The sequence below is a fragment of the Sus scrofa genome, chromosome 8 (assembly GCF_054392235.1).
Source record: "Sus scrofa isolate SSC_HxYL_T2T_F1_AM1 chromosome 8, Sscrofa_HxYL_maternal_Yorkshire_Landrace_v2.0, whole genome shotgun sequence".
Classification (NCBI taxonomy): domain Eukaryota; kingdom Metazoa; phylum Chordata; class Mammalia; order Artiodactyla; family Suidae; genus Sus; species Sus scrofa.
In genome coordinates, this window is record NC_139390.1 from 137,926,095 (window position 1) to 137,998,183 (window position 72,089).

Below are 72,089 nucleotides of genomic sequence, written 5' to 3' on the forward strand. Positions count from 1 at the left end.
AATTACTGTCAAGAACTGAATTGGAAAAAAATATATACAAGGGACATTTATTAAGCTCTTACTGCATGCAAGCCCAGGGTTGGGTCTTTTCTTTTAATAACCAGTATCTAAGATTTTTGTTTAAATCACCACTTATATAGGAAATACATAGGCTGCTAAACCAAAAATTACATAAGTGATCTTTAGGCAAGGTGAAAATTTAGAAAATTGAGATAAATTTTCTTTCTACTTTATTTTTATGCTGGGGGCAATGATTTGTTAACCTGGTTAAAGATACAGTTACTAACGTGTAATATATGTTTTTGCACAAGTTCTAATAAGCTGAGTGAAAAACGTTATCCAAACACAGCTCTTCTTTGTGGAAACAATCTCCCTTAATATGATCAGATTTTTCCTGGGGCTTGATTATCACTGTCCTTTAAAGGACAAAATTTCCTTTGTCTTCCAGAAATCATGCTTAGCTGAAACTAAAATGCGATGTAGTGCCCTTTTTAGTCAGGGCAGAATACTTGGCCTTCTCCCCAGGTTCTATTAAGACAGTAAATTTTATTTGCATCCTTAGGGCAACAATCCAGTTTCCAGGAAGCAACTGGACTGCAGACACTGTCAATTATTAGCCTTGTAATTTGGCAGCAAATTAATCAAATTTAGCAAAACAAGTGGCAACTAACGTCCCAGGTCGTCCTGACCAGGCGAAAGTGAGTAAAGGACGACTCAAGCCTCGAGCCCGGCGCGCCTGGAAGGGGCTGCCCGACCCAGAACTAGAAAGCTGTGCTTGCTGGGCTTGGTCCCGCCCAGATTCTCAGCTGGCGAGCAGTCACGCCGCACTGCAGCCTGAGCCAATTGCAAGAGACCTAACCAAGTCCGGCCCAGCGGAAGGAACGGTTTCTGAGTGGTGTCCTTCTCTGATAAAGGAAGCCTTCCCTGTTCCTGCTTTTATTTTCTTTGATGTCTGACGAAACAGCTCCCGCTGGAGACAATTTAGAGTGACTGGTAAAAGAAAATAAGCTCACAGCAACAAAAAGAATGCGATTCTTTCTGGACGTCCTCCTGCTTCTGCCCTTACTGCTCATCTTCACCTTAGAGTCTCTCCTGAAGCTTTTTATTCCTAAGAAGAGAAAATCAGTCACCGGAGAAATCGTCCTGATTACTGGAGCTGGGCATGGACTTGGGAGGCTGACTGCCTTTGAATTTGCCAAACTTAAATGCAAACTGGTCCTGTGGGATATAAATAAGGTAATAGTGCTGACTGCGTTTTACTCTCTGGTGCCTTTAATCTGTGCTGCATTTTGCTGGCAACAGCTCCTTAGAACGTCTCTGTAAACCGGATAGAAAAGCATTACTAGTTTTGCCATTTTATAGATGAGTTTTGGGGGTAGGGAACATGGGTTAATTAATGTGTTGATGATCACATGATAAATGAACCTAGAGGATATAAGATTCCCAGTCACTGCCCATCACTAATTTGACATTGTAAATTTATCCTCACCTTGCTCTGAAAATAATTCGTAATCTCCTCCTGAACTTGATATCACTGATCCCTCTATTTCAATAACATGGAAAAAGTAGTCGTTTTAGCTAGTAGATTAAAAGAGTAAGATGTTTGTACCTGTTAAGAGAAAACTCTGATTTACAGTCCCTGAGATAAGGGCGAAAGATACCCAACACAAAGCAAAATTACTATGCCATAGTTACTGCCAAGAGTAATTTTTCTAAATCATGCTTTAGTTAAAAAGCAGTGGCAAACAATCAAACAAACAAACAAACAAAAAACACTTCATTGTAAGGTTTTACCAGTATAGCTGTAGCTTAAGAAAGGGAATTGGCCAGTGTTATCTGGAGTGATGGACAGAGGGGTTTCTGGGAGGCACTTGGTGGCCTGAAACACTATCTCTTATACATTAGTGAACATCCAGTGCTGTAAACAAGAATTCAGGGGATTGAAGCTGGCTGAGAGCTAACCAGTGAGTGGTTGATTGAGATACCTTCGACAAATACTCATTCAGCATTTGTTGCCCAGATATTTAAGAACCCAGCGGCAACAGGAGTTAAGGTCTCCTGCCTTGAATCTAGTAGAGAAAATAAGCATTAAATAACTGCCTGTACAATGGAGGGTAGACATCAGGCCCAGCTTCATCTGACATGGTCACAGCCGTGAGTGGTGGGCAAGGTAACGTGCGCTCAGACTCATGAAGAGTTTTGCCCTTCATGGCTGACTTACTCAGCATCGTGGGTAGCTTCTAGAGCTTTAGGTTCCTTTTCTGCAAAACAGATAAAATAACAGTACTTTCCCTAGAGGACTGGGAGAATTATACCAAAAAAACGTAAGCAAAGCATGTTGTGCAGTGTCTGGCGAGTGGTAAACACACGAGGGTGTCAGGTGTTATTATTCCTTCACAAAGTGAAATTTAAGTCAAAATTCAGAGGTGTGTGAGTTCAGTTATACCTCTAGGTTCATGACTCTTAGTGCCCAGTGCTGGTTTGTATGAAATTTTTTCTGATCTGGATTGAAGTGCTTTTACCCAACAAATACTTATCATGCCCCTGCTCTCTGCCAGACACCATTCTAATGCGGAACGAGGATACAGCAGTGTGGAAAATCTTATGAGCTAAAGACAGGAAACAAGACATGCTGTGTAATAAAATGTATAATTGTTGGTTGGTGATAAGTGTAAGGGAAAAATAAAACATGATGGGGGATCCCCCGCAGAGAGGGATCCACAAAGGCAAAGCCCGGCGCAAAAGGGAGAGACGTAAAAGAAAGGTCTTGAGCTCCGCTGCTGTTGTTTTGGTACAATAATAGGTAGTAGCCACCAGCCGCTTGTGGCTCTCAAATGTTTGAGATGTAGGTTAAGATGTGCTGTGAGTATAAGTACTCACAGGATTTCAAAGACTTAGTATGAAAAAAATAATATGGAATATCTCATTAATAACTTCTATACCGATTACATGTTGAAATAACAATATTCCGTAATAATGAACATTCCAAAATAATGATATTTTGGATACAAGTTAAATATACTAAATTTTCATTAATTAGAAAATTAGAATTAAATTTTAAATACATAGCTTGCATTTTATTTCTGTGGGGACGTTCAGTATGTAGTTTGTGTTACATGTCTATGAGATGGCTCTGGGACTCAGAGAGAGACTAAGGACCAGCAGCTCCAGATCATAAAGGTTCCCGTAGACTATTTATGCTGCAGCTTTTATTGGGGGAGACAGTGGAGGGTTTGGAGCCAGTTTCTTTTTTTTTTTTTCAGGGCCCCACCCGAGGCATATGAAGGCTAGGGGTCGAAACAGAGCTGCAGCTGCTGGCCTTCACCACAGCCACAGCAACGCAGGATCCGAGCCACGTCTGTGACCTACACCATAGCTCATGGCAATGCCGGATCCTTAACCCACTGAGCAAGGCCAGAGATTTAACCTGCAACTTCATGGTTACTAGTCAGATTTGTTTCAGCTGTGCCACAATGGGGACTCCTGGAGCCAGTTTCTGTTGAAGAGGTTTCTCCAGCTACTTTCTGGGTTGCAGGGAGAGCAGGCAGGAGACTTTTGTGATAATCCAGGTGGGAGATGATGCCAGCTTGTCAGATCAGGCCAGTAGTAGCAAAAGTAGTCAGAATGTTAAGGATAATATAGTGAGTTTTTATTATGTTAAATTTATTTAAATAATTCATCATTTGTTTTGATATTATGAGCTTCCTACTTTTTGGTGGGATATATATATGTATTTTTATACATTTATTTCATTTATATATAATATAAAAATGAAATTTCAGCGATAGTACATCATAGTTGCTGTGTTATTTGTCTAAATCAAAGGTTGGCAGTCCTAGTTCAGTATATTCATCCCCGTCTACTTTTCTTGGAGTTTTACAGATTTTAAAAATTATGAAAGGCCAGAAACCACTAAATCTGACTAGGGAAGGAGAGTAGGGTAGCAATTTTGAGGAGTCCAGGCAGCAGAACCTAGAGAGGTAAAACTTGTGGGCTGGTGGGTACGTGACAAATGAGTAAGAAATTGCAGGAGAATTTAAGATTGTTTTAGGATCAAATTGGGAGGGCCATTATCAAATTCTTTTCACCTGGGGTACAAAGACAACTTGTTCCCAGGGACAATTTCCAGGATTACCTCTACGCAGCAAAGATAACATTGTCCAGGTATATCCAAGTATATCCAGGTATATCCACCTCATCAGGATGTCAGGGACAGACGTCTCCATGTTCATCATGAAGCCTACAAAAAAGGAGCCTGAATTTAGCGGGGTTAAGGTGGCTGCAGCTTCTTTATTCTACTGAAACCGATGCCATGAATTGTTTATTCTTTTTTATGCAGATAATCCCGTAGTTATTGACTCTTTTCTCCCCTGTACCTGCTTAGATAAGTTTGGAAAGATGATTTACAGTAAGTGGTGAGCACATAGTGTATACTCAATGATTGTTTATTGAATGAAGGAGTGAATTAATGCAGAATTGGAAAAATAGTATTAGAAAAAATCAGAGGGAGTTCTGTGGTGGCTCAGCAGGTTAAGGATCCAGTATTGTCACTACTGTGGCACAGGTGTGATCCCTGGCCTGGGAACTTCCACATGCTGTGGGTACAGCCAAAAAAAAAAAAAGGAAAGAAAGAAAGAAAAAAATCAGAAAACCTTTTGTGTTTAGTAATCTAGGTAACAAACAAAGGTTTTAGCTGTAGAGATAGAGGGCAAAGAGTAATAAGTAAAGAAGAGCCCAGGATTAAAATTTGAGAGTTGAATCCAACACATTAAAAAAAGTTTCCAAGGGAAGTTCCCACTGTGGTGCAGTGGGCTAAAGATCAGATCTGGCATTGCCACAGCTATGGTGTAGGTCAAAGCAAAGGAACAGATTCAGTCCCTGGTCTGGGAACTTCCATTTGCTGCGGGTACGGCCAGAAAAGAAAAAAAAAATGTTACCAAGGGAAAGATTGAAAAAAACAGTGAACAGTTCCACTATGCTGAGAAAAATCTTAAGGGAGGAATTCGTTCTTTCCAGGAGGCCTGCTTATTTTGTATTTCTTACGAAATGAATATGGAGGCTGTAAAAAATTTTTTCCTGGAGGAATTTAGAACTTAAATTTGTTGCACAGTTGAGAAGAGGTGGAAAACAGACCATGGCCCTAAGTGAGGAAGACCAAGGCAACAGGGCAAAAGTGAGGCTGTATAGACATCTTTGCCTCTATGGCACTCTGTCCATTGACAAAGAAAGCCAGTAATAAGCAAATCTCTGAAAATGAAATAAATGGTAACTGGAATTTTTTTTGTCTTTTTTTGAGGGCTGCACCTGAGGCATGTGGTTTCCAGGCTAGGCGTCGAATCGGAGCTGTAGCCAGCGGCCTACACCACAGCCACAACCATGCCAGATCCATGCTGAGTCTGCGACCTATGCCACAGCTCAGCAACATTGGATCCTTAACCCATTGAGCGAGGTCAGGGATTGAACCTGCATCCTCATGGATGCTTGTCAGATTCATTTCCGCTGAGCCAAGACAGGAACTCTGGTAACTGGATTTTTATTGATAAATTTGTCCATATAAGGACAGAATTTTATAAAGATAAGACCCCCAAAATCAATATCTTAATGCCTTTTATACTTTTTATTTTATTTTATTTTATTTATTTTTGGGAGGTTTTTTTAGGGCTGCACCCACGGCATATGGCAGTTCCCAGGCTAGGGGTCCAATCAGAGCTACAGCTGCCAGCCTACGCCACAGCCACAGCAATGCAGGCTCCGAGCCGCATCTACGACCCACACTACAGCTTACGGCAACGCCAGATCCTTAACCCACTGAGCGAGGCCAGGGGTCAAACCCACAACCTCATGGTTCCTAGTCGGATTTGTTTCCACTGTGCCACAATAGGAACTCCACCTTTTATTCTTTTTAAATTGTGGTAAAATATACATAACAAAATTTTCCATTTCAGCCATTTTTAAGCATATAGTTCAGTGGCATTAAGAACATTCACGCTGTAATGCAATGATCTCTGCTTTCCATCTCCAGAGCTTTTCCATCATTCCAATTGAAACTCTACCCATTAAACAAATTCTCCTCTCTCTCCTAGCCCCTGGCAGCCACCGTTTTACTTTCTGTCTCTGAATTTGATTATCCAGGTATCTCGTATAACTGGAATTATGCAATAGTTGGCATTTGTTTCTGGTTTATTTCACTTAGTTGAATCCTCAAGTTTTAACCATGCTGTAGCATGTGTCAGAATTTTATTCCTTTTGGGAGTTCCTGTCGTGGCACAGCAGAAATGAATCTGACTAGTTTCCATAAGGATGCAGGTTTGATCCCTGGCCTCGATCGGTGGTTTGGGCATCTGGCATTGCTGTGAGCTGTGGAAGACACCGCTCCGATCCCGCGTTGCTGTAGCTGTGGTGTAGGCCAGCAGCTGCAGCTCTGATTCAACCCCTCCCCTGGGAACTGACATATGCCACAGGTGCAGCCCTAAAAAGCAAAAGCAAACAAAAGAATTCCTTTTGAAGATTGAGTAATATTCCATCATATGCATATGCCACATTAATAAAATACGCTTTTAAAGGAAAGTGACAAAAGCTGCCTAATAGGTATAGGAAGGCAACATAAGGTTTACTTGAGATGGCTTGATATCCCTTGGGGCTTGATATCCCTCAATATCAAGGCTTCTCATCAGAGTATACAAGTTTGTATAGGAGATTTAGGTAAAGGAAGAAGACCTGTTTCCTTTTATTGCCGCAATAAATTTGCTACACAAACTGCTAATTCATTCCGTAGATATCCAAATTTGGTTTCCCTGCAAAAGTAAATGCTGTTTACTAGCAAATTTTCATACTAGCCTTCTGTTTTACCATTCTCTCCGTAGGAAAATGGAGTAAGTTCTCTTACTGCATTTACTGCAGTTCTGTGTAGTGAGTCTGTCCACTTGTGCGTTAGCTGACAGTGATTTCCTGGCATACAGAGTTCACAAGTTAAACTTCAACCCGACATATCTTTTGAGACATTCTTTAAAATAGAAAAGCTACAAAATTGGTCAGATGTAAGCCAACAAGCAAACAAAAATAGACACAAACACACAACCCTATGGTCTGATCTTGAATTTAAGGTGACTCAAAATTAATGCCCCTGATTGGGCTCATCATTCCTGTCTCAAATCTTCTCTCCCTGTAATCTCCAGCTGCCATGTAGCCAGTTAGCAAAACAGAAAAACAAGGACATGGGACTTGGTTCCCTCCCACCTTCCTCATCCAATCACCAAATCCTGATGATTTTGCCACCTGAAGATTTATTTTATTTTATTTTTTGTGCTTTTTAGGGCCATACCTGTGGCATGTGGAGGTTCCCAGGCTAGGGGTCTAATCAGAGCTACAGCTGCCAGCCTACACCACAGCCATAGCAATGCCAGGTCCTTAACCCACTGAGTAAGGCCAGGGATCGAACCTGCAACCTCATGGTTCCTAGTCAGATTCATTTCTGCTGCGCCACAGTGGGAACTCCTGAGATATATTTTAAAGATTATTCTCTTCTCTACATTCTTTATACTGGTGCCACAATTCAAGTTTGTATCATCTCTTGCTAAATCACTGTAACTGCCTGCTAATTTTTCTCTTTTCCTTCAACATTGACCCCTAAAATCTGTCCTCCATACATTAGAAAGAGTAACAATATAATACACAAATCCAGTTCTGTAATTTAATCAGTGGCTCTACACTAACTTTTTGGAGAAAACTTAATATGACATCTAAAGCCCTTTTAATCTGGACTCCAGCTGGCCTTGAACTTTTGGACTCAGCAATACCAATCTGCTAGCACTTCCCCACAGGCCCTTTGTCCTGTCCATCCCTTTGCTTACACTGCCTGGTGTGCCCTTTCCTCTCTTTGTACCTGGCTGTTCTACTCACGCTTAACACCCGACTCAGGGTTCTCTTCTTCTAGAATTGTATTGCACGCCCTCCTCTATATTCCTGTAACTCTCTTTATATAACTTTATTATTGTACTTATCACAATATCTTAGTTCAAAACATATGAAATATTCAGTTCTTTATTCCAAAGCAATAACAATTTCATATGGTCCTACCTAAATGTTATACTTTTATTCTTTTTTTCTTTTTACAGCTGCACTTGTGGCATATGGAAGTTCCAGGCTAGGGGCTGAATTGCAGCTGCAGCTGCAGGTCTACGCCACAGCAACACTGAATCCGAACTCATCTGTGACCTATGCTGCAGGTTGCAGCAACACTGAATCCTTGACCCACTGAGCAAGGCCAAGGATCAAACATGAGTCCTCACCGACACTATGCTGTGTTCTTAACCCACTGAGCCACGATGGGAACTCCATGTTATACTTATTTTATCTTTCTTTCTACTGCACCGTGAGCTTGCTGAGATCAGGACTCTGTTCACAGGATTTTCCTAAGCATTGTGACTATGACCTACACATTAAAGTATTGGTGGGATGAGTGAATGAAGGAACTGTAGTTAATTCCTTATTTATATATTTTACAGCCAGAAAATTGATGTCCCGGTATAGTTTTTAGTGATACAGAAAAAAAGCCTGCCATCATTTTTTAAATCCTGATATGCAATACACACTGATACACACATAAATTCCCAAAGTATATAAAATTCATGAACATAAGTCCAGTATTTTAAGATTTTTGTCTTCTCTAAAAAAGCTTGCTTCAAATTCAGTTCCAGATAAGAGAAGCTAGGCAAAATATAGAGAGCTAAGTGTGCCTATGTCCCTGGCAAAATTACGTTAGTGAAATTCTTGCCCAATCCTAGTCCAAAGAATCTAGCTACCCTTAACTATTTTCAGCTATTGATATGATATGCTTGTGTCATTTACTTTTTTCTAGCATGGACTTGAGGAAACAGCTGATGAATGCAAGCGACTGGGCTCAAAGGCCCATGCCTTCGTGGTAGACTGCAGTGACCGCGAAGATATCTACAGCTCTGCGAAGAAGGTGAAGGTTTATACTCCCTTCAAATCATATCATGTCAGAGTTTGGAGGGATTTCGGAGATGACCCAGTTATAATGTATAACACACGTTTTATGGTTTGCCCAAGGCTGTGCAGCTAACTAGTGACAGAACTAGAACCTGGAACTGAGATTCCTGGACTTCAGTGTGTTCAGGAATCTTCCGGGAAATTTGTTAAAAAATAGGCACCACAGAGGTTTTCTTTCAGTAGCTGAGGGCTGGTGCCAGGAATCTGCCTGTTCAGCACCCTCCGCGCCCCCATCTTGCCCATCAGTTTCCATGCAGGTGAGTCCTTTGATGACCTGCAGAATCACTGACAGGGTTTTCTAAAGCCCAGTCAAAGAACTGAGTTAGGAGAGTTCCCGTCGTGGCTCTGTTAATGAACCCGACTAGTACCCGTGAGGTGCAGGTTCGATTCCTCGCCTCGCTCAGTGGGTTAAGGATCCGGCATTGTCACGAGCAGTGGTGTAGGTCACAGATGCGGCTCGGATGGAGTGTTGCTGTGGCTGTGGTGTAGGCTGGCGACTACAGCTCCAAGTGGATCCCTAGCCTGGAAACCTCCATATGCTGTGGGTGCGGCCCTAAAAATAGAAAAAAAGATGGGGAAAAAAAAAAAAAAAACCACGGAGCTAGGAAGTTAGGAAAAACTTAACTGTGTATCAGGCTTTGATCACGTAGCGATCTGTTTCTAGAAAGTGGTGTTTACCTCTTCTAGGTGCAGCTGAGGTGTGCTCTATGGAATGGTGTTTCACACTGAGGGCACTCATCCCCATCCTTGTTAACTAAATGCTGTACCAGTAGAAGGTTCATGAGGGCCCGGGTAAACTCCTTAAAATATGCATTCCTGGACCTCCCCCTGGACGTTATGATTTAGTGCAGTGTGAAGAGTGGAGTTCAACCAGGCTTCGAGAACCTCATTGTTTAGGGAATTTTAGATTTAGAGGCTTGTTTTTTGTTTGTTTGTTTTGTCTTTTTTTAGGGCCGCACCGGCAGCATGTGGAGGTTCCCAGGTTAGGGGTCTAATCGGAGCTGTAGCCGCTGGCCTACACCACAGCCACAGCAACGCCAGATGCGAGCCGTATCTGCAACCTACACCACAGCTCATGGCAACAACGGATCCTTAACCCACTGTGCAGGGCCATGGACCAAACCCGTGTCCTCATGGATACTGGTTGGGTTCGTTAACCACTGAGCCACGACAGGAACTCTTTGGGGGCATTTTTAACTTCTATTTTTAGATTATAATTTTTTAAAATTTGAAACTGATGTCTCTATTATTGGTAAGACCTGAGCTATGTCAAAAGAATGAGAAGAAATTACTCAGGCCAGTAGTAGGAAATGGCTTTCCTGGAAAGGGGTACAGTAAAAGCAAGGCCTATAGATAAGAAATATCTGCATTTTTTAAAAATTACTCAGTGAATTTATTACATTTATAGTTGTACAATGATCATCACTATCCAGTTTTATAGGATTTCCATCCCACAACCCCAATGCATCCTGCCGTGCCCCCCCCCCCCGCCCCAAACTGTCTCCTTTGGAAACCATAAGTTTTTCAAAGTCCGTGAGTCAGTATCTGTACTGTAAAGAAGTTCATTGTATCCTTTTTTCAGGTTCCACATGTCAGTGAAAGCATTTGATGTTGACCTCTCATTGTCTGACTGACTTCACTTAGCATAATCATTTCTAGGGCTATCCATGTTGCTAAAAATGCCAGTATTTCCTTCCTTTTAATGGCCGAGTAATATTCCACTGTGTGTATGTACCACATCTTGATCCACTCCTCTGGCGATGGACATTTAGGTTGTTTCCACATCTTGGCTATTGCAAATAGTGCTGCAATGAACATTGGAGTGCTTGTGTCTTTTCGAGTCATGGTTTTCTCTGAATAGATACCCAGAAGTGGGATTGCTGGATCAAATGGTATTCTATTTTTAGTTTTCTGAGGCATCTCCATACTGTTTTCCACAGTGGTTGCACCAATTTACAATCCCACCAACATTGTAATAGGGTTCCTTTTTCTCCACACCCTCTCCAGCACTTACTGTTTGTAGACTTTTGGATGATGGCCATTCTGGCTGCTGTAAGCTGGTATCTCATAGTGGTTTTGATGTGCATTTCTCTGATAATGAGTGATGTTGAACATTTTTTCATGTGTGTTTTGGCCATCTGTATGTCTTCTTTGGAGAACTGTCTGTTTAGATCTTCTGCCCATTTTTTGTTGGGGTTGTTTGTTTTTCTGGTATTGAGCTGTAGGAGGTATTTATAAATTTCGGAGATTAATCCGTTGTCAGTTGCTTCATTTGCAAAGATTTTCTCCCATTCTGTGGGTTGTCTTTTTTGTTTCGTTTAGGGTTTCCTTTGCTGTCCAGAAACTTTTAAGTTTAATTAAGTCCCATTTGTTCATTTTTATTTTTACTGTCATTACTCTAAGAGGTGAATCTGAGAGGATGTTGCTGTCGTTTCTTTTCCGTGTGGCTGTCCAGTTTTCCCAGCACCACTTATTGAACAAGCTGTCCTTTCTCCATTGTATATTCTTGCCTCCTTTGTCATAGAAGAGTTGGCTGTAGGTGTGTGGGTTTAATTCTGGGCTTTCTATCCTGTTCCACTGATCTATGTGTCTGTCTTTGTGCCAGTACCATACGGTTTTGATGGCTGTTGTGTTGTAGTATAGTCTGAAGTCAGGGAGCCTGGTTCCTCCAGCTCCATTTTTCTTTTTCAGGATGGTTTTGGCTATTCTGGGTCTTTTATGCATCCAAACAAACTTTAAAATATTTTGTTTGAGTTCTGTGAAAAATGTCCTTGGTAATTTGATAGGGATTGCATTGAATCTGTAGATTGCCTTGGGTAGTACAGTCATTTTGATAATATTGCCTCTTCCAATCCAAGAGCATGGGATGTCTTTCCATCTATTTGTGTCATCTTTGATTTCCTTCATCAGTGTCTTGTAGTTTTCAGAGTACAGGTCTTTTGACTCTTTAGGTAGGTTTACTCCTAGGTATTTGATTCTTTGGGGTGCGATGGTAAACAGTTCTGCTTCCCTGATTTCTCTTTCTGATCTTTCATTGTTAGTGTATAGAAATGACATCGATTTCTGTGTATTAATTTTGTATCCTGTGACTTTACCAAATTCATGGATGAGCTCTAACATTTTTCTGGTAGAGTCTTTAGGATTCTTTAGGTATAGTATCATGTCATCTGCAAAGAGGGATAGTTTTACTTCTTCCTTTCCAGTTTGGATTCCTTTTATTTCTTTTACTTCTCTGATTGCCGTGGCTAGGACTTCCAGAACTATGTTGAAGAGTAGTGGCGAGAGGGGCATCCTTGTCTTGTTCCTGATCTCAGAGGGAATTCTTTCAGCTTTTTGCCATTGAGAATGATGTTATCTGTGGGTTTGTCATATATGGCCTTTATTATGTTGAGGTAGGTTCCCTCTATGCCCAGCTTCTGAAGGGTTTTTATCAGAAATGGGTGTTGGATTTTGTCAAAGGCTTTTTTTGCATCTATGGAGAGGATCGTATGGTTTTTATTCTTCAGTTTGTTAATGTGGTGTATCACACTGATTGATTTGTGGATATTGAAGAACCCTTGCATCCCTGGGATAAACCCCACTTAATCGTGATGTACAATCCTTTTAATGTATTGTTTGATGTGTTTGCTAGTATTTTGTTGAGGATTTTTGCATTGATGTTCATCAGTGAAATTGGCCTGTAGTTTTCTTTTTTGTTGGTATCTTTGTCTGGTTTTGGTATCAGGGTGATGGTGGCCTCATAGAATGAGTCTGAAAGTATCCCTTCCTCTGCAATTTTTTGGAATAGTTTCAGAAGGATAGGTGTTAGCTCTTCTCTAAATGTTTGATAGAATTCTCCTATGAAGCCATCTGGTCCTGAACTTTTGTTTGTTGGAAGTTTTTTAATCACACTTTCAATTTCAGTTCTTGTGATTGGTCCATTCATCTTTTCTATTTCATCTTGATTTAGTCTTGGAATATTGTACTGTTCTAAGAATTTGTCCATTTCTTTTAGGTTTCCCATTTTATTGGTGTATAGTTGCATATAGTAGTCTCTTATGATCCTTTGTATTTCTGAGATGTCCGTTGTTACTTCTCCTTTTTCATTTCTAATTTTATTGATTTGAGTCCTCTCTCTTTTTCTTGATAAGTCTGGCTAAAGGTTTATCAATTTTGTTGATCTTTTCAAAGAACCAGCTTTTCATTTCATTGATCTTTTCTATGGTTTTCTTTGTTTCTATTTCATTGATTTCTGTTCTGATCTTTATGAGTTCTTTCCTTCTGCTAATTTTAGGTCTTGTCTGTTCTTCCCTCTCAAGCTGCTTTAGATGTAAGTTAGCTTGTTTATTTGAGCTTTTTCTTGTTTCTTGAGGTTGGCTTGTATTGCTCTAAACTTTCCTCTTAAAACAGCTTTTGCTGCATCCCATAGGTTTTGGAGTGTAGTATCTTCATTGTCATTTGCTTCTAGGTATTTTTTAATTTCCTCTTTGATTTCTTCAGTGATCCATTGGTTATTTAGTAGCATGTTGTTTAGTCTCCACATTTTGTGTTTTTTTGCATTTTTTTTCTTGTTGTTTATTTTCAGTCATATAGCTTTATGGTCGGAGAAGATGCTTGATGTGATTTCAATTTTCTTAAATTTACCGAGATTAGATTTGTAGCCCCGGATGTGATCAATCTTAGAGAATGTTCCATGTGCACTTGAGAAGAATGTGTATTCTGTTGCTTTTGGATGTAATGTCCTATAAATATCTATTAAGTCAATCTGGTCTAATGCTTCATTCAGGGCCTATGTTTCCTTATTGATTTTCTGTCTGGGTGATCTGTCCATTGCTCTAAGTGGGGAGTTAAAGTCCCCCACTATTATTGTGTTATTGTTGATTTCTCCTTTTAAGGTTGTTAGCAGTTGCCTTATATATTGTGGTGAACCTATGTTGGGTGCACAGATATTTAAAATTGTTATATCATCGTCTTGGATTGATCCTTTGATCATTATGTAGTGACCTTCCTTGTCCCTTAAAATATTCTTCATTTTAAATTCTATTTTGTCTGTAACAAGTATTGCTACTCTAGCTTTCTTTTGATTCCCATTTGCATGGAATATTTTCTTCCATCCTCTCACTTTCAATTTGTATGTGTCCCTAGAAGTGAAGTGGGTCTCTTGAAGACAGCATATATGTGGGTCTTGTTTTTGTATCCATTCAGCCAGTCCATGTCTTTTGGTTGGGGCGTTTAGACCATTAACATTGAAGGTAATTATTTATATGTATGTTCTTATTGCCATTTTATTAATTGCTTTGGATTTGTTTTTGTTGGTCTTTTTTCTTCCCTTCTTCTCTTGTTCTCTCCTCTTGTGGTTTGATGACTATCTTTAGTGTTATATTTGAGTTGGTTTTTCTTATTTGTTTATCAATTGCAGATTTTTGGTTTGCAGTTATTCTGAAGTTTTGATATGAGTCTGTATATATACTAGATTGTTCTAAGTTGTTGGTCCCTTAATTGCAAGTGCATCTCCCGTGTCCTGCATCTGTACCCTTCTCTTCTCATGATTTCTGATTTTGATGGCATAATTGTGTAGGGATTATTTCATATGTTTACTGTATATATACCTCTACTGGTGAGCCTTGTCATTTGTGATGTTTTTGTTTCTGGTTGCGGCCTTTTCTTTTCTGCCTAGAGAAGTTCCTTTAGTATTTGTTGTAAAGCTGGTTTAGTGGTGCTGAATTCTCTTAGCTTTTGCTTTATCTGTGAAGCTTTTGATTTCTCCTTCAAATCTGAATGAGAGCCTTGCTGGGTAAAATAATCTTGGTTGGATGTTTTTTTTTCCTTTCATCATGTTAAGTATATCATGCTACTCCCTTCTGGCCTGCAGAGTAAGAAATATCTGCATTTAACAATAACTATTTTATATCCAATCACTTGTGATGGAACATGATGGAAGATAATATGAGAAAAAGAATGTATATATATGTATAACTGAGTGATTTGCTGTACAGCAGAAATTGACAGAACATTGTAAATCAAGTATAATAAAATTTTTTTAAAAAACAATAACTATTTTACTTAAGTCAACAGTGATTTTTCCTTCATAGAGATGAGCGAGCTCTTCCAGTTAGTAGTAGATATGTTACCTTGGGCAAATTATTTCACCTCTCTGTGCCTAACTTTTCTCACATTATAAAATGGGGATCACAGCAGACTGACCTCATAGGGTTGTTAATGAAGATTAAGTGAATTAATGGTGTACACTTCTTAGAACAGTACTTGGCACTTAATAGCCACTTTGTAAGAATTAGTTATAAGTATTAAAGTAAAATCACCAATATTATCTGTATAATTTTGTTATTGGCCCTTGTTAAGGGGATTTACTAGCCCAACATCTTTAGTTACCTAAATGGAAAACATTTGTTTCCAGATTCATCTGGGAATAGGCTTTTCTGGAAAAGATAGTTTTATTATTTGAACCTATTCCATTGTGTTTTTACTGAACTTACTCTGAGATAAACTAAATGCTTAAACAGAGTACATGCAATGTGACGTGATTATCAGATATTTTGATGTAGCTATTTTGGTTTTTTGCTTTTTAATTTTTATAATGATTTTTATTTTTTCCATTATAGCTGGTTTACAGTGTTCTGTCAATTTTTACTGCACAGCAAGGTGACCCAGTCACACATACATGTATACATTCTTTTTTCTCACATTATCATGCTCCATCACAAGTGACCAGACATAGTTCCTAGTACTATAGAGCAGAATCCCATTGCTTATCCATTCCAAAGGCAATAGTTTGCATCTGTTAACTCCAAATTCCCAGTCCACCCCACTCCCTCCCCCTCCTCCTTGGCAACCACAAGTCTGTTCTCCAAGTCCACGATTTTCTTTTCTGTGGAAAGGTTTGTTGTGCCATATATTAACTTCCAGATATGTGATATCATATGTTATTTTTCTTTCTTTTTCTGACGTACTTCACTCTGTATGAGAATCTCTAGTTCCATCCATGCTGCTGCAGATGGCATTATTTTATTCATTTTTTATGGCTGAGTAGTATTCCATTGCGTATATATACCATATCTTCCTAATCCACTCATCTGTCCATGGACATTTAGGTTGTTTCCATGTCTTGGCTATTGTGAATAGTGCTGTAATGAACATGCGGGTGCATGTGTCTTTTTCAAGGAAAGTTTTATCTGGATATATGCCCAAGAGTGGGATTGCTGGGTCATGTGGTAGTTCTATGTATAGTTTTCTAAGGTACCTCCATACTGTTTTCTATAGTGGTTGTACCAATTTGTGTTCCCACCAACAGTGCAGGAGGGTTCCCTATTCTCCACACCCTCTGCAGCATTTGTTATTTGTGAAGTAATTAATGATGGCCATTCTGACTGGTGTGAGGTGGTATCTCCTGGTAGTTTTGATTTGCATTTCTCTAATAATCCTTGACATTGAGCATTTTTTCATGTGCTTGTTGGTCATCTGTATATCTTCTTAGGAGAAATGTCTGTTCTGGTCTTTTGCCCATTTTTCAATTGGGTTGTTTGTTTTTTTGCTGTTGAGTTGTATAAGCTGTTTGTATATTTAGAGATTAAGTCCTTATCAGTTGCATCATTTCAAACTATTTTCTCCCGTTCTGTCAGTTGTCTTTTTTTTTTTTTTTTTTATGGTTTCCTTTGCTGTGCAAAAGCTTGTCAGTTTGATTAGGTCCCAGTGGTTTATTTTTGCTTTTATCTCTGTTGCTTTGGGAGACTGACCTGAGAAAACATTTGTAAGGTTGATATCAGAGAATGTTTTGCCCAAGTTCTCTTCTAGGAGTTTGATGGTGTCTTGTCTTACATTTAAGTCTTTTTTTTTTTTTTTTTGTCTTTTTGCCTTTTCTAGGGCTGCTACCGTGGCACATGGAGGTTCCCAGGCTAGGCATCTAATTGGAGTTGTAGCCGCTGGCCTACACCAGAGCCACAGCAACGTGGGATCCAAGCCGTGTCTGTGACCTGCACCACAGCTCATGGCAATGCCAGACCCTTAACCCACTAAGCAAGGCCAGGGATCAAACCTGCAACCTCATGGTTCCTAGTCGGATTCATTAACCACTGAGCCACAACGGGAACTCCTACATTTACGTCTTTAAGCCATTTTGAGTTTATTTTTGTGCATGGTGTAGGGTGTGTTCCAGTTTCATTGATATACATGTGTCTGTCTAGGTCTCCTGGCAACATTTGCTGAAAACAGTGTCTTTTTCCCACTTTATATTTTTGCCTCCTTTTCTAAGATTAATTGACTGTAGGTGTCTGGATTGATGTAGCTATTTTGAAGTGGCTATTTTGGTATTGGGACAATTTTATGTCACCTAAACTGTTAAACTTTCAGCTTGTTTTTATTATTAAGAAATATGCAAACACTGGGGAAGACAACACGTGATGAGGGAGAGCTCAAGGATGAAGAAAGGGTCAAGCATGACTTTGACGATATGAAACAATAATTTATATCTTGAGTCATATTAATTTGGAAGCATTATGGCAGCTTCATCAATTCAGCCACACAGAATGTCCTGTTTTTGCCAGTCACTTAAGGGCATTATTCTGAAACAAGTTTTTATGTTGTGTTTGAGATGTGGGTATAGGTACAAATAGTATTCATCAAGGGCCAAACAACTCCACTTGACACACCAATAATTTAAATGCAACCTGGTGAAATTCAGTTCCGGCTGCGAGCGTTCAGCAGTGACCCACTGATGTCCTCCTGACACCCTAATATCCGCCTGAGGTGTTGATGGGCCTTCACCCTGGCTTCCTTTCTGTCTGAGGTGGCTTTTCTTGGGCTCTGAGTTCAGAGGATCTCAAAGAGTACCAGCTCCGTGTGACCTTTGACACCCACATGACTTTGAGCAAGAAACAGCCCTTTCATATTTCTGACCTTTAAAACAAATATATGAGTTAACTGTCTCATAGAATTGTGAGAATTAAATGAGGCAAAAAATGAAATTTTGAAAAATGTATAGCAGAGTGGGAGGCTTTAGTGGGCTATATACCACTTCACCCTCAGCCCCCCAGCACACCACAGCACTATCCAAATAATAACTCCAAATAGCTTTTACTTGGAACACAGTGTATGACAACATGTACTGTAACTCTAGGAACCAAACACCAGAAGCTTAGTTATGCAAAGAACCACAGAAATACGGAAGAAGATACTCTTGCATTGCTAACCCCTAAGCCTCTTGTCACCTGGTGGGGAAAGGTTGGTGAGCAGTAGATGAAGTGACCACAGAAATGAAAAAATAGGACATGTAATAGAAGATGTGGCCACTTACTTCTCTACTCAGTCTTACATGGTTCACCCATAATTTTTTATGTCCTTACCTTTGCCAATGAATTTAATTTTTTTTTCTGCTTACCTATTGAAATAGTATTTAAAAAGTAAGTGCTGCTTATCTGTCCCTGGTTAGGTTTTTCTTAAGCAAATGCCTCGGCTGTAATCAATGGAACAAAATCAAGAGACTAAATGGTTTTTTTTTTTTTTTTTTTTTTTTTTTTTTTTTTTTTTTTGTCTTTTGTCTTTTTTGTTGTTGTTGTTGTTGTTGCTATTTCTTGGGCCACTCCCGCGGCATATGGAGGTTCCCAGGCTAGGGGTTGAATCGGAGCTGTAGCCACTGGCCTACACCAGAACCACAGCAACGCTGGATTGGAGCCGCGTCTGCAACCTACACCACAGCTCACGGCAACGCCGGATCGTTAACCCACTGAGCAAGGGCAGGGACCGAACCCGCAACCTCATGGTTCCTAGTCGGATTCGTTAACCACTGCGCCACGACGGGAACTCCAAGAGACTAAATTGTGAAAGAAAATTTCTCCTAGTAGACTTACAGATAGGGTTATTGTGAAGTTAAGTACTTTAAAGGTTTTTTTTTTTTCCGTTTGACACACATAGATTACAAAATTATATGTGTCATAGTTTTCCCCACATCTAATAGAAAAATTACATTCCTTTAATAGTCATTGCATGCAAGCCTATCTCAGACCCCTTAACGTTGCAAATATTTTTCTTATTTTATTTTTAAAGGTGAAGGCAGAAGTTGGAGACGTTAGTATTTTAGTAAATAATGCTGGTGTAGTCTACACATCAGATTTGTTTGCTACACAAGACCCTCAGATTGAAAAGACTTTTGAAGTTAATATACTTGCACATTTCTGGGTAAGTATATCTTCTTTTAGAAAAACATACACTTTTGTATAATCCAATGATTAAGTTTAAAGTGGAGCTTTCAGCAGACATAAGGATATCAAATCAATACTAAAGACAGTACTAAAGTATTGTACTGAATTTAATGTACCAGGGGATAACGTTATACAAAGAGACCATTTTTTATACTATGATCAAATCCTGTCAAACATTCTCATCCATCAGAAAAATGTTAATAACATTAATAGGAATAAACTTTAGCAGGAGTTCCCATTGTGGTTCAGCGGGTTATGAACCTGACTGGTGTCCACGAGGGTGTGGGTTTGATCTCTGCCCTCGCTCAGTGGGTTAAGGATCTGGTGTTGACGTGAGCTGTGGTGTAGACTGCAAATGTGGCTCAGATCCTGCATTGCTGCGGCTGTGGTGTAGGCCAGCAGCTACAGCTCTGCTTTGACCCCTAGCCTGGGAACTTCCATATGCCATGCGTGTGGCCCCAAAAGGCAAAAAATAAATAAATAAACTTCAGCTGTTATATATCTTTTCATTCTAAATTAGAATTTCGCATTTCTGTGGGATCCTGTTTAGCGATGAAAGACAGGCTTAGAGATTGTCATCTGAATCACCTGCTGTGATTCCATAAAAGATAAACCCAGTTTACTTTCAGGTTCTCACGAGACTCGGGCTTCAGGTTATTTCCTGCTCCCCAAATTGCAAACGTTATTATGAATCTCACTATTCACAGTCTTAAATTGTATATATAGAGAGACAGAGAATAAAGGAAAGAAAGTTTAAATATTGGTCAAATAGCAAGTTCATAAAAGAGTCCCTCAAAGTTCTTGGAGGTGAGTTTGGGATGAGTAATCTCAGAATGTAAATTGGTGCAGCCACTATGGAAAAAGATATGGAGGCTCCTTAAAAAACTAAAAATAGGAGTTCCCGTGGTGGCTCAGTGGTTAACAAATCCAACTAGGAACCATGAGATTGTGGGTTTGATCCCTGGCCTCACTCAGCGGGTTAAGGATCTGGTGTTGCCGTGAGCTGTGGTGTAGGTCGGTCGCAGACGCAGCTCGGTTCCCAAGTTGCTGTAGCTGTGGCTGTGGTGTAGGCTGACAGCCACAGCTCCAATTAGACCCTAGCCTGGGAACCTCCATATGCTGCAGGAGCAGCCCTAGAAAAAATGCAAAAAGACAAAAAAAAAAAAAAAAAAAAAAAACCCTAAAAATAGGAGCTCTCGTGTGAGTCAGTGGCTTAAGAACACTAGTATCCATGAAGATGCAGGTTTGATCCCTGGCCTCAGTCAGTGGGTTAAGGATCTGGTGTTACTGCAAGCTGTGGTGTAGGTCACTGATTCAACTCAGATCTGGTGTTGCCATGGCTGTGGCGTAGGCCTCAGCTGTAGCCAGTTTGAACCCTAGCCTGGGAACTTCCATATGCAGCAGGTGTAGCCATAAAAAGAAAAAGAAAAGTCTTAAAATAGAGCTATCATATGATCTAGCAATCTCACTCCTGGGTATATATCTGAAAAAAATGAAAACTCTAAGTTGAAAAAATACATGTGACCCAGTTGTTGATAACACCACTGTTTACAATAGCTAGGATATAGAAGCAACACAGGGGTCCATCATCAGATAATTGGCTTAAGAAAATGTGGTATATTTATACAACGGAATATTATTCAGCCATAAAAAGGATGAAATATTGTCATTTACAGCAATATGGATGGATACAGAGTTGATCATACTAAGTCAGACAAAACCAAGTATTAGATTAAATGTAGAATCAAAAAAAAATACGAATAAATCTATATACAAAACAGAAACAAACTTACAGACATAGAAAACTAATTTATGTTTACTGCGGAGAGGGAGAGGAGGCGGGGACAAATTAGGAGTATGGGATTAACAGATACAAACTACTATACATAAAATAGATAAAAAGGATTTACTGTATAGCACAGGGAATTATATTCAATACCTTGTAATAACCTTTAATGGAAAATAATCAGAATATACATATGTGTATATATGTATATATATAGATATAGCTATAAATCACTTTGCTCTACACCTGAAATGAATACAATATTATAAATCAACTATACTTCAATTTAAAAAAATTGGATTGGCAAAAATGTAGTATTATTTTATATTAACATTCCCAAGGGTTTTTTGTTTGTTTGTTTGTTTTTGTTTTTTGTCTTTTTGCTATTTCTTGGGCTGCTCCCTCGGCATATGGAGGTTCCCAGGCTAGGGGTCGAATCGGAGCAGTAGCCACCGGCCTACGCCAGAGCCACAGCAATGCGGGATCTGAGCCGCGTCTGCAACCTACACCACAGCTCACGGCAACACCAGATCATTAACCCACTGAGCAAGGGCAGGGACCGAACTCACAACCTCATGGTTCCTAGTTGGATTCGTTAACCACTGCGCCACAACGGGAACTCCCCAAGGGTTTTTTAAATATGATTTTTATTTTTTCCATTATAGTTGATTTACAGTGTTCTGTCAACTTCTACCATATATGTACTATATATATACATATATATATATATATTCTTTTTCTCATATTATCCTCCATCATGTTCCATCATAAGTGACCAGATATATTTCCCTGTGCTCTCCATCAGGATCTCATTGCTTATCCAGTCCAAATGCAGTAGTTTGCATCTATTTGCTTTGTTTTGTTTTGTTTTTTTTGAGTCACACCTGCAGCATAAGGAAGTTCCCAGGCTAGGGATGGAATTGGAGCTGCAGCTGAGGCCTACGCCACAGACACAGCAACACTAGGTGCAAACTGCATCTGTGACCTGTGTTGCAGCTTACAGCAACGCTGGATCCTTAACCCACTGAGCAAGGCCAGGGATCGAACCCACATTCTCATAGATACTAGTCAAGTTCTTAACCCACTGAGCCACAACAGGAATGCCATCTTCCCAAGTTACTGATATCCATTTTTATGATTTGCAAATTTGCCTCTTTCTGCCTCTCTTAAAATGTAGGGTATTTTTTTCTTGATCCCCAGCATAGAGTAGGTTCTCAATAAATATTTATTGCATGAATCATTCAGTGACATTGGAAGATTGCTATTACTTTGGTATTTTGATGATATAACCAAACTGTTTTCTAATAGTTTCACATTAAATGTAAACTGTTTTAATAACTCTGTTCGGTTTATGAGATGATAAAAGACATCAGTGACAGGAAGAAGAATTGGGGACATAAGAAGTTAACAATTTAGGGAGCTCCCTTTGTGGCTCAGCAGTTAACGAACCCGACTAGGATCCATGAGGAAGCGGGTTCGATCCCTGCCCTCACTCAGTGGTTAAGGATCTGGTGTTGCCGTGAGCTGTGGTGTAGGTTGCAGATGTGGCTCAGATCCTATGCTGCTGTGGCTGTTGCATAGTCTGGCAACTGTAGCCCTGATTCGACCCCTAGCCTGGGAACTTCCATATGCTTCAGGTGTGGCCCTGAAAAACAAACAACAAAAAAGACATTAACAATTTAAATGAGATGGATTCCCAAAGCTTTCAGTGTCCATTGTTTTACTTAGTTTTTCTGATCTGGTCATCCTATCCTGTTGCCTTATGTTGCCACATTTGGCAGTTAATCTAGGTTTTTCCATTTATGCAAAGAGCAGTGTTTACAAAATATTCCTTTGCTTTGAAATATTCCCAATGGGTTTGTCAATCGGAAATAAAAATGTTTTTCTCTCTTAATTAAAACTATTTCTAGACTACAAAGGCATTTCTTCCAGCGATGATGAAGAATAATCATGGCCATATTGTCACTGTGGCTTCAGCAGCTGGGCATGCTGGGATCCCCTTCTTACTGGCTTATTGGTGGGTGAACGTGTGTTTCTGTCATTGGGTTCCTAGGCTTAACTTGTGTGTGGCCTCTCACCCTGTTTAATGAGAACTCCCATCAACAATGAAGGGCTTGAAGTGGCGAAAGTAGGCAGAGAGAGTTGGCCAAAGTCTCTTAAACAACAGCATAGCCAATTAATACTCTCCTAGGTTGACTTTCCTAAAGGTGACTACAGGGAAATTATCCAATAGGAAGCCAAGTGCTTAAAGCATTTTTCATCCCTTTTAGCAGCAAGGAATTAAAACCAGAGCAACATTTTTGCACTGTGAAAAAAGTTAGTGTTAATTTTATTTATTTATTTGTTTGTTTTTTACATTTAAAAATTTAATTGGAGTGCAGTTGACTTACAAATATTAATAATTTTAATAAAGTAATTCTGTGGAAACAAAACAATATAAAGAGAGAGTATAATCTGGAGTTCTAAACATGAAAAACATTCAAACAATGGAATTGTTGTAAAAACAAATGTTCACAGCTATGCGTTTAAAAAACCCACACCATTGTCATCACGGAGGACTTGCTGTAGCACGCAGGGCCCAGTGATAGTGTGCTCCACTGTTTGCTGTGAAGAATTGATCAGTGAGACCACCAGAGCCAAGTTCTTAGCCATTGCTGTATTTTAGCAGATAATAGCTCTTCATTGTTGAATTGTGGCTATACAAACAAGTATGCATACCGTAATGCTCAAATTTGTTTTCTACGTTTGTGCTCTTTTGGGATTAAGTATCTAAATTCTAGAAGCAACATAGATGTAGTTGTAAATGCAGCTGTGGATACGTGTGTAAACATATAGACATAGGATTAGGTAAGTAACTTTTTTTTCCTTTTAGGGCTGCACCTGCGGCATATGGAGGTTCCCAGGCTAGGAGTTGAATTGGAGCTACAGCTGCTGGCCTACACCACAGCCACAGCAGTGCCAGATCCGAGCCGTGCCTGTGACCTACGCCACAGCTCACTGCGACGCCAGATCCTTAACCCACTGAGTGAGGCCAGGGATCCAACTCGCATCCTCATGGATCCTAGTCGGGTTTGTTAAGCCCTGAGCCACTAAGGGAACTCCCAGTAACTTATTTTCATATGAGATATGTGCATATGAGCTTAGCAGCAGCAGCAGCTGAAACTATCTTTTATCAAGGGAGTGAAGTAAATGCCAAATCGTCTTTTTTTTTTTTTTTTTTGCTATTTCTTGGGCCGCTCCCGCGGCATATGGAGGTTCCCAGGCTAGGGCTCGAATCAGAGCTGCAGCCACCAGCCTACGCCAGAGCTACAGCAACACAGGATCCGAGCCGCGTCTGCAAACTACACCACAGCTCACGGCAACGCCGGATCGTCAACCCACTGAGCAAGGGCAGGGACCGAACCCGCAACCTCATGGTTCCTAGTCGGATTAGTTAACCACTGTGCCACGACGGGAACTCCCGTAAATGCCAAATCGTATTAGAGTTTGAGGGCTAAGGGCTGATCACCCAACTTAAACTGGCTCTGAAAGAAACAGTATGTAATCTGGACAGTCAATCTATTCTTAACTGCTTCAGCAGTATTTCATCTTTTCTTTTTTTTTTTGACTACACCCATGGCATATGGAAGTTCCTGGGCCACGGACTGAACCCATGCCACTACAGCAACACAAGTTTCCGCTGTGGCAACACTCAGATCCTTAATCCACTGAGCCACAAGACGGAGGGAGAAAGAAAATATAGATGAAGAAAAATAACAAAATAAAGATCATTTGTCTTGTTGTTCCCTAAGAACAACCGTTCTGTGGGTATGATTAGACTATCCTCACAAACCTGACTATCCTCACAAACATTCTTTTTGTTCATCTATAAACTCTGGCTAGTGTATCTTAACTTTAATAGCCAGTTTATAAACATGAATGTTACCAAAATGGGAAGATATGGCAAAACTGAGCCCTGACCATTAGGTCATGAAGCAATGTTATTTAAAAGAATTTGGAATAAGAAACATTAATTCAGATTATTGATAGTAAAGAGAATTTTTTTTTTTTTTCTTTTTGGCCACCCCACAGCAGGCATATGGAGTTTCTGGGCCAGGGATCAGATCTGAGCCACAGTTGTGACCTACACCACAGCTACAGCAACACCAGATCCGTGATCTACCAGATGCTGGAGCCAGGGATTAAACCTGTGTCTCAGCACTCCAGAGATGCAACCGATCCCATTGCACCACCATGTAAATTCCAATAAGGAGAAATTTCATATAATATTTCAAAGTGCAGGAAAAAAATCCACTCACTTTTAGCCTTCATATATGTATGTCTAAAACAAATTCACTCTTAAGTTCAAAAATATAAAATTTCTTTAACACATGCAATTTCATTAACTATGAGTTTTGATACATTTCTGCACTTTGGAGTTGGTTAAGAAAAATCGGAAAATACAGATTAGTAAAATAAAAAAGAATACGAATATACATTGAAAAGGAAAAAAGAATATACGTTGTCTCTGTGAGGATGTGGGTTCAATACCTGGCCTTGCTCAGTGGGTTCAGGATCTGGCATTACCACAAGGCGTGCCATCGGTCACAGGTTCATTAGAGACCAAAGCAGTCATGGAGATTATTGTAGTAAAAGTGTGGGGACGAGACATTAAAAAAGTTCACCCAGGAGTTCCCATCGTGGTGCAGCAGAAACAAATCCGACTAGGAACCATGAGGTTGAGGGTTTGATCCCTGGCCTCGCTCGGTGAGTTAAGGATCTGGCGTTGCCATGAGCTGTGGTGTAGGTCACAGATGCGGCTCGATCTGGCGTTTCTCTGTCTGTGGCGTAGGCTGGCAGCTACAGCTCCAATTAGACTTCTAGCCTGGGAACCTCCATATGCCTCGAGTGCAGCCCTAAGAAGACAAAAGACAAATAAATAAATAAATAAATAAAAATAAAAAAGTTCACCCAAATGAATATTTAATTACAAATCCAAGATGTACTGTCACAGAAAACAGGAGACTGCTGTATAATGGGGAAATAATTTTAGACTAGGGGTCAGGCAAGGCCTCTCTGAGGAAGACTTAAAAGAAGAATAGAACTTATCCAGGAGAATTTCCCAATGAATTTCATGAACATATTATAGTAAATAATGAACAGTCTATAGCAACATTAAATTTTATGGAAACAGTGACCCAAAAACAAACACCCTACCAATTTTCCTAACAAGACATTTAAGCCTACTGAGTTCTCATTCTGATAAATGATGCTGGGATACAGTAAATGGTTATACCAATGGGTCTTAGGTTTTACTGTGCTTATAAGTTTACTTGAGGATGGTCTAGAATGCAGATTCTCGTTCAGTTGGTCTCAGCCAGGAACCTGAGGTTCAGATGTTGCCCATGCTCCTTGGCAGAGGACCACGCTTAACTGAGGAAAACAGACCTCTGAGCTAAATAGATGCAGCAGCTTTCTTGATTTATTTTGTCGTCTGTTTATTTTCAGTTCAAGCAAGTTTGCTGCTGTTGGATTTCATAAAGCTTTGACTGAAGAACTGGCTGCCTTAAAAAGAACTGGAGTCAAAACAACATGTCTCTGCCCTAATTTCATAAACACTGGCTTCATCAAAAACCCAAGTACCAGGTAAGTTGAGACAGAAACGGAGACAACAGGATTGCCGATTTCTATGGGAACCATTCTGTGGGTTTTCCTAAATGTTTTAATCCTTTAAACACTTGATATTGAGGCCTTTCACTCACCTCAGTTTTAGCTTCTGTAGATTTGTGGGGAAATACAGAGAGAGAGAGAGAGAATATATATAAATGCAGATAGAGTGACACAGGTGAAGTTGCCGAGCCTTCCTCTTTTCTTTCTTTAAGTGGTGATTCTCAGACCTAAGTACACATACACGTCTGCAGGAGTGCTAGGGAACCGTGCTAAGGATCCTACCCTCAGAGACGTTGATTTACTTCCTTTGGTTGGGATAGAGTAGTGGTAGAGAAGGGAGCCTGAACCTCTGTGTGTTTCACGAGTAATTCTGATAGAGGTGACCCAGGACTACAACTTAGAAAACGCTTTAAAGTGTTTAAGCAGTTAAAAAGACATATTTTTTAAATTATAATTGAATTCTTAACCCCAGGACGAGGCTGCACAAAGCTAACCTTCATCTGGGCAAGGGTGCCCTCTCCTGGCAAAGCCCTACCAATACAATTAAAAAATAATTGGGCGGCTTCCTGGGGCGCAGGGTGGATCGGGGGAGAGTAAGCAGAAGCTGGCCTGATGCTGGCCTAATCACAAGAATATAACCTGGCTAAGGAAGAGTCTGCGGCTTGTTTGCCACATGAACCCTTTTGAAAATAAGCTGACTGTACAGTGGATTCCCAAGTTTCAGCCTAGAAACTTAGTTCTAATTAGAAGACTGGAAAATTCTTACTTTATATTTCGGACACCTAAATAAAATCGTGATTTTTTTTAAACTCTGTAACAGTACTTTGCTTAGAGAGATTAGGTCACTTTCCCATAATTGGCAGAACTGAGATTCAGACCAAACTCATTTTTATGCAGAGGGACACCCCCGAGAAAAAAAAAAGGAAACAACCAACCACTAAATGACCAATTCAAAATATTTTCTATCATATTAATTTTGGAACTTAAATTCTCTTTTAAAGCACATCAAAGATGTGCTTTAGATGTAGTAATAAATCTATCAGAAGTACATAAGTTCCTACTCTTCAACAATTCATTTCAAAGAAACAGTTATAGGAGTTCCTGTTGTGATACAGCAGAAACGAACTGACTAGTATCCATGAGGATGTGGCTTCAATCCCTGGCCTCGCTCAGTGGGCCAAGGGTCTGGCATTGTTGTGAGCTGTAGTGTAGCTGCTCTGGCTGTGGCGTGGGCGGGCAGCTGTACCTCTGATTCTTCCCTGAGCCTAGGGACTTCCATATGCCACAAGCGTGACCCTAAAAAAAAAAATTATAATAAAATGGTCGGAAAAGACAGCAAAGATACACACACACACACACGTACATATATACACACATGTATATGGATATATGAACACATAACACATATGTGTATATGTATACATGCACAAACAAGGATGTGCATTTATTACAATAATGAAAGATTTGAGATCTAAATGCCCATCAACAGAGAAGATCTACATCCAAAGATTGTTAGGCTAGCAATGAAAAGAATAAGGTAAAAAAAAAAGAAAAGAGTAAAGTAGCTGTTTATATATCAACACAGAAAGCCGACAGCAGTATATTGTTAAGTCAGAAAGAAGAAGATGGGATATGTGTTTCCATGTACCAGAACAAGAAATGCAGTAAGAAGTGAGCCTCTTGAATTGGAAAGCTTTAACTGGAAATCCAATTTTTCAATAAAGTGGTTATCTCTGGAAGAGGAGCATCTTTAAAGAGGCTTTTCTCTATAGTATTTAAATTTTCTTTATAATCATCATGTATCACCAGAAAAGCAATAAAGCTATTTTCAATGAAGTATTTGAGAAAAAAGGAAAAAAAAATATTCTCAGAGTTCTCTGATGGCACAGCAGGTTAAGGACCCATTGTTGTCACTGTAGCAGCTTGGATCATTGCTGTGGCTCAGGTTTGATCTCTGGCCTGGGAACTTCCACGTGACAAAGGTGCAGCAAAAAAGAAAAAAGATAATTACTTAAAATAATGATTCTCAGGAAAAACTTCAATTGAAAATTATGTTAAGGAGTTCCCTCTGTGGCTCAGTGGGTTAAGAATCCAACTTGTCTCTATAAGGATGAAGGTTTGATCCCTGGCTTCACTCAGCGGGTGTTGCCACAGCTGTGGTGTGGGTCACAGATGTGGCTTGGATTCAGTGTTGCTGTGGCTGTGGCATAGGCCTCAGCTGCAGCTCCAATTTAATTCCTAACCTGCGAACTTCCATATGCCACAAGAGCAGCTATAAAAAGGAAAAAAAAAATGTTAAAAAATAAAACCAGGGGGAGTTCCCGTCGTCGTGGCGCAGCAGAAACAAATCCAACTAGGAACCATGAGGTTGCAGGTTCGATCCCTGGCCTTGCTCAGTGGGTTGCAGATCTGGCGTTGCTGTGAGCTGTGGTGTGGGTCACAGACGCGGCTTGGATCTGGCACTGCTGTGGCTGTGGTGCGGGCTGGCAACTGTCGCTCCAACCCCTAGCCTGGGAACCTCCATATGCCATGAGTACTAGTCAGTTCATTTCTGCTGTGTCAGTTCATTTCTGCCGTATCTCCTATAAGTGTTTCTTTGAAATGAATTGTTGAAGAGTAGGAACTTATGTACTTCTGATAGATTTATTAGATTGCCCTTTGAAAGGATTGTTCTGACTTATCTTCCCACCAGCGGGGTACACAATGTCCGTTCCTCTCACCTTTGCCAGCTTGGAATATTAACACACGTTTAATCTTTGCCAACCTGCTGGGGGAAGAAACAGTACTTCTATGTTACAGAAGCATATTTTTGATTATTAGAAAGGCTCACAGTTGTCTTTCCATGTTTAATAAGTTCTGTTATCTTCTCTATTCCACTCTGCTTATATAGATCTGACTACATTATGCAAGTGCCTATAAAAATCAGGTTAAGAAAGCTCCCCTGTGTCCCTAGGTCATTGAGTGATTTTTTTTTGTTAAATGTTTTTTCTGTACATATCGAGATGATCATGTGGAGCTTTTCCTTCATTCTATGAATATGGTCTATTATATTAATAGATTTTCCCGTAATGAACCACCTGCATCCCTGGAATAAATCTCACTTGGTCATGCTATATAATCCTTGTAGTATGATGCTGAATTTGGTTTGACAGTATTTTATTGAGGATATTTGCATCTGAATTCAGAAGTGATATTGGCATGGAGTTTTCTGGTGATATCTTTGGCTTTCGTGACAGTCATTCTGGCCTCATAGAATGAGTTGAGAAGAGTTCTGTCCTCTTCTGTTTTTTAACAGACCAAGAAGGATTGGTGTTAGTTTTTTAAATGTTGGGTAGTGTTCATCATGAAGTCTTTAAGTCCTGAGCTTTGCTTTGAGTTTTTCAATTACTAATTCAGCCTTTGGGGGGGGGCGTGTTTCTGTGGGTTTTTTTGGCTGCAACCATGGCATAAGGAAATTTGCAGGCTAAGGATCAAGCCCACGCCACAGCAGTAACAATGCCAGGTCCTGAACCCACTAGGCCACCAGGGAACTACTAATTCAATCTTTTGTTAAAGGCCTACTCAGATTTTCTCTTATTTCTTGAATCAGTTTTAGTGTTTTGTGTGTTCCTAGGAATTTATGCATTTTGTCTAGATTACCTAATTTTTCGTATTTAATTGTACATAGTATTCTCTTATAGTCCTTTTTATTTCTGTAAGGTCAGTAGCAGTGAACTCAGTAATAAATTCCTTTTTATTCTTGGTTTTAATAGTTTGTCTTTCTTTTTTCTTGGTCTCTTCTGGCAAAAGGATTGTCAATTCTGTTGATCTTTTCAAAGAGCCAACTTTTGGTTTTACTGATTCTTTCTATTGTTACCTATTCTCTATTTATCTCTGCTTTAATCTTTATTATTTCCTTTATTTTGCTTTGTTTTAGGTTTAGTTCTTTCTTTTTTTTTTTTTTTTTTGTCTTTTTGCCATTTTTTGGGCCGCTCCCACGGCATATGGAGGTTCCCAGGCTAGGGGTCTAATCGGAACTGTAGCTGCCAGCCTACACCAGAGCCACAGCAACGCAGGATCCGAGCCATGTCTGCAAACTACACCACAGCTCACGGCAACACCGGATCCTTAACCCTGATCCCTTAACACTAAGCAAGGCCAGGGATCAAATCCACAGCCTCATGGTTCCTAGTCAGATTCGTTTCTGCTGCACCACAATGGGAGCTCCAAGATCTTTCTTCTTTTTTTAATGTAGGTGTTTATAGCTATAAATGCCCTCTGAGCACTGCTTTTGCTGCATCCCACAAATCTTGGTATTCTGTTTTTTTTCATTCATCTGAAAATATTTTATAACTGCCTGTGATTTCTTTTTTGTTCCATTGGTCAGTTTCCCCCATTTGTGAATTTTCCACAATATGTTTTTGATTTCTTTTTTAATTGACATATAGTTGACATACAATAGTATGTTAGTTTCAAATATACTTACATAATGATTTGACATTTGCATGCATTATGAAATGATCACCATCGTAAGCATAGTAACCATCTATCCGCATACAAAGTTAGCACAGCATCATTGACCATGTTCCTTATGCTGTGTTACACCTCTGTGGCTGGTTTCATAATTGCGTGTTTGGACCTTTTTATCCCCTTCACCTGTTTTGTCTCCACCTCCTCCCCTCTGGAAACCACGCATTTTTTCTCTGTTATCTATGAGTCTATTTTCGTTTTGTTTTCTTTATTGGTTTTTTATATTCCACATACAAGGGAGATAATATATTTGTCTTTCTCTGACTATTTCACTTGGCATAATACTTTCTAGATCTATCCATGTTATTGCAAATGGCAAGATTTCTTTTTTTAAGGGCTAAATAATATTCTATTGTATGTGTACATACCACATCTTCTTTATCCATTCATCTATTGATGGACTCTTGGGTTACTTCCGTATATTGGATATTGTAAATAATGCTGCAGTGAACATGGGTGTGTATTGATTTCTAATTTAATTCTACTGTGGCCTGAGAACATATTTTGTATTATTTCAGTATTTTTAAATGTAATGCTTTTGCTTTGTGGTCTAACATATGATCTGACCTAGAGATGTTTCTTGTGCCCTTGAGAAAAACATATATTCTACTGTTGTTGGGTATAATGTGCTATAGATGCTGTTAGGTCCAGCTGATTTTACTGTTGCTCAAGTTTTCTATTTTCCTTGCTCATCTTCTGTCTGTTCGGTCCATCGTTGAAAGTGGGATTAAAATGTCTCCAACCCTTATTTCTAACCTATTCATATCTCCCTTCAATTCTGTCAACTTTTTGTTTCAAGAAAGTGGGGGCTTGGGAGTTCCCTTCATGGCTCAGCAGGTACGAACCTGACTAGGATCCGTGAGGATTTGGGTTCGATCCCTGACCTCACTTAGTGGGTTAAGTATATGGTGCGTGAGCTGTGGTGTAGGTCACAGATGTGGCTTGGATCCCGTGTTGCTGTAGTTGTGGCTAGGCGGCAGCTGTAGCTCTGATTCAACCCCTAGCATGGGAACTTCCATATACTGCAGGTGCGGCCCTAAAAAAAAAAAAAAAAAAAAAGAATTTGGGGGCTCATTTTTAAGTATATTAACAATTTTTTTTTTTTTTTTTTGCTTTTATCTAGGGCCGCTCCCACGGCATGTGGAGGTTTTTGTTTTGTTTGTTTTTGCTTTATCTAAGGCCGCTCCCACGGCATGTGGAGGTTCCCAGGCTAGGGGTTGCATCGGAGCTGTAGCCACCAGCCTACGCCAGAGCCACAGCAACGCGGGATCCGAGCCAAGTCTGCAACCTACACCACAGCTCACGGCAACGCCGGATCCTTTAACCCACTGAGCAAGGCCAGGGATTGAACCTGCAACCTCATGGTTCCTAGTTGGATTCGTTAACCACTGCGCCACGACGGGAACTCCCAACAATTTTTAATTAAATGTATTTCCCTTAAATATCTTTTTATTTTCTATTGGTGATATAAACAATGCAGCATAATATGAATTTCTTAGGTTAACTGTAATTGGATGTTCTGATTTAATCATTTTAAAATATCTACTCTCCTATGTGTAATATACATAACAAAATTTACTTTCTCTAAAAATTTAGTTTGGAGTTGCCATTCCAGCTTATCAGGTCAAGAACACAGCTCAGTGTCCCTGAGGATGTAGGTTCGATTCCTGGCCTCACTCAGAGGGTTAAGGATCCAGCGTTGCCATAAGCTGTGATATAGGTCGCAGATGCGACTCGGATCCTGTGTTCCCGTTACTGTGGTATAGGCTCCAGCTGCAACTCCGATTCAACCCCTAACCTGGGAATTTCCATATGCCACAGATATGGCCCTGAAAAGTAAAAATAAAAAATAAATATTCAGTTTGTGTATGTGCTACAGAAAGACATTAGTTTTCATTGGCTAGTGCCATAAAAAAAGGAGACGTTTGTATAAGAAGGTGACCGGTAACATTTGAATAGTATAAGTGTATAAGAACTTATATGTACATTTCCCGTTGAACTGTCATATTACCAGCAGAGTGCTCAAGCTGGCTTATATTCCGTTAGTGAAGCTATATTGTTAGCTTGAAATTGGCTATGGTGGAAGTATACCAAAGAAACCAAAGTATACCAAATTCCCAGCTGCAAAACTGGGAATTCTGTGCCCTGGAGACCTAATTGTTACATATTTACCAGCATACCACTGTATCATCTCTATTTTTCAAATGAAACTCAAAAACAGAAACCTGGCTTTTAAGAGTAGAAATGTCACTTCCAAAATCATTCAGCCTTCTATCTGAAAATACTCTTCTTCCTAGGTATCTTTATGATCCCACGTGCGTTCTTCTCTATCCCAACAGATTGATCCTAAGTGTTTTGGGGTAGTTTCTTTAAAATCCATTATCGACATTTATTTAGGAGATCGACATTTATTTAATAAGATTTGCAACTCTTGTTAACATCAGACTATCAGGGGAAAAAAATTTCCACATACTAACGTTTTAATGATTAAGAGTTTATTCTGCTACGAAACTGATTTTTTTTCTGGAAGCCTTTTCTTTTGGTCTTTTTAATATCTTGATATTGGACTGCATTAAATTTAATGAAAATGCTTCTGACAAAGTCTCAAACCTTAGGTAAAGAGATCAAGTAGCTAAGAAAAGTGCAGTCAATCCAACACCATTTGATTGGTAGATTAGTGAGGCCTTGGTGTGAATGGGAGTGTGCTGCATCATTTGCACAGGTGTTGGTGAGCTTTGATGGAGCCTGGGAATAACGAAGTCTGGTTGAAATATGTTAAAAAGTGAATTTCCCTCTGAACACTTTTCAAGACTCAAGCATCCTTCAATTTCCAGAGTCATCCTCCTTGTCACCCATTATTTGCTTATTGCACAGGCTAAAGGGCTGCTTAGTCTTCTTCAGACTTTCATTGCCTTTCATTTTGGCCTCCATTGAGCCAAGAAAGATCACTCTCATTATTATATTTCCTCTCCTGTCCCATCTCCAAACTTTTCATGTGTAGTACTACTGCGTCGGGGCCCTGGGGTCAGCACAGTATGCTAATAATAAATGACTGACCTGTGCTGAGAATGAGAGATTATGTGTTTTAAGCTCGGCCCTCCCTCATGTATCCAATTATCATGCCCACTTTTCGGTATAATACTAAACTTTTCAGTTGTTCCAGTTTTACTTTACTGCATATTTTTCTTGAAGGATGAACTCTTCCGTAGTTGTTCTTAAAGAATATTATCCAGTTCTTTTTGTCTCACTTCGCTTATCTAGTCGTACATATTTAAAATCCGCCTCCCCAGATGTTGGTCACCTAAAGAATTTGGTGACATTAGCAAATTTCATGAGTTATTTTAATTACGTATCTTTTCTAAATCATTAATAAAATATTAGAAACTTAGGACTGACTCTTGTGCAGCTCAATCCTAAGTGCACTGACATCTAGATAATAAAGGCCACCTGCTTCTCGGTAATGCATATACCAGGGTAATTACATAGTAAAGATGTAGCATGGAACTAAGTAACACAGCTGAAAATTATATTAAATCTAGCAAATATAAGGGTTCCCATGGAGTTCCTGTCGTGGCGCAGTGGTTAACAAATCCGACTAGGAGCCATGAGGTTGAGGGTTCGATCCCTGGCCTTGCTCAGTGGGTTAAGGATCTGGCGTTGCCATGAGCTGTGATGTAGGTCGCAGACCCGGCTTGGATCCCGAGTTACTGTGGCTCTGGCGTAGGCCGGCGTCTACAGCTCCGATTCAACCCCTATCCTGGGAACCTCCACATGCCGCAGGTGCGGCCCTAGAAAGGCAAAAAGACAAAAAATAAATAAATTAAAAAATAAATAAATAAATATAAGGGTTCCCATAAGAAGATCAAGGCCTTAGAGCTGGGCATATTCTTGTGTTTCAGTTCCTCTAGATACCTTAGAAATTGTTCACTAAATAGTCTTGATATAATAATAAAACTTGTATAGTGGCATCTAGCTTCTTTCCCAAGACCTCTAAAGAATTAAAAGTTAATTCATCAGTCCTAGTCTAGCTAAGTTATTTTTGAGTCCCAGTTACTCCTGTAATACTAGGGACCATAGTATCTCCTTCATAGGGCTGTTGGAAAACTTTAGTGAGATAACCTATGTAGAGTGTTCAACACAGTATACAGTACATGATAAGCACTAAATAAATAGTTTTGTTTTGTTATTGTTACTAATATTAAAACAGCTGCCATTTTTGAGCAGCCGTGATGGGCTAGATGCTACAAGTCAATTATGTTACGGGTTGTGTGATAATTTAGCTTGCACCAAGCCAAAGTTGAAACCGCAGTGAAATGTCTTGTTTCTCAAGATTGCTTCTGATTTCAGTTTGGGACCCCTCCTGGAACCTGAGGAAGTGGTGAATAGGCTAATAAACGGGATCCTGACTGAGCAGAAAATGATCTTTATTCCATCTTCTATAAACTTTTTAACCGTGTTAGAAAGGTAAGCAACAGTTATATGTGTCAGTATTATAAATAAAGATTACCTATTACATGTTTTTGCGCAGACTTAAAACTAGGCATGTGATAAAGCACAATTATATGGAACTAAATTAGTAAAAAGAATAGGCTTAAGGAATCCATCCATTTTAAAAATCACATTTTAATCATTCTAGCATGACTGGTACAGCAGTTGGGTAAAGGAATTGAATAATTTCCAAGTTTTTAAGGTTTTTTTGAGAAAGAAATTTGTATAGTTCTGAAAGTCCTGTCTTATAAATGAATGCCTATGAAGGAGGATAAGTTTTTTTAATTTTTTTATTACAGTTGATTTACAATGTTCTGCCAATTTCTGCTGAAGGAGGATCGTTTTTAAGCATTATCACATAATGGAATTATGGGACAGTGATATTGTAGGAGATCACAGTTAGGTTTTAGATATTCACTTTTTTGTTTTTTTTGTTGTTTTTTGCCTTTCTCTTGGGCCGCTCCTGCGGCACATGGAGGTTCCCAGGATAGGGGTCGAATCGGAGTTGTAGCCGCCAGCCTACACCAGAGCCACAGCAACTCGGGATCCGAGCCATGTCTGCAACCTACACCACAGTTCACGGCAACGCCGGATCCTTAACCCACTGAGCAAGGCCAGGGATCGAACCCACAACCTCATGGTTCCTAGTCGGATTTGTTAACCACCGAGCCACAATGAGAACTCCCTAGATATTCATTTAAATCTACAACATGTAATCATTGAGCTCTTCCTTTGGGCAAAATCATATTGAAGCATAGAAGTTGCTAAATGAAAGATTATTTATTTTATATTATATTAAATTATATTAGTAAATATTATTTTAGAGTCCTTTGAGCCTTGCCACTTCAAATGTGGTCCATCAGCATCACTTGGAAGTTGTTGGAAACATAGAATCATGAATCAGAATTTGCATTTTAATAAGACCTCAGGTGATTTGTATGCATATTCCAATTTGAGAAATGTTTCTTTTGAGCAGTAGTTCTCAACTTTGGTGCCCATTGGAATTCACTTGAGTGTTTTCAAAATGCTAATGTCTAAAATCTGCTCTCCCATATTTTGATTTAATTGGTCTGGAGTTTTGGCCTGGTCTCAGAGAGATACAACCTTCTTTTTTTATGGCCGTACCTATGGCATATGGAAGTTCCCAGGCCAAGGATTAAACCTGAGCCGCAACTGTGACCTATGCCACAGCTGTAGCAATGCCAGATCCTTTAACCCACTGTGCCAGGCCAGGGATTAAACCCTGCAGTCAAGGTTCTTAACCCACTGCACCACAGCAGGAGCTCCCCGATGATTCTAGTATACAGCCGAGATTGGAAACAAGAATGCCTTGTCATAACACATTGTCCTGTTACCCTTCTGGGCAAGCTGTGTGGCTTTGAGGCTGGTGAGGTAATAGGGAAAGTGAAAAGGTGCCTTAGATCAGAGAGAAAAAAAAGCCTCTAGAATCAAGCTTCCCCATCAGGGGTCACTACCTCGATCTCACCTCTAGAGATTCTAATATGTTTGCGTAGGGATCCAGAAATCTCTATTTTAACAGGCAACGAGCCATTGGTTCAGAGATCTTAACTAGTTAGACTAGTAATTCTCTGAATAACTTAAATTCGGAGTCTTGGAAAATTCAAGAGATCGAAAGTATAAGTGACTTGTGTGAGGCTTTTTAGCTCCTTCTGCTAGGAGCTATGGTTAAAAATACCTTAGGGGTTTAGGTAGTAAAGCTCAAGGATCTCCTTGGTGAATAAAAGCATTAAAACCTATTTTAAGATTTTCACATTCTGCTTTTCACATTATGTAAGCACTTGGTGGTCACGGTCTTTTAGAATGTAACTGTGGGAAAGAATTTTGCCTGGTTTTCATCACTGTATCCCCAAAACTTTGAAGAGTTGGTGGACACATAGGAGGCACCAAAATGTTTGTTGATTGAATAACTTAGTTGTTACCTAGACCTTTAACATGGAGACTCAAAGTTTGTATTCTGGAGTTAGATGAAGCTGTGCTTGTGTGACTTGTTTGCAACAGGAATGTGGATAAATTACTTAACTTCTTTGAACCTCACCTTTTCTTCATGTCACACACAAATAACGAGACTTTATTGGGCTATAAGCAATAAATAAAATAATGCATTTAAAATATTCAGCTTAGTGTAAGTAATAAATGTTATATGCCACCAATATTGTAACATCCACTGTTATTGTAATATCCACTCTTATTCATATTGCCCTGATTTTCCTCTTACTGTTTGATACTCAATTTCCAAACCTTAATTCTAACGCCCTCTAAGCAGATGTCTGTATATGGTTAGACTGACTTACCTATTCTATTTAGTTTCTCTCAGGCTTACTGGAATGTGGCAGGTTCCTCAATATTCTTAAGTATAAGGCGGGGAGAAAAACACTAAACCTACTGTGTGTCCATCACCATTTAAGGCACTTGATATTAGCACACTGACTCTTCACAAGAACACCACGGGATAGATATTAAATCTTTTGTTTACATGTGAGGAATTTAAATTCAAAAGTTAACTTGTTCAGCATTGTGCTCAAAACCAAGTACTTACCCCTTTCAGCAGTTCTGCTTCCCCAGTCTCTTAATGGAACATTTTAATAGATTTTGGATTATAAAGTATAAAATTAGTTCCTATTCTTACTTCTTTTCTAGTGTCAGGTTTCTTTTTTAAAAAGCCTTTAACATATGAACTATTCAGTTCTATACACTTGGTCTCTTAGATCTATTGAAAAATAAAGGAATATATTTATTTTGAAAACTAAATCCTTCAAGTCACTTCTCCCCTAAAGAAGGTTAAACCTCTGTCCTTTTTTTTTAGGAAAGGAAATAGATTTCATTGGGAAAACATGTAGTAGTAACACAGAGTCGAAGTTTTTAATCTTCTCTAAGATGACCATGGACATGATACATGATCAATATAAGGATTCGACACATGTACTTAATATTAATTTCCTAATTATTTTCTTATATCTTTCTTTTAGGATCCTTCCTGAGCGTTTCTTGGCAGTTTTAAAACGAAAGATCAATGTTAGGTTTGATGCAGTTATTGGTTATAAAGTTAATGAACAATGAGTGCTTGGTTTTTTAAAAATTGGTTTACTAAGCTTAAGTTGATTTCATCTAATATTAATCAGAATTTTGATGTTTGGACTTCTGCTTTTCCTAATTATATATTTTTTTTTCTTCAAAACTATCTTTTGAGGCTCTGGCAGGTCCTAATTTCAGAGAATATATAGATATATCTTGGGAACTGATCTTATGGAAAACCACAGAGAAAAGAAAAACAGTTTTACAGTAAATAAGCTCCAAAATTTTGTGGCTCATCTGAAGGCTTTGCAAAGTTTGTACTACAAATATTTAAGATATATTTTTATTTTTAACTACGCTTAAATTTTGTATAATTCACATGTTTCCTTTTCTAGTCTGTATAAAAACAGAAACTTCAAGCTAGCTAAATATAATGAAGGACTGTCTAGTGGCATTTCATGTCGAGTTCCTGTGATGCTCAAACATTTCATCCTACTCACTCTACCCTGTTTCCTGAGAAATCACCCACATTCCAGTGCCAGACATTTCAGCGCAAGGAAACCAGGGACGAACATATGTTGCACGTATAAAAGCACCACTGGGACTTGAGACAGAGAATTGGGAGAATGTACCCATAAGTGGCAACGATAATAAATGGATCAAACTTAAACTTTTGGTGTTTCCATCTTTTTGTTTTGAACAGAACATGGCTTAACCTTCAAACGAAAGGGAAAGGGAGTATGTGACCAAGGTCTTTTTCCCCCTTTTCTTCTTAGTATATGGAAATCTAAAGAAAGGTGGTTATGCTATAGATTCCATAACATATGAGAAAATTTTATCAGAAGGTATCATGTCTATAATAAATTTCTCCTCCTTTCCCATCAATTAACTTCTTCTAACACAGAAAATCAAAACACAATTGCTCTTGAACTATATTCTACATTTAGTTGATGTAAATTTAAGTCAAAAACACCTGCCTTTGGGGAATTCCCACTGCGGCGCAGCGGAAACGAATCCAACTGGTATTCATGAGGCTGTGGCATCGATCCTTGGCCTTGCTTAGTGGGTTAAGGATCCGGCGTTGCTGTGAGCTGTGGTGTAGGTCACAGATGCAGCTCCGATCCCATGTTGCTGTGGCTGTGGTGTAGGCCAGCAGCTGTAGCTCCAGCTCCACCTGCAGCCTGAGAACTTACATATGCCACGAGTGCGGCCCTAAAAAGCAAAAAAAAACCCAAAGCCCTGCTTTCCAAAACTTCATTATATTTGAATCATGTGACCTACACTCACCTCCATACCTTAGCTGTACTGGCGTACCTGTGAATCCCCAGAGTTTATAGAGTCACGTAGGCCCTATCCTGTTAGCAGAGAAAGACACTAGAGAGTAGAGAGTCTGTTGCATCAGCTTCTAACTCATTTTGAAAGCGATGTGGTTGTTTACCCCTTTGATTAAGTTATACCTGTTCCAGCTTTGCCAGATGGAGTAGTGAAGCAGGCTGGGAGAAAGCTGTTGGTGAAACTTCAGCAAAATAACCGAGGCCCAGAGTGTACTGATAACTTTTCCTTTTTTCACAGTAAACATGTTTTGGCTCTTAACACTCTTGTCTAACATTAACACGTGGGTGAATTTGGGCATTAACCATTATGAGAAATAAGTACTACTACTACTTCTCTCTTTTGCCAGGCACTTGGATGCTATGCTAACAGAACGGTAATCAGTACCTTTTGGTCAATGGGAACTGCATGCTAGGCACCGTTTGCTATTTAATCCCCCAGCAATCCTGTGTCATAGACACTGTTGCAGGACTTGAAATAGATACGAAAACAGCAGTAGTGAGCAGGCGCCCAAAAGAATCCAGAGGCTGGAGCCCTACTCTGCTGGAAGGTGAATGAAGGCTGCAGGGATTTTGAATATTCTCTGCATCAAAAAAAAAAAAAGAAAAAAAATTCAGGAGTTCCCACTGTGGCACAGTGGGTTACCAACTACAGCGACTTGGGTTGCTGCAAAGAGGCAGGTTTGATCCCCAGCCCAGCAGAGTGGGTTAAAGGATCTGGTGTTGCCACAGCCCGCAGCTGAGGCACGGATCCGATCCCTGGCCCAGGAACTTCCATATGCCATGGGTGTGGCCATAAAAAGAAGGGGGGGGTGCTTCCATTCACCAGCATCAGGCAATTACTCCTGTGACTCTAAGTCTGAAGACTTTCAACTATTATTTGAATGAAGTTAGGTCCTAACTTTGAACCTACTTCTCGACAGCTTAGTGGGAAAAATCCATCTCAGCCATCAACCAGCTACTTACGAGGATCTCGCCAAAATCAAAGAGGCTTTCATCGCCTGGAGGCACATGGGGAAAGTCTCCTAATACTCAGCGGTCGTGGTACCCTGTGGTCCAAAACCAGGATCTTGATGACTGATAACCCTCCTTTGCAGGGTACAAAAATCCTGACTGTGGTAGGGCACCGCCCTCCCTGGGCCTGCCGTAAAGCCTCCCTCTGAGCCTTTGCTGTCCCCCTGGGGCCCTGCCATGGGACTGCCAGGCTCCCTGGCCTCTCTCCTGTTCCCTTTGAGAGTATTCCCATGCTTGTTTCAGAAACAGTCTTCCCCACCCCTGCCGCCATACCACCATTCTCACTTGCCAGAAAGCTACACTTTTTAATGGATTAGAAAGAGTGGGGAATCAGGCCAAGGAGAAGGTTTAATATTGACCCTCAACACCGACGTGGCTTGTAAATACTTTACTGTGGGGAAGAGAAGAAATTAAGAGCCTCCTCTCCCTGCTAGGCGATGGCTTTGCTTCCTGGAACAACCCTGTGTGTGAGCGACCTCATTATCCTCAATCTATAGATGAAATAACTGTAGCCCAGAGGTTCACCAAACACGAAACAATCACTTAGCTACTTAGAGGTCCAGCTGAGGCTTGAACCTGCATTTGCTGACCTCACTATCATACAGCCTCCGTGCAATTCTTGGAGGCTTGAGCCATTTCCCTAAATACACTCTGCTTCCTTTACCCAAGCTTTCCTTTATACTTAACCTATCCCAGAGCAGCAAATGAAAATCTCTGATGGCAATTGAAGCTATTCGATCTAGAGGTTATTTTCAGTAGAATAGAATGCTACAAAGCAGATGCCCAATTATTCCACCTTAAAAAAAAAAAAAATCCACCCTGCCACCCTGGTCTGGCCCAATAGCACCACAGCCTAAAGTTTCCCGAAGTTAAAATGCCGACCATGAAAATATTCGAAAGGTGTCTTTATCTATGCTGGAATTCAAATAATTCCCCCAAATAGATAGGAAATGCTACTTGACCTGAGAGCCAGTCTAACCAGTCTCAAGGTGTTTATTTGTTTCTTTCTTTCTTTTTCTTTCCTTCCTTCCTTCCTCTTTCCTTCTTTCTTTCTGTTTCTCTATTTCTTTTCTTTCTTTTTTTTTTTTTTTGCCTGCACTCTGGGTATGTGGAGGTTCCCAGGGCCAGGGATTTAACCCAAACCACAGTAGTGACAACATCAAGTCCTTAACCGCTAGGCTACCAGGGAACTCCTCCTCTTATTTTCCTCCTTTTTTTTTTTTTTTTTTTTGTGCAGGGCTGCCTGGATTGACCTCAGAATTGGAGAGATGTGCCATTCACTTTCATAGTCCTACAATTGCAGGCACCCTAGTACTGCCAACAGAGCAGTGGCCAGTCTATTTGAAGCTAGCTGTTCTGGAACCTCAGTTTCCTCATCTACAAAAGGATCAGATTAGATCACACAGTTTCTTAGATCATCTCCATTCCAGCGAAAAATGAATGTTTTAAATAAATCAACCTATGAAAACCTCAGCATCTCTACCCCATCTATGCTCCCTAACAGAAAATGGTGCTATTAACAGGTGCCCAAGCCAAAAACCTAGAGCTATACCCGCCCGCTTCTTTCCTCACCCTCACCCCACCACGCACACTCAATATCAATCACCACTCCCACATTTCTATTTTCAGCCTGAATCCTCCCTCTGAACACCAGACACATGTCCAAATGCCTTCTTGATATTTCTGCCTGTATGACCAATAAGCATTTCAAAGTAATATTGCCAAAAGTGAGTTTTTTGGGTTTGGGTTTTTTTTCTTTTTAGGGCTGAACATACGGAGGTTCCCAGGCTAGGGGTTGAATCTGAGCCACAGCTGCTGGCCTACGCCACAGCCACAGCAAGCCGGATCCTTAGCCCACTGAGTGGGGCCAGGATTGAACCCGCATCCTCATGGATACTAGTCCTCATGGATACTAGTCCGGTTCGTTTCCACTGAGCCCCCATGGGAACTCCCTAAAAGTGACTTTTGCTGTTCTCCCAAACCTGCTCCAAATCCTATTCCTCCATTTGCTGAGACCAAAAGGATTTGTGTCGTTCTTGGTTCCTTTCTCTCAGTCCCCCCATCCATTATGAAAACAATTCCGTTTGCTCTCCCTGGAAAATATATCCACAGTTCTGTCACCTCTTGCCACTCCCACTGCTACCACCCTGATCTGAGTCACCATCGTTTGTTCCCCTTCCTGCTGTTCTCAGTACAGCAGCCAGAGCCACTCTTTAAATATGAGTATGTTAGGCTTTAGCTCAAAATCTTCCATTAGCTTCTCATCTAACACTTAAAGTCCTTACCATGACCTACAAGGCCATCTGTAGCCTTCTTACCTGCCACCTCACTACCTGTATTAGTCAGGTTCTCCAGAGAAACAAGCAGTGGGAGATTTCATGTACATACATCCTGGCAGAGAGAGAGGATTTCAAAGGATTAAGGAATCAGCTCACATGATTGTAGAGACTATAAAATCTGAAATGTGTAGGGGAAGCCGGCAGGCTGCAAACTCTTGGGCAGAAGTCAATGCCTCCGTCTTTTTTCTTTTTCTTTAAGCCCATTTTAGGGCCGTATCCACAATAGACGGAGCTTCCCAGGCTAGGGATCTAATCCGAGCTGTAGCTGCCAGCTTATGCCACAGCCACAGCAATGCCAGATCCAAGCCTCGTCTGTGACCTACATGGCAACGCCGGATCCTAAACCCCCTGAGTGAGGCCAGGGATCGAACCCGCTTCATCAATCCGATTCGTTTCCACTGAGCCGTGGTGGGAACTCCAATGCCTCAGTCTTGATGCGAATTTCTTCCTACTCAGAGTGTCTTAGTTCAGACTGCTGTAACAGAAGGCCAAAGACTGGCTGGCTTATAAACACCAGAAAACTAGGCTTCACTGTTCCGAAGGCTGGGAAGACCAAGATCAAGACACCAGCAGTTTCGGTGTCTGTTGAGAGCCTGCTTCCCGGTTCATAGCCGGCCAGCCTGTCTTCTCGCTGTGTCCTCACAGGACAGAAGAGACGGGGGAGCTCCGTGAGGTCTCTGTGGTAAGACACTAATCCCATTCATGAGAGCTTCACCCTCCAAAGGCCCCAAGTTGTGATTTCTTTTGTGTTATGATTCCTAGATCGCTTGTGTGAAAGTCATAGGTTTGAAGCTATGTTTAACAATTCAAGTTGGAGTCAAATGGCCATTATCAGCGTTGATACTACTGATTGTTTTGAAAGGTCTGGTATAGACTGCAAGTGTCTTCGAGTGATAAATTAAGACAGTTAGTTTAGGAGTTCCCAGGTGGCTAATCCCAGGGTTAAGGGTCTGGCGCTTACACGGCCAGCTGTGGCTCGGGTTCAGACCTTCCCCATGCTGAGGGTGTGTCCAGAAAAAAAATGTGTTGCTTTAAGTAAGTCTTTTGGGTAGTGTCCACACAAAGACTTCACCATAGCAGAAGGAGTAACTGACAGAGACAAGACCCCCTGGCACGTTACACCCACCCCCCACCCCACCCCCACCCACCACGCAGATTCCTTAAAATGATCCCACTGAGTTGAATGACTGAAGCCTCCTCCCTGGAGGACCCGAGTCCACCTGCTGAGAGCTGTCCTAGAAAGGTGCTGCCTGAGGGCACCTGCCACTCACAATCTGCTGCAGAATCAGAGAGACCACGGCTCATGCCGAAACTCCTCCTTTCCGGACTTCTTGGAGTGGTTTGTAAGCCCCTCTCCTATTTTCCCTACTTTGACTAACCTGTGCTGTGTGCAAAAAAGGAGTAATCTATGAATTAGAGTATTGGCTACAGTTTATATTTGCTCCAATCCTGTGATTCTTACCTGGCCTTATCACTGGGCCCTAAGACACACACCCCAATTCCAAATACCATTAACACGGGGAGTGAGGTTGCAACGCAGGAAACTTGGAGGAACACAAACATCAGTTGAAGCATAAAAAAGGCTCAGTTTTGCTTTCAAAGACTCGCAGCGGCTGCGGTGAAGCCCACCCACATTTGTGAAGAATAATTTCCTTTTGTTTAAGGATTACTGATTGTAGATGTTAACCACATCTACAAACTACTTTCACAGCAACACCCAGCTTAGTGTTTGATTGAATCACTGGGAACTGCAGCCTAACCATGTTGACCCATGAGACTAACCATCTCAGTACCCTCACTGTCTTTCAGTTCACTCCAGCCACACGGGTCCCGTGATGTTCCCGAACCCACCAGCATGTTCCCATCTCAAGACCCTCCTGCATCACTCTTCCCTCTCCAGCATCTTATTACATACCTAGAACCACAACGCTGCTGACACAGCCGACACACAAGCTTCCATTTCTCTCTATTCTCTAATTTCCTCCTTTGCACTCATCACTGTGGAGCATGCTAGAGATGGTGCGTATTTGCTTTTATGTATTTTGTTCACTGCTACATCTCCGATGCCTGGAATAGCCCATGAAACATACCAAGTGTTTGATATATATATTTATTAAGGAAATGCCTATTTTTTTAATTATTGTTCTACTTTCTAAGTACCTCCTTCGCCGCCACCCTCATTAGGCCACCATCACTTCTGGCCTGGATTATTAAAAAGCCTCCTGACTGCTCTCCCTCTGTTTATTCGTGTCCTTCTTCCAATGCATCCTCCATCCTACAGCATGTCCAAAGCTGATAACAGCAGTCTCCTGCTCGAAACCTTTTACAGCTTCACTGATGCTAAGGCTCTGAGCCGCTGCTGTGTTGTCTGTCTCCTCCCTCTATACCTCACACACTGTTCTCAAGACAGAACTTCCCATTCCTTGAATGTGCCATGACCTCACCTCCCAGTACCTCTGTCTGAAACTTTTGTATCCCCTTCATCCTCTAGCGCATCCTTTAGGTCCCATCTATGGCTCACCTTCCACCCCAGCCTCAGGACTGGTTGCTTTGTCCTTCCTATGAGCTCACATAGCTCTTGATGTTTAGGACTGTCCTGGCACATCGCACCAGGTGGAAAGTGAAAGGGCAAGAGCTCTTTCTACTCCCAAGTAAAGGGAGTAGCCAGAAAACGGGTCGTCAGCATAGACTAACTGGGCAGTAAGATGTAAAAGACAGGATGGCCAACAGGGAGGGACTGGGCAAAGATTTCACTGCATATTTTTACAAGGGAAGAAATGGAAAAAAAGAAAAAGTTGAAAGCAAAAGAGAAAAGGCCTGTAGAGAGGAGTAGTGGAATTAATAGGGAAAGAAGAATAATGAGGGAGACAAGAGTGATGGAGAAGCAGATTATAGCGATCAAGACTTTTCTTTGCTACGACAGGGAAAGAAGTAGAGATGAAGGGAGGGGTTTTAGAAAATTAGAAATATTCTGAGGCTCCACATGAAGTGTGAGTTGGTCTGTTGGATTAGATGGATCCTAGGCTTTGGAGCCTCAAGGTGACGTTTACATGACCTTAAAGAATGCCTGATACTGCTTTATCAAAATGGCAGCCTGCGGAACCTTTCATGATGAACTAATGAAGCCCCCCAGAAAGGAAAAAAAAAATTCATTTGAAAAGACTATATTCTTATTTACACACATTATTTTAATCCACTGTTTGGTCTAACTAGAGTTACGTAACTATTTGGTACATAACTCTATTTGGCACATAACTCTAGCTAGACCAGACAAACAGTGGGTTACAATAATGTGTGTAAATCCCATAACTTCTTCTTTTTATGCTCTCCAAAGAAATAATGGCTTAAGGTTGACCTTTCTTTACACCATCAGTTGGCACCTACCCACGGTCAACTGCAATGTCATATCAGCTCCAGAGCCCTGCAGTGGGCAAGCTCAGAACGTAAAATCCAATTCGGAAGGTACTTCTGCCATGTTCCCTCATACATTCTGTTTTCCTTCACCCTCTTTTGCTGTATAAATGCTATAACTAATATCATCATCATTATTATCTCTGTTCCAAGTTATAAATCTGCTAGTTATGCTGTTCCACCTTTTTTCCTTTCTGGCTATTTGTATCTGTGTAAAAATCATTACATTTCCAAAATAGGCAGTCAAAGGGGTGGCTCTCAAGAGAGGCATTAATTGAAAAGGGAAAAGAAAAAAATTCAGAAAATATTTCAGTTTATTAAGAATCTAAATGTTATATATGGGGAGTTCCTATTGTGATTCAGCGGTAACAAACCCAGCCACTACCCATGAGGGTGCAGGTTCAATCCCTGGTCCTGCTCAGTGGGTTAAGGATCCAGCATTGCTGTGAGCTGTGGTGTGGGTCACAGACCCAGCTCAGATCCCTGTTGCAGTGGCTGCGGCTTAGGCTGGTGCTCCATCGCCGATTCGACCCCTAGGCTGGGAATCTCCATGTGCTACGAGTGTGGCCGTAAATAAATAAATATTATAGATAGTATTAGTTAGTTGAGAAAACTTTCCCAAAAGCAACTCATCCTAAAATGTAATGTGAAGACAAACGAATGGCGAACTCAATGTGCCTTCATTAATTTCAGTAGGGAAAACAATGATGCAAAATATGATCAGCGTAAACTAAACATTTTTATTTGTTACGAAAGTTGGTTGAAATGAACTCTCTGTCCTAAAGACGGGCAAACAAAAGTCTCCAAAACCTAAAAAAGTAAAGAAGCAAGGGGCAGACTCTGCGGTTCTAACATTTTTGAGAAAGTAGAACCCTGTATTCGAGGACTACGAACGTTCTGACTCCAAGATAACAGAAAGTAAATAGAAGGTGGTTCTCCAGGTGACCTCAGGTGGAACGAAATTTCTCAGCATCCAAATGATTTGAGCATAATGTGAACTAAATAACATTAATAAAGTGATCTTTCTCTTTATCAAATTTTTTTAATTCTTGGCTAATACAAGTAACCTCGTAGGTAAAAGAACCTAGATCCTACTATAAAAATTTTCACTGCCTTTCAGAAGTATATGAGTAGTACATGAATTTGGATGGTGGGAGTCCTCTGGTCTGTCCCACTCTGAGCAAGTGAAATATTGAAGTTATAGACATTCAACCAAAAAACAGTCTTTTTTTTTTTTTGTCTTTCTAGGGCCTCACCCATGGCATATGGAGGTGCCCAAGCTAGGGGTCCTGTCGTAGCTGAATCTTCCAGCAACGCCAGATCCCAGCCACGTCTGTGACCTACACCACGATTTAGGGCAACACCGGATCCTCTACCCACTGAGCAAGGCCAGGGATCAAACCCTCAAGCTCCTGATTGCTAGACGGGTTCATTAACCACTGAGCCATGATAGAATTCCCTAAAAACAGGTTCCTGATGTTGCAGCCAACGTGAGGTCTGATCTAAATTACTTTTGTTAATGTTTAAACATGTATATGGATCCACATAAACGTCATTGCAAAGCTGCCTGCAGACTGACATAGTCAAGTACTCTTTTTTATAAATACGCTTAGGGTTAAAACTTAACCAGTCAGACTTTCTCTAATGCAAGATGGTATAGCCTACGTCAGGATGTCTCAGCCTTGGTCCTACTGACATTTGGAGTTGGGTAATTCTTTCCTTCCATGTGCAGTGCTGTCTGTGCCTTTTAAGATTTTTAGCAGCATCTCTGGCCTCTACACACTAGATGCCACTAGACTGCCTAGGGTATGACAATCAAAAGTGTACCCTGACAAGGCAAAATATCTCCTTTGGGGCAAAAGTCTCCTTGGTGGAGAACTATGCGACTGGTTGTTTTTTGTTTTTTTGTTTTGTCTTTTTGCTATTTCTTTGGGCCGCTCCCACGGCATATGGAGGTTCCCAGGTCAGGGGTCTAAGCCTACGCCAGAGACACAGCAACGCAGGACCCAAGCTACGTCTGCAACCCACACCACAGCTCACGGCAACGCCGGACCATTAACCCACTGAGCAAGGCCAGGGATCGAACCCACAACCTCATGGTTCCTAGTCGGATTCGTTAACCACTGCACCACAACGGGAACTCCACGACTGGTTGTTTTTAACGCAGTTGGTCAAAGTTAAAAGTTGGGGCTCTGCAATCTGGCTTCTTGAGTTCGAATCCTAACTCAACCTCTTGCTGGCTAGGTGACTTTGGCAAGTTACATCACTCTTCTATCCATAAGTTTCTTTATCTCTACAATACTCATTCTAATAATACCATTTTTTAAAGTTTTTTTTAAAGTGCCGTTGATTTACAGCGGAGCACTGTTCTCTGCTGTACAGCAACGTGACCCAGTCGTTCACAGAAATGTACACATCCTCCCTCCTCTTACATTACCTTTCATCACAGTCCATCCAGGACATTGGACGTAGCTCCCTGTGCGGTCCAGTAGGGCTTCCTCGTTTATCCCTTCCAACGTGATCGTTTCCTCCTGCTGACCCCAAACTCCCAGTCCATCCCACGCCCCCACTCTTCCCCTTTGGTAACCACAAGTCTGTTCTCTGTGAGTCTATTTCTGTTCCGTAGATAGGGGGACTAACATTCAAAAATTGGTTGCATTTCTGTATACTAACAATGAAATATTTAAAAAGAACTATAAAAAAACTCTTTAAAACTGCACTCCAAAAAATTCAATACCCAGGAATAAGTCTGACCTAGGAGGCGAGAGCACCATTTTTAGAAGTACAGTTCAAGGGCATTAAATCTGTTCCTGTTATTGTGGCCATCACCACTGTCCGTCTCCATAACTTTTTTCAATTGGAGTATAGTCGACTTACAATATTGTCTTAGTTTCAGGTGTACGGCAAAGAGATTCAGTTATACACATTTTTAAAGATTTTTTTCTGTCATAGGTTATCGAAGATTGAATATAGTTTCCTGTGCTATACAGTGAATTATTGTTTATCTTATATATAGCAGTGTTTATCTATTAATACTTACTCCTAATTTATCCCTCCCCTTCTTAAACTTTCGGTAACCATAAATTTGTTTTCTAAGTCTGTGTTTCTGTTTTGCAGCTAAATTCATCTGTATTTTTTAGATTCCACATATAAGTGATAGCACATAATATTTTTCTTTCTCTGTGTGACTTAATTTACTTAGTATGATATTGTGCAGGTACATCCATCCATGTTGCTACAAATAGCAATATTTCATTCCTTTCTGTGGCTGAGTAATATTTCACATCTTCTTCTCCCATTCATCTGTTGATGGACACTTAGGATTCTTCCATGTCTTGCTGGTATAAATAGTGCTGCTATGAACATCGGGGTGTATGTATCTTTTCGAATTATAGCTTTTGACTTTTCTGGATATTGAAATGGCTGGATCATATGGTAGCTCTGTTCTTAGTTTTTTAAGGAATCTCCATACTGTTTTCCATAGTGGCTGCACCAATTTATATTCCAGCCAATGTGTAGGAGGGTTCCCTTTTCTCCACACCCTCTCCAGTGTTTATTATTTGCAGACTTTTTGATGATGGCCATGCTGACCAGTGTGAGATGGTACCTTACTGTGGTTTGGATTTGTATTCCTCTATTAGTTATGCTGGGCGTCTTTTCATTTGCCTTTTGGCCATCTATATTTCTCCTTTTTTTTTTTTTTTTTGTCTTTTTTGCTATTTCTTGGGCCACTCCCTTGGCATATGGAGGTTCCCAGGCTAGGGGTCAAGTCGGAGCTGTAGCCTCTGGCCTACGCCAGAACCACAGCAACGTGGGATCCGAGCCACGTCTGCAACCTACACCAGATCCGAGCTGCATCTTCAGCCTACACCACAGCTCACGGCAACACCAGATCGTCAACCCACTGAGCAAGGGCAGGGACCGAACCCGCAACCTCATTGTTCCTAGTCGGATTCGTTAACCACTGCGCCACAACGGGAACTCCTATGTTTCTCCTTTAGAGAAATGTCTACTTAGGTCTTCTGCCCATTTTTTGGTTGAATTGCTTTTTTCGCAATTGAGTTGCACGAGCAGTTTGTATATTTTGGAAATTAACTCCTTGTTGGTTGCATTGTTTGCAAATATTTTCTTTGATTCCATAGATTGTCTTTTCCTTTTGTTTATGGTGTCCTTCATGGTGCAAAAAAAGTTTTAAGTTTGATGAGGTCTCATTTGTTTACTTTCTCTTAGTCATTTTGCCTTGGGAGACTAATCTAAGAAAACATTACTATAATTTATGTCATGTTTTGCTTATGTTCTCTTAGAAGAGAAGTTTTATGGTGTCAAATCTTATATTTAGGTCTTCAAATAACTTGGAGTTTATTTTTGCATATGTGTGAGAATGTTCTAATTTCATTGATCTGCATGAGGCTGCCATCTCCATATCTTTTTTTTTTTTTCTTTGTCTTTTTAGGTACTCACCCGTGGCATATGGAATTTCCCAGGCTAGGGGTTGAATCAGAGCTGTAGCCACCAGCCTACGCCACAGCCACAGCAACACCAGATCCTTAATCTACTGAGCAAGACCAGGGATTGAACCTGCATCCTCATGGATGCTAGTCAGATTCGTTTCCACTGAGCCATGATGGGAACTCCACCACACTTTTTTCATCACCCTGAACTAAAACTTAAACAATGACTCCTCATTCTCCTTACCTCACCTCCACCCCTACCCCTGTAACCACCATTCTATTGTCTGTCTCTGTGTATTTGACTATTCCAAGTTTTACAAGTAAAATCATACAGTATTTGTCCTTTTGTGTCTTGCTTATTTCATTTAACATAATGTTTTCAAGATTCATCCATGCTGTAGCATGTATCAGAATTGCATTTCAGGGAGTTTCCTAGTGGCTCAGTGGGTTAAGGATCCGGCCTTGTTGCTTCTATGGCTTGGGTCACTTCCGTGGCTCGGGTCACTGCTGTGGTATGGGTTTGATCCCTGGCCTGGGAACTTCCACATGCCATGGGTGTGGCAAAAAAAATTTCATTTTATTTTAAGCATGTATAATATTGCTTTGTATGTGTTGGGCAGCAAGAAATTTTCCTCTACCCTTCCAGGTCCTTCGGGCTGGTCTAAGAATTAAATTGGCATGAAACAGATTAATAGGAGAAAATTAAGCAAAAATTGAGTAAATCAACAGGTTTACTTCACCTTAAATGCAAATTCAGCTAAAGAGAAAGAGGATCTTGAGCTTAATGGTTTGAGATTTCAAAGCGGAGGAAGGAAACTTACACTGAGATGGAAAAGTGAATGTAAACAAATGTTTGCTGGGCCATGGGGGACAATGGGATACAGAGTGGACTCTGATCTCTAGAACCTGGCTCCACAACTAGCCTCTGTTCTTTGTAGATATGTCGGTGGTAGCTCTATTCTGGGAAAAGGCCCTTTATCCAAATTCTTCAGGCAGCTTATGGGGAGGTAAAAAGAAAGAGTTTTCCAGTCTTCTGTTTCTTAAAAATAATCAGCCTAAATTCATCCTCATGCCGAGGGGACGCATTTTGGGGGGCAGATTTTGTTCCCTTATGTATGCACATATCACATTTTGTTTGTCCATATTCATCCGCTGATGAACCTTGGGGCTATTTCCACTTTTGGGGCAATTGGAAGTCACACCACTTTTAAGTGAAGACTTCCGACTCCTGATCTATGCTCTTTCCCACATTATCACAAAAGGAGCTGATTCCTACTTTTTTTTTTTTTTTTTTTTTTTGCTGCAACCACAGCATATGGAAGTTCTCGGGCCAGGGATCAAATCCAAGCCACAGCTGTGACCTACACTGCAGCTGCGGCAATGCCAGATCCTTAATCTGCTGCTCCACAGCGGCAACTCTGGGAACCGACTGCCTTATATAACCTACAGTCTGCCCCGAACTCAAGAGGTTTTCAGGGAAATGGGCATCTCCTATAAAATGATCAGCCAACTGAAATACTGATAGGAGCTTTTATGAATAAATGAATCAAACTAAGTTTGGTTAGTCCATACTTTGTTTCCTTAAGCTAGTATCTCTACTTTCTACTTTTCCTTCATTTAAAAAAAAAAAAAAAAAAACAAAACTTCTTTTTTTAGGGCCACATGCATGGCATATGGAGGTTCCCAGGCTAGGGGTCCAATCAGAGCTACAGCTGCCAGCCTACACCACAGCCACAGCAATGCTGGATCCAAGCCCCATCTGTGGCCTACACCACAGCTCCTGGCAACACCAGATCCTTAACCCAGTGAGCAAGGCAAGGGATTGAACCTGCAACCTCATGGTTCCTAGTCAGATTTGCTTCCACTATGCCACTACGGGAAGTGGCACATTTTATGGAGAGATACCAAGTGACCGTTGGCTGATGCAATATATCTAGAATTATTTCTAGAGGTAAAACTTCATGGTTATGGCAAAAAAAAAAAATATATATATATATATATATTGCCTGCCATTCTATGAACAATGAATGTTGCCCTCCCATCAAATCATCAGCCACTGCAGCCGCCCTAGCCACGCACATTGAGGGGACTTGAGGATGGAGAACAACAGGATGCTGGCCCAGGATAGTTAAGATGCAGATCAAAAGAATAACATCAAGGAGCCCAGACTCCTGCATCTTCCCATACATAGAAAAGCACTAAAATCATTAACTTGAGATGTCTGGGGGTTTTTTGTGATTGGCCATAAACTTTGATGTTTGGCTTTTTTTTTTTTTCCTAGCAAAAACTCCTACATATCCTGGCCCCTTCTTTACCTCTTAGGAGCAGTTTCTCAGGACTCTCTGAGAGGCTGTAACACTAGCTATAGTCCTCAGTGCAGCCACCAAATAAAACATAACTCTTCACTTTTAGACTGTGAATTTTTTTTTCCAGTCGATATTGTGAAACATGGTACAGAGCTGCTTCTCAGAAAGTACAGAGAGTATTTCTCCCGAGTTCCCTTGTCCCTGTGCTAAGTTTTTTACTTGCAGTTGGTCCCACTTCGAAAGCTGACGTTTTAGAACACGTGGACGAAGCCTGCCTGTAAATGTGGCTTACCTTTGTCAGTCTCACCAACACCTGAAACACAGCTGTTCCCTGGAGCTCTGTGCGGAGGGTGCAGGGACTGGACAGAGCCTGAACCAGAAGAGAAGAGTACAGAGCAGAGCCATGAATATTGTCTTGGATCTCCTCTTTCTTCTGATCATCATCATCTACTCCTACTTGGAATCCTTGGTGAAGGTTTTCATTCCCCGGAGGAGAAAATCTGTAGCTGGGGAGATTGTTCTCGTTACAGGAGCTGGGCATGGAATAGGCAGGAAGATTGCCTATGAATTTGCAAAGCGGAAGAGCAGATTGGTTCTGTGGGATATTAATAAGGTAAAGGATTCCTTTGCCCATCTTTTAAAGTTACAAGTGAGATAGGCGTTTAACAAATTATTTGACTTAACATCTGCTTTCTTTGTATTTTTCTTTTTTAACGTTTAATAACTAGATTCCCTAGAGCTTACTCTAATATGCATCAGGATGGTTTGATGAAGGGAACATAAATAACTGAGATATTAGCAGTGATTCTTTTTATGCCATGATTGGCAGGCTTGTTAACACAGACTAAGGAGCCAGGCTGCTTCCAAACTGTTTAAACGGAGCAGTCACTTAATTTCCTTATCTCTGAAATGGGGATAATACCTCACAGGACAGGCAAGAACTGGGGTTAACAAACTGTAACTTGTGGACCAAACTTGGTCCCTGAGCAGCCTGATGAGCTAGATTTTTTTTTTTTTTAACATTTTTAAAAGGTTGTCAAAGCAAAAACCAAACAAAAAACCAAAATCATATTACAGAGCCCCTTAGTTTCCTCTTGCACACAATCCTAAAATATTTACTCTCTGGCTCTTTACAGAAAAGAGGACTAGGCAAATTAATATTTTAAGTGCTTAGAACAATGTCTGGCTCTAGCAAATATTTGTCGTGTTAAATAAAACCTCCATGCAGAGAGTCAGGTTTTTCTTTTCTCTAAATTTTTGAATTCTGATTTTGCCATGAAAATAGTCCCAGAAAAATGTTTACAGAATTTTAATATTAGAAAAAAGTTGTCTGGTTTTTGAGAATAAGCTTTTTCGCACATCTCAGTGAGATTTTAACTGCCATCATATTATTACTCTTTTATGTCCTTTGCTGTCATGTCTAGTTGGCACTGTTTTCTTAAGGCCTTCGAAAATGTCTCTTGAATTTAGAAAACTTGTTCCTCTCTGATTCCTTCTAGATAGTAAAGGATATTATACAAGAAAAAGTTGATACGTTTTTATGTAATAGATATGGGCCTTTGTATTATAGATAAGTTGATAAGCATAAAAGTGATTTGGCATCAGTTTGGTCCTTGAAGAGATTTCGATACACTTTCTAGAAGAGGACAAGAATTTATGAATTGAGAAAATTACTGCCTGCTGTTCTCAGGCATTTATCAAAAAAAATAAATAACTATAAACCCATGAAAAAGGTTTGATGAACTCTAACCTTTGGATCCCTCCAGATGTGTACTTTGGGGAAGAGACCTGATACTTATTAAATACTTTTAAAATTCCAGTGATGAAATAAAAATGACTTATTGAAGAGTCTGCCTGTAGAATGGAACACCTAACATTACTGGGTCCTCCTGAGTCCTTGAATTTTATGGTTAAACATTTAAGGTATTAAATGATTCACACTAAGCCTATAACTGTAACTCAGATCTCGTTTGCCTATGGAAGGTGCTGCCAACTGCCTTTTTTTTAATGCTGGCTTCTTTTGCCTTACACAACACCTCGTGCAAGCAGTTTGCTCACATTCGATCTGAACTGCTGCTTCAGCAACACTATACTAAGTAAACAGTGCACACTGGAGTTGAAGCCAAAGCAGGCATTTTGCTTAGAAGGCGAGGTGTTGCATTTTGCAGTGCTCTGGTTCAGCATCTGATGAACGCTCTGATTACTAGGCTCTCTACTGACCTTGAATCTAGAGAGGAAACAGTGAAATCTTGTAATCGGGCAGTGAGCAAACTCCTAGCCAAAACCTAAATCATGAATGACCCTCCTGTTCTTCTTTACGCCTCTGCAACTCCCCAAAAGGCCGTGAGGGACACTGGCTCTGTGACAGAATGTCCTCATCTCTCTGAGGGTGTGTTCTTCGGGATTTCAGAGTGCTGCTCCAGGGTTTCGCCTGGGGTGAACTACCAAGGGCCTGGGGGTCAGGGTTGCGGGGGAGGTCCCTACCCCCAACCCTACTGGAAACCACCAGCCACCCATTTAGGGACCACCCCAGACAACAGCTACACCACTAACATCCCAACATGGGAAAAGAGAACACAACAGGGAGTTCCTGTTGTGGCTCAGCAGTAGCAAGTCCGACCAGTATCCATGAGGATGTGGGTTCAATCCCTGGCCTCACTCAGTGGGTTTAGGATCCAGCACTGCCGCGCGTTGTTGTGTAAGTTGCAGAGGCGGATCTGGTGTTGCTGTGGCTGTGGCAGGTAGGCCGGCAGCTGCAGCTCGGATTCAGCCCCCTAGCCTGGGAACCTCCGTATGCTGTGAGTGCAGCTCTAAAAAGGGCGGGTGGCACTTTTCAGGTGTCCTTGCCTTTTCACCACAAAGAATCATTAACAAACTGTGAGAGGAAAAACATCCTTTTAAAAACCTTATAAGCTTTTCTATAAATGTCAACAGATGTCAAAACTTGAAAATAATTCTAATTTTCCAGAAATGCAGGTCAAGATACATCAGGGTGATTTTGTCTTAGGAAAGAGGTCTTTGCATGTAGGCTGAAAATAAGTTACTCTCTCTGTCTGTATGTCCTGGATCGATGTGCAAAATAGTTACATAGATGAGAACCTATCCAGTGCCCGTTGTCCATTGACGCTCCAGAATAATTGAAGGATGTAATATTATGTTCACAAGAGCTGTGGCATTGTCTGCCCATGAAAGCTTTTCTCAAGTAAGGATTCTTCTTTCTCCTTCCCTCCTAGAGGCTTAAATCAGAATGGTCGAGAAAAGTACGATGGGCAAAGTATATAGTTTAAAATTAACCACTAGTTTAGAATTGCTGCTTGGGGCTTTACCGCCTATTACAAGTTGGTACTCAACAAATATGTGTGTTTTTAGATTTTTATTTTTTCTATTATAGCTGATTTACATTGTTCTGTCAATTTCTGCTGTACAGCAAAGTGACCCAGTCATATATGTACACACACACATTCTTTTTCTCACATTATCCTCCATCATGTTCCATCACAAGTGACTCGATACAGTTCCCTGTGCTGCGCAGCAAATATATGTTAAATGAATTATTGAGTTTTCGTTTCTTCTCCATACTAAAACATCTCCTTTCATGACACCACAAAGAACAACCTCTTTCAAGCATGTTCTTTTTTTTTTTTTTTTTTTTTTTTGTCTTTTTAGGGCTAAACCTGTGGCACATGGAAATTCCCAGGCTAGGGGTGGAATCAGAGCTACAGCTGCCAGTCTACACCACAGCCACAGCAACTTGGGATCCAAGCCATCGCTCACGGCAATGCTGGATCCTTAAACCCACTGAGCGAGACCAGGGATCGAACCCACATCCTCATGGATACTAGTCGTGTTCCTTTTTGCTGAGCCATGACAGGGATTCCTCAAGCATGTTTTTTAATTTATAAGAATGTAGCAAAACTAGGTGAAAACACATCACTACGACGAGCATTCCCTGGCGGAAAAGTCAGGTAGGATCTCTGTAAATTAGGTAAACAGTGCCTCTCGTGAAACTTGCTTCCAAACAAGGAGGACATTTTGGGCATGAATTTTAATCTTTCAAAAAGTTTCTTCTCCAATGCTTTCTCCTTCAGCCTTGTGCCCTAACTGACCTACATCTTTCTGATTTTTTTTTTTTTCCAATTACAGCATGGTCTTGAGGAAACTGCAGCTGAATGCAAAAAACTAGGGGCCACGACACATGCGTTTGTGGTAGACTGCAGTAACAGAGAGGAGATTTACAACTCTGTAAACCAGGTGAGACTGCAGGATACAAATTGCTTCCCGTACTTTTATGGCCCCTTACATGGAAATATGAAAAGTTTTCTCGTGACCGCCTAATTTAAGCTAGATTTATTTTATCCTCTGCTAACTGAGGTAGTTGTGTAAACCAGGAAGGAAATGCAAGTCTTCCTTCCATGTAATCCACTCAACTTCGCCTATTGCTATTGTTTCATATTCTTAATCATTTCATTCTGATCAGACGTGTGCCGTGGTACAGAGTGACAGAAGATTTATCATCAGGGAGAAAGTTCACTTTCTAGTTTCATTTTAGTGCTCTTACTTTTGCAGTAATTCTTTAATTTTTTCCTTTAATTATTTCCTCTTTGGGATTTCATTTATGTCGGTGCCAATCTAATCTTCTGTAAAAAAATATATTGTTAATAATTATTATAACAATTTTCTTTTCTTCTTTTTTTTTTTAATGGTCACACCTACAACATATGGAGGTTCTCAGACCAGGGACTGACTCTGAGCCATGGCTGTGACTAAGCCAGATCTTTTAACCCACAGTGCTGGACTGGGATGAAACCTGAGCCTCTGAGGCAACATGAGCCACTGCATTTGGATTCTTAACCTACTGTGCCACAGCAGGAACTCCTATAACAGTTTTAAGAGTAAATATCAAATGCTTATAACAGGCCAAGCACTCTGATAAATGATTGCACACTTTAATTTGATCCTTACAAACACTGTTAACTTCATTTGAGAGATGAGCAGACTGAGATTCACTTCACAGTAGGTGGTGAAACCAGGATTACTCAATTAGTACTTTTTAAATCTTTGGTTAGAACTTATATATCAGTTAATCAAGACAAGTATTAATTTCACTTTATTGGTTAGTTTTTAAAATTTATGAGGTACTGGGCACTGGAATTTAGATGTTAGAAAGCCGTTTAAGAGTTCCCTGGTGGCTCAGCAGGTTAAGGATCCAGCATTGACCCTGCTGTGGCAGGTTTGATCCCTGACCTGAGAACTTCTGCATGCCTTGGACATGGACAAAAACAACAACAACAACAACAACAAAAAGTGAAAAACAGTTTGTCTCAGCTTCATGACAGTACTCCCTTTGCAACCACCATTTAGGCTATTCCTGCCTGAACTCTGAGAGCTCTCATCAAATAGAAATAAGAACCAATCCCTGGATGATATCAGGCCCAAGTCTGAGTTTCTATAATACCTCCAATGAATTTCTTTCTATTTCAAAAGGTAAAGAAAGAAGTGGGTGATATAACCATCGTGGTGAATAACGCTGGAACGATATATCCAGCTGACCTTCTTAGTACAAAGGACGAAGAGATTACCAAAACTTTTGAGGTCAACATTCTAGGACACTTTTGGGTGAGTGTGAGTCAGAAACATTCCCAGTTTGTGTATGTCTGACACCCCCTCTTAAGGTACACCAAGTTCACAATTGAGTTCCCATCCCTCTGGGGAAACTCCCTAACTTTGCCTCAAGTCAACACTCATCAAGTATTTGCGTCTCTGACGGAAGGACACAGAGTTCAAGGGGACACAACTCACCAGAATGTAGGCGAGTTAGTCTTATCCACCAGCACCTAACACAAAGCCTGGCATGTACCAGCGCTCAAGAAGTGTTTGGGGAACTTTGATGAAGATTGTTCATCATCAAAGCTTTGGAGAAAATACTATGCACAGTCACTTATGACTTCACATCATGGAATGAGGTCTTTTTGGTGTTTTGGAGAAAATACTATGCACATTCCCTTATGACCTCACGTCATGGAATTTTAGAATGGAAAGGACAGCAAAACTCACTGCCTGGGTGTCTGTAGGGTTGGGAATTCCTCTGGTCAGGACTCTGAGACAAGCTCTAGGTCTAGGCTGGGGCTTAGAGACATGGCTCTACAGACCTTAATGGCTTGGTTTTGTGAGAGACTGAAATATGCCGATATATGAAACGCAGAGAGTGTTTTTATGAATTCATCTTCCAGTGCCTCTATTAGCAGAAGGCATAGAACCTAGGAAAATCTGGGAAGAGAGAGGAAAAACAGAACTGTGTTCCCCCTTTTCCCCAAGCCCATCACACAAGCTGATGAGAACTGATTACTACGCCCGCCCGCGACATAGAGACCAGGTGCTTCATTGTCTCCAGCTGCGTAGCACTTTATATCAACGTAGTTGATTAAAGCAACAATAAATGTTCCTTTTCCTCCACAGTTTCTGTGGGTGAGGAATGTGGGGGTTGCTTGGTTTGGTAGTTCTGTCTCTAAGCATTCGCATTGGGTCCATAGGGTGGGTTTATAAAATTCTCATAAAATATTATTGATATTCCTCTTAAAACAGTAAAGCTTATTGCAGGTAAAGAAAGACTTTGTAACATCAACATATAATGCGCTATATTGCAAATAGGGAGATATTAAAGCCAATCCTGATGCTTACTGACCAGAGGTCAGCCTTTTCTACTCAGCATGAAGTAGGTATATAAGATTTTAATTCCTCATTACAAAGATAAAAGCCTCAACCTCCCTTGATCACATGATACCAGATTACCATGGGGACTTTTTTTTTTAATTCTGAAAACTCTGAATTTTCCCCTTAATCATATTGTTTAGATGACACACCCATAAAAGAGATTTTGTTATTTTTCCCTCTGGAGGGATGACGGGGGATATTAAGATGAATTCTTGGCATGTGACGTACAGTGCACAGCGCTCAAGGCCAACCCAAACCAATAATTTAAGTCACCATTTATGTCCTCTCCGCAGAAGTAGTCATGGAATCTTGCTTCGTCTTTCATTTCATTGCAAACATTGTCTCAATTGGCCTTTCGTCTTAAAAAATAAAACTTCCTAATTTGGAAAACTAACACCTGTGTCGTTGTTTCTCTTCTTTCTGCAATGACCCTGAAGATCACAAAAGCCCTTCTTCCAGCGATGATGAGCAGAAACCATGGCCACGTTGTCACGGTGGCTTCACTGTGTGGTCACGGAGTGATTCCTTATCTTATTCCATATTGGTAAGTGTTCACCTCTAGCAACGCTTTATATTTTCATACTTTTCAGGCTTATTAGACCTCAGATTCCAGTCCTCCTAGCAAGGTAATTTGGATTTACAGAATTTATGTTGTAGTTTAGAATAAACTTTAAAAATGACTTCTCCTAAAACAATGCAACGGGTTGAAATCATTTAAAATATTTTTAGAATTCTGAAAACTCTTCAGAGCAATGAAAGAAATCGGTAATGCTGAGCCCATTTCCATTGTACCCTGCAATGAGAAGTTGCCGATAAAAGAAATAGGGAACTCACAGACTAAGAGGCAAAACATGCAGAAGTCCAAGGAACACAAATCATTGCCGTGGCCTGGGCACCCAAGATAAGCTAAACAGAATGGCCCCAGGATCAAAACATTTTCCAGCGTGCTTGTGCCATGAAAGATTGTGTGTGTGTGTGTGTGTGTGTCTGTGTCTGTGTCTGTGTCTGTGTGTCTGTGTGTCTGTGTGTCTGTGTGTGTGTGTGTCTGTGTGTGTGAGAGAGAGAGATTTTAAGAGAAAACCTCTACTATATTAAAAGATGCAGATAGCATATTCCATGCTCTACCAAGGACAAAAAGAAAAGAAAGTGGGAAGGCCCTAAGGATACAACACTGGAAAATATCTTTTCCTTGAAGCTTCTTTAATGGCTTGTCATTTTGTTATTCCTGCCTTATATCAACCTCATAGAAAAATTTAACTTGTGAACATTTTGGCCCCCCAAAATGTAACCGCCAATACAGGCATGTCGGTAAGTGGACGTGGGGGTGATAGTCAGTTGGTTCATTATTTACTTACACATCCATGTTCAAGGTTAAATTTAGTCACAGACCATATTATTTCTGACACTGGACATAGTCACTAATGTCAATTAAAATTTCACTGTAGGTTAAGGTGTCCTCGCCCAGACATACGGTGGTTTCAAGCTGCCTCTACCATCTTAAAACACAAAAGAATTTTCTCAACTTAAACATTTACTTTTGTTTTAATGTTTAGAAATGTGGAACCATGATGTAATAAAGGTTTTCTTTTCCTTCGAGAAAGCAGCCGGCCTTTAACTTTATTACTCTTATTGTCATCTGGGTCAAAAATATGATTCACAGTACACAGCTCCTTGTAGGTAATAAAGTTATTATGCATATGCTATTTGATCCCAAGACAGCCTTATTTTTTTTTTATTTTGTGCCTCTGACCCTGGAAAATCTATAATCTATAATTCAAATTGAAGGTCTTAGTTAGAAACCATCACGGATGATATTGAGTTTTTCTTTTTACACCACGTCTTAAACCAAATTGATCTCGTATGAGACAGCCTTATATTTAATTACCAGCATTTTATTTTATTTATTGTGCTTTTTAGGGCAGCACCTGTGGCATATGGAAGTCACCAGGCTAGGGGTCGAATCAGAGCTACAGTTGCTGGCTCACACCACAGCCACAGCAATGCAGAATCCGAGCCACATCTGCAACCTACACCACAGCTCATGGCAACGCCGGATCCTCAACCCACTGATTGAGGCCAGGGATCGAACCGGAATCCTCATGGATCCTAGTCGGGTTCGTTAACCACTGAGCCACGAAGGGAACTCCCACCAGCTTTTTAAAGACCAGAAAATCCAAGGAAGAAGACAAAGTGAAGTATTGAAGGTTGCACACACCAACACCCACATCACCTGCAGTCTTTTCACTCCAGACCTTCACAATGAAATTAAGAAGCCAAGGGGGACTCCACAATTCAAGAGAGAAACCATTAGGAGGGGAAATGTGTAGAGTCCCATAGAAGTTTGTGAATATAAATATTAGCTATATTATTTTTCTAAAGATGTTTTTCCTGATTCACATTCTTCAAAATAAAAACAGCAGTAAAGGCTGATTAGAAAACAGTTTAAAGATTGAACGGGGAGTTCCCATTGTGGCGCAGCCCTAAAAAGCAAAAAAAATATTAAAAAATAAAGATTGAATGGAAAACCCTACATGTAGAATGGAAAAGGGAGCAGTTAAGCCAGTCAGTAAAAGCTACTAGGATTTGTTCTATGGTTATCGCTGCTAATAAAGAAATTGGCACATTCAGAACTCAGTGAAATCATGTATGAAAACAGAAGTGGAAATGCGTGACCACGTGGCAGATTTGGAGGTTTGGCTTTTACTTGTTCTCAAGCCAACCTTTTCTTCTCACAGGAAGCTGAGGAATGTGTTTCGCTGCCCCTGACCTAACAGTGCTGGATAATTCTTTTACAGTTCCAGCAAATTTGCGGCTGTTGGCTTCCACAGAGCTCTGACAGCAGAACTTGAAGCCGTGGGGAAAACTGGTATCAAAACCTCGTGCCTCTGCCCGGTTTTTGTGAACACCGGGTTCACCAAAAACCCAAGCACCAGGTGAGGTCAAAATCAAGTTCGGATGGCAATATGGCATAAGCACTTGGTATAAAATCTATATGAGAAATTGTTGGGTGGGTCAACAGAGAAAGTGGGAAAAAAAAGAAAAGCTATTTTTTCTTATTAATGTTATTGTATTGCCTTTATGTTTTCACCTTGAAGTTAGTTGCACAAAGGGGAAAATGCATTAGGGACTAGCAGGGGTGATCCACTGCCAGTAAATTAGACAGTGGGCATTTGTGTCCAGGTGACAGGTTCGACACACACGCAGGTTTGTGTTGGGGAGTGGGCAGGATGGAGAGGTGCGATTCAGGGGATAGCAAGGGTGTCCTCTCCCGGAAACCACACCCGCAAAATGAATGGCACCTAAGATTCCCCTCTCCCGTTCGTGGTTCGTCCTCTCAAATAGAGTATGGAAAGGAAGCACGTATATGCCCCCTTTCCATCTTCCGCAGCACTGGCCACAGTACTGCATTACAATACTCCAACATTTTCGAAACTTGTCCCATCCTAAGAATTATCACCTACCTCAGAGGCTGGGTTGTAGAATGAGGTAGGGGACATCAGGGAGAGAAGAGGCAGTACCCAATAATTTAGAAATCTGTTGGTTTATAGTACTCTGTGCTGGCTTGCCACTCAGTGCCATGGAAATATCAATCACCTAATAATCTGCAGCAAATCACATGATCTCTTAGAAAGGAAGTTATAGCTGTCACTTCTTAACTCCTCTGTACAATCTTTGTATTCATTAGCTGTTCAGCCTATGCCTAGACAGCTTTCATGCAATGCCTCCAGACTTTTTTTGTTTGTTTTTTGTCTTTTGCCTTTTCAGGGCCACACCTGCGGCATACGGAGGTTCCCAGGCTAGGGGTCCAATCAGAGCTACAGCTGCTGGCCTACCCCACAACCACAGCAACGCAGGATCCAAGCCGCGTCTGCGACCTACACCACAGCTCACAGCAATGCCAGATCCTTAACTCACTGAGCGAGGCCAGGGATCAAACCCGCAACCTCATGACTCCTAGTCAAATTCGTTTCCACTGAGCCACGACAGGAACTCCTCCAATCCATTTATGTTTTATTTCCTGTTACCATCTTGCGTGATGGGCAAGATCTTGCACTGGAGCTGTGGTTATGAATACTTCTCAGGAACCCATGTATACAGGCTTCCGTATAAGCAGAGCCATACCTCTGGTTGCAGCATTCCTGGTGCCTATCTTGAACTCTCATTAAACTGCCACCTACGCAAGTCAGCAGTGAATCTCAAGTAGTAAATACCCTCAAAACAATCCAGCTTCATGGGATCCCTCCACAAGAAAGCAAGTATACCTGGCTGTAGAATCTTCTTGTGTCTAACAAGCCCTGAGAAAAGAGGTCCGATGTTTCCTTTCCATCCTAGGGTTACTCTACCCGTTACTCTTCCCATTGCTCTACTATCTAATTCCTCCCCGACGTTCTGATGTTTTGATCAAGTGAGTTGTGAAACACACCAACTGGATGGCAAAGTATAAGACTGTGATCCCAAAATATCAACATGGCTTGCGAGAGGGGCAGGTGCCTTTTGTGCAGTGAATCCTGGGACCTTTCAAATGCTAATTAGGGAAAAGATAAGCTAATTTTTTTGCCTTCATTAATTAAAAAGCAACAACAACAACAAGAACCAAACTTTTCTTTTCAAATCACAGACTATGGCCTATACTGGAGACAGATGAAGTTGCAAGAAGCTTGATAGATGGAATACTTACCAATAAGAAAATGATTTTTGTTCCATCCTATCTCAATATCTCTCTAACACTAGAGAGGTAAGTATAGCACAGACCACCTAAAACGCTAAAACGCCAGCACAGCGATCATTATGGAGAGTCTTTCAGTTGTAGAAGTTGCCATGGAAACTCTCCATGCCTGGGGAGAACAGTTAAGTTTCCTCTGTTATTGCCCAATCTATAAAAAGAGAATGATTCATTTTCTCTGCTGTCTCCGCCCAACCTTTGCCAGAGACTATTCTAGCTGAAGGAAAGACAGTTTAAAGAGAATGCAATGTGGTGAACTAGCTAAAAATAAATGGTCTATAAAGAAATCTGCAGGGGTTTAGATTAGGACTGCATTGAATCTATAGATCAACTGGGGAAGAATGGACATATTAACAATATTGAGGTCTTCCAACCCAAGAACACAAAGAACACAATATCTCTTTTTATTTTTTCACCTTTATCAATATGTCAATGTAGTTTTCAGTATACAAGTCTTATTCACCTTTTGTCAGGTTTATCCAAAAGTATTTCATTTTGTTTTTTCTTTTTAGGGTTGCACCCGAGGCATATGGAGGTTCCCAGGCTAGGGGTCGAATCAGAACTACAGCTGCTGGCCTACACCAGAGCCACAGCAACACCAGATCTGAGCCATGTCTGTGACCTACACCACAGTTCATGGCAACGCCAGATCCTTAACCCAGTGAGTGAGGCCAGGGATTGAACCTGCAAGCTCATGGTTCCTGGTCGGATTCATTTCCACTGCACCACGATGGTAACTCCAGTATTTCATTTTTTTGATGCTACTGCAAATGACATTTAAAAAAATTTCTATTTCCCATTGTTCATTACTAGTATGTCTTTGGTTTTTGCATTTCGATCTGTATTTAGCAACCTTGCTAAACTCATTTATAGTGCCTTTTTGGAGATTCTAACAGACATTTTTTACATAGATGATCATATTGTCTGAACATAAAGACACTTTTACTTCCTTTTTTACCAGTCTATATGTTTTTTTATTTCTTGTCTTATCACGCTGGCTGGACCCTCCCATGCAGTGTCAGAGAGGACTGATGGAAGCGCACATCCAATTGCTGTTTCTGATCTTGAAAGGAAAGTAGTCAGTCTTTCGCAACTAAGGATGACATCAGCTGTAGATTTTTTTTTCATTTCTTCTTTATCAGGTTGAGGAAGTTCCCTTCCTTTACTACTTCGATGAGAGTATTCATCAAGTAGATATAATTTGGGCAAATGATTTTACTGAATATACTAAGACGATCTTGGGCTTTTTCCATTTTAGCTTGTTAATATGGTGAATTACACTGACACATTTTAAAGATTAAACCAACTCTGCATTGTAATGTCTTTGATTTTTGTGTCAAGATAGCTCATAAACTAAGTTGGAAAGTATTCTCTCCTCTTCTCTTTTCTGGAATAACTTGGGTCAAGTAGGTATTATTTCTTCCCTAAACATTTTAGAGAATTCGCCAGTGAAGCCATCTGAGCCTGTGGTTTAGCTTCTTAGCCAAACAATAATGTCCTCAAAGGCAGTAGCTATTTATTTCTGAAGTACTTTAGTCTACCTTATTATAGAAGGGTATGGGATTATGCTGGATATGCCTTCTGTAATATGGAGTAAAAACTCTATAAATGGAGTAGAAACTCAAGGAGAGGTGGAGAGACGGGTGGAATGGATCCTGGTGGTGTTAATCTATGAACTCTTAGCATCAGGAGTCATTGACAATTTTAGCAATAAATCCAGACTTTTAGTTTTAGATCTTCATTCGTCTATGATTTCGTGCAAGAGTTTACTAATACGACATGAAAAGGTGCCAACAGTGGTATCTATCAGTACCTTATGTTTGCATACTATTTGCACTGTGAGTGTTAAAAGAGGCCCACTGAAAAAGAGAGAGGCAGATGTAAAGGAAGCGCAGAATAAAATTAAATGCAAACCAGATAATTCTCAGGGTATAACCACAAACAAGAACTCTGATGTCAAATGTTTCAAATCAAAATTTTTTCATCTTTTTTTCCTCAGATTTCTTCCTGAACGTGCCTTGGCAGCTATAAATCGTGTGCAGAATATTCAGTTTGAAGCAGTGGTTGGCCACAAAACCAAAATGAACTGAATTAGATGAGCTCTGGGCCGAGATGTATGCACCTTAATGATGTGGAACTAAATTTAGAGTCAATTCTCCAAAGCTTGATTTCACATTTTTCAGTGCCGTTACTATTAAAAACACAGCAAGAGTCAAATGAACAAGACTAATTATCTGTCTTTCTCTTTCTTTTTTTTTTAGGACCACACCCTCAGCACATGGAAGTTCACACCACAGCCACAGCCACAACCACGCCAGATTCTTAACCCAGTGAGCAAGGCCAGGGATGGAACCCACACACTCACGAATACTGGTCGGGTTCTTAACCCCTGAGCCACAACGGAACTGCTGTCTTTCCCTTTCTCAAGATGATTATGTGGCTTTAACTGGGCTTACATAAACATACTTAAAAGGTCATTTTTCCATAAGATGTTTCTTTTCTTTCCATTTAAAGGTAGGCATAGCTACCTCTCTGAGAGTAAATACAATAAGAACTTATTTGCACAGTGGAGTTTTCAGACTGTTCTTAGAATAGCCTTCTAATCTGTAGTCAAGCCACAGAATGTCAGCAAGTACACAGTGTGAGATAGCAGAGATGAGGTTTAAGCAGGCACCTTGGCACCAAAAGACAGATTACTCTTATGAAATTCAACATCTGGACACTTTCTCTAGCTTCTCCCTTGTTCATCAGCTCCAAACGGTGCAATAGTATCTGGGCCTTTCTCACCTGACTCTGTCTCTTGAATGGCTCTTACAGCCACCAGGAGAGGGCCTGCCCTCTTCATAATCTCTTAAAATTCTATGACATTCCTAAGGTAATCTTTCTTGAATATTGAATTTGAATCTGAAATTTTAGCCTTATGATAACCTCTTTCTTTGTAGTTTATGCTCTCATACATCATCGGTGCCGGAGATGTTTAGACAGTTTTGAGTTTCAAAAGCAAATACTAACACAGGAAAAGGAAGGAGGCTGGCTACCCAAGAGCGTACAGTGGACCATGAGATGGAGAGGAAAACAGAGTGATCTTTCTCTTTTTTTCAATGGAAAGAAGACTCTGACTCCCACTATATCAAGACTAATCTTGCTTTTCTGGGTTTTTCACATGGGTCACAGAGGGCTTTTGCATCCGCTATCCTCCTGTTTTATCCTCATTAAAAACAAATGATTATAACCAAATTATTAATAAAAACAATTTTTAAAGAACAAATGATAAATATGTTGCTGTGCTTTAAAAAAATAACCTCTTGTATTTAGAAAATTAAGAGTTTTAACTTCTAATCTCTGAGTTTTTGTCTCCCTCAGGAAGCAAGTATCTGGGTGATGACAGCTAGATCTTGCAGATGTTGAGGGGGGCCTGGGGTTCACTCAACTCTGGCTTCTTTTGAAAATTAGGAGTATTGGGTTTGAGTTTTGTTTTCGCTTTGGCTGTGCCTGTGACATACAGAAGTTCCAGGACCAGGGATCGAACCCGCACCAGAGCAGCCACCAGAGCATAGCAGTGACAATGCAGGATCCTTAACCCTTTGAACCACCAGGGAACTCCCAGGAGTGTTGTTTTATGCACAGAAACTTACTGAGTTCATGATAGTCTTTCTTTTTTTTTTGCTTTTTATGGCCACACCCATGGCATATGGAAGTTCCTAGGTTAGGGGTCGAATGGGAGCTGCAGCTGTCAGCCTACACCACAACCACAGCAACATGGGATCTAAACTGGGTCTGTGACCTACACCACAGCTCATGGTAATACCAGATCCTTAGCCCACTGAGCGAGCCAGGGATCGATCCCACAACCTCATGGACACTAGTAGGATTCATTGCCACTGAGCCACAAGGGGAAGTCCATCATGATATTTGTTTAATTGCTTGTCTTAAAATAAAGGACTTTATGAGGGACACTTTAAAATGTATTTTAAAACTATGATTATAAAACTTCAAAAGAGAAATATGCAAAGTAAAAACATAAACCTATTTTCCCCACCACAATCCCATTCCCCAGGGGTCAGGCTATTAATGTATAATCTTCTCTCTTTTTCAAATGCACGTGCACACATATATGTGAGAAATACTTTACAGTCTTTTATTGCACGTGTTACGTAAATTCTTTCAAAACATGCGTTGTATTCTGTAACTTGCTTTTGAAATTTACCAACATATCCAAACAGCCTTTTCTTTCAGTACTTAGAGTTTAACTTCATACATCTTCATGGGCACACAGTACTAAGTAGTACTGCGTTTACCCATTCTCTTGTGGTAAAACATTTAGGATGTTTCCGAATGTCCTCAGTTTATTTACTTATTTATTTACTTTACAAATACTTGCTACACATCAGCCACAATTCTAGGCCCAGGGGAAACATCAGGGCATAAAGCAAATGCCTTGCCTCAATGGAGCTCACATTTTAGTAGGTGGGGGGACAATAGATTGTGAGAGAAAGTAAAGGAGTAGAGTTAAGAGTTCCCTGATGGGAGTTCCCGTTGTGGTGCAGAGGAAATAAATCCGACTAGTAACCATAACATTGCTGGTTCGATCCCTGGCCTTGCTCAGTGGGTTAAGGATCTGGCATTGCCTGAGCTGTGATGTAGGTCACAGATGTGGCTCGGATCCCACATTGCTGTGGCTGTGGTGTAGGCCAGCAGCTGTAGCTCCGATTGGACCCCTAGCCTAGAAACCTCCATATGCTGCAGGTGCAGCCCTAAAAAGCAAAGCAAAGTAAATAAATAAATAAATAAATATTAAAAATCATTGCAATTCTCCCTTAAAACAAAAAATCAAAAAAAAACACAAGAGTTCCCTGATGTCCCAGAGATTAAAGATCCAGCATTATCACTGCTGTGGCTCAGGCCACTGCTGTGGTGCAGGTTACATCCCTGGCCTTGGAATTTCTGTATGCTGCAAGCGCAGCCCAAAAAAATTTTAAATAAATAAATAATAAAATAGTAAAGTCAAGGAAGAAGTCTCTGAGAACTAACACCCTGGGGTGGAAATACATGTGAAATGAAGGCATGGCCCATGCAAATATCCAGGGAAAGAAAAGAGCAAATTCTGACAAAGGAATCAACTTCTCTGAAGAACTGTACATGAGCCGTTGAGGCCAGAGGGCACAAGCCAGTGGGCAGAGTTATAGGCTCAACGGAGACCTCATGGGCCACGGTAAAAAGTTTTGATTTTTCTGACTGTGAGAGAAAGAATCTGAGGAATTTGAGGTGGGGACTGACCCAAATAAATAAAACCCCAATATCTGGTGCAAAGAAAAAAATGTTCCTTTGTAATTCAAGTTTGGTTTTAATCCTTAGTGAGTGAAACTCACAGAAATACCGAAAAGCACAAATACTGAGCTCCCTTTGCCCATTTTTCCTTCAGGCTTTGAATACAGGCTGCCTCCTTATAAGGAAGTTCCAGCTGAGTTCTAAATGTGTTACTCTGACAATCTCCCTCTCATGCTTCTCTCCAAGCGTCCTCACTCTGACCAAAATCCCAGTTCCAGGACTACCTCCAGCGTGGGCAAGTCTCCAGACAGATGCTTCCTGTCGGTTCCTGCCTATAGAAATGAAATATTTTCCTGCCGGCCTTACATATACTTACTGATGTAATTGTTGCAGCAATGCGGTGAGCTAGATGTCACTACTGGCTACCATTTCAGATAACCAGCTGGAAGAGTGTCAATGCCTTATCCAAGGTCACGCAGCTGGATGGGTGAATGGTGGCGCCATCAGTCCAGCTCAAGAGCCCATGCTCTTAATTATCATGTCATCTTGCCTCTTATGTGAAGGGATGGCATTTTTCACTTCCTCCCAGTCTGTCTCTGACTTCTTTGATGTTGTCAGTCTCCTCTTCACAGCCCTCGTCTTCCATCAACGCCTTGGATTCCTCTGGAGATGGTTGTGGTGAAACCAAGAATGGCCAGCGGAATTCTAGAACGGCCCCCAAGACTTCTGGCCCCTGGTGCACATGTCCTGCGCCATCCCCAGGACAGTGACTGTGATGGATTTCCTTCTGTGATGGGGTTGTGTTCCATGACACAGCTGATTGTAAGAAAGGGAACTTATTCTGGTGAGCCTAACCGAATCACACAATTTTTTTTAAAAAAGGATTTTTCTCAGGCTGGTCTCTGTGATGTGGAGTCAGAGATAAGCATTCAGGGGGAAGAAAGCAAACACTCACTTATTTTTTGTAGTACATACGGAAAAGGTAGCCAAGAGGAGCTAAAAACTCCATCGCCCACAGCCAGCAGGAAAGCAGAGACATTAACCCTGCCCCAAATCCAAAACCAGTGATTCTGGAAGAGACTCTGAGCTCAGAGGAGATCACAGCCCTGACAGACACATTCATTTCGGGTAGGTGAGTCCCTGAGCAGCGAATCCAGCCCACACTCTGTCTCTACCTCTGACCTACAGAACTGCCAGCTAATATGCGATTGTTTTTAAGCCACGGTGTTTTCAATTTGTGGCATTTTGTTACATAGCAATAGAAAACTGCTACAGGATGTCAGAGTGACAGAGTCTATTTCCTTGACTAAATAAACATCCCGTAACTTTCACTCCCTTTTTCCAAAGTGGATTAAATATTTAAGAAATAAAATCCAATTTGTCTTTTTGTAAACATTTTATAAAACAGTTGTCTCCTTTTCTTATGAAAATGTTTTTGTAAGCATTCTACATTGTTTGGGGGGAATAATCATATCTCCACCTTTTTTTTTTTCCCCTCAGTAAGAAAATGTTACGGCGTATTGACTGATCTTAAAGAGGCTGAAATCTAAAAGACAAGATTCCGGGTGACCTGAAGTATATTCCTGTTTTGTTTCTCACTTGACTCAGCTAGTTCTATAAAAATTGTCTAACCCACCTCCTTTCTTTGCAGGCAGGCAAGAGCAGGTGGAGCTTGGATAGGTAAGTCAGGCATCACACCACCTGGTACTTTTGTTCTCCTGCCTGCACCTCAACTCAGGGATGCTGATCTGAGAAAGGCAGTGGCCAAACCACCTCCAGCCTTATTCAAATAGATGCCTCTCCAGGTTGGGGGGTCAGGGGGGTGCACTGAGGGTTTGGGATGGAAATGCTGTAAAATTTGGTTGTGATGA

At 40.7% G+C, this 72,089-nt stretch overlaps 2 protein-coding genes across 4 annotated transcripts; both read left to right on the forward strand.

Annotated features, from left to right (window-relative positions):
• Window positions 1-890: 890 nt before the first annotated feature.
• On the forward strand, window positions 891-39,334 carry HSD17B11 (hydroxysteroid 17-beta dehydrogenase 11). Of its 2 annotated transcripts, XM_021101772.2 has the most exons (7): window positions 891-1,236; window positions 8,858-8,965; window positions 19,045-19,176; window positions 22,896-23,002; window positions 26,473-26,610; window positions 35,491-35,607; window positions 38,619-39,334. In XM_021101772.2, the coding sequence occupies exons 1-7, from the start codon at window positions 1,027-1,029 to the stop codon at window positions 38,707-38,709; spliced, it is 903 nt and encodes a 300-aa protein (XP_020957431.1). In that variant the 5' UTR covers window positions 891-1,026; the 3' UTR covers window positions 38,710-39,334. The 2 variants fall into 2 exon arrangements, 1 of the variants encoding a protein (XP_020957431.1); XR_014813424.1 differs by lacking the exons at window positions 35,491-35,607; window positions 38,619-39,334 and having other exon boundaries at window positions 22,896-23,858; window positions 25,849-26,610.
• Window positions 39,335-53,646: 14,312 nt separating this feature from the next.
• Window positions 53,647-68,289, forward strand: HSD17B13 (hydroxysteroid 17-beta dehydrogenase 13). 2 transcript variants are annotated; one of them, XM_021100397.2, is made up of 8 exons: window positions 53,647-54,129; window positions 57,660-57,767; window positions 59,001-59,132; window positions 60,665-60,771; window positions 63,023-63,160; window positions 64,846-64,962; window positions 66,950-67,064; window positions 67,212-68,218. In XM_021100397.2, exons 1-7 carry the CDS (start codon window positions 53,920-53,922, stop codon window positions 67,038-67,040), a joined length of 903 nt encoding a protein of 300 aa, XP_020956056.1. In that variant the 5' UTR covers window positions 53,647-53,919; the 3' UTR covers window positions 67,041-67,064; window positions 67,212-68,218.
• The last annotated feature ends 3,800 nt before the right edge of the window (window positions 68,290-72,089 follow it).

Bases quoted from the DNA above. Each gene is read 5' to 3' on its own strand.
- HSD17B13 (XM_021100397.2), top strand. From the start codon at position 53,920: ATGAATATTGTCTTGGATCTCCTCTTTCTTCTGATCATCATCATCTAC. The intron at 57,768-59,000 runs GTGAGACTGCAG...CTATTTCAAAAG, and splicing joins TTTACAACTCTGTAAACCAG to GTAAAGAAAGAAGTGGGTGA. The intron at 59,133-60,664 runs GTGAGTGTGAGT...ATGACCCTGAAG, and splicing joins ACATTCTAGGACACTTTTGG to ATCACAAAAGCCCTTCTTCC.
- HSD17B11 (XM_021101772.2), top strand. From the start codon at position 1,027: ATGCGATTCTTTCTGGACGTCCTCCTGCTTCTGCCCTTACTGCTCATC. The intron at 19,177-22,895 runs GTAAGTATATCT...AACTATTTCTAG, and splicing joins ATATACTTGCACATTTCTGG to ACTACAAAGGCATTTCTTCC. The intron at 35,608-38,618 runs GTAAGCAACAGT...TCTTTCTTTTAG, and splicing joins TTTTTAACCGTGTTAGAAAG to GATCCTTCCTGAGCGTTTCT.